The following is a 70696-nucleotide window of genomic DNA, read 5'->3' as shown; positions in this document are numbered from 1 at the left end:
GTATTACATGAGGTTTTTATGTAACAGACCAACATGTAGTGCAAAGTTGCAGGGGAAAGGTTTACAAGATATTATATCTTGCTAAAGGAAATCAATCAATCAATCAAATTTTATTTGTATAGCACATTTCAGCAGCAAGGCATTTCACAGTGCTTTACATCTTAAACACAAAAACACAAAGTCATGCAACATAGAATCAACAATCAAAACATTACATTATGCCAACTGCCATCATTAAATTCGTAATTGATTAAGTTTCAAATACAACTCTGAACAGGTGGAAAGCAACCCCACAGCATAATGCTGTCTCCACCATGCTTCCCTATTTCATCAGACAACTACGATAAACTATCAACAATCAAAACCTTTTTTCCAAAGCCAGGTCAAGAGAACCAAATGCTGGTTTTGGATTTTTTTGCTGTTTTTTTCCATGTCTGCAGCTCCACCTTGAAAGACCTCAGATCTTCACCAACCCCTTCTGCTAACCCGATGGATTAGTGACACTTGATGAACTCCTATAGATAGCTACTGTGACATCACCACTTTGACCCACTTGCAGGACGCACTCCGGGAGGACAGATTTTGTAATGAAAACTTCCTATGCTGTGTGTCTCTGACAAATCTGGCTTTTATTTAATTATTTATTTATTTATATATTAGCTTTTTGTGTCTATTTCAGAAATGTATTTCTTCTTCATTCAGAGACTTACAGGCACCAAACAGAATTTGCAAGAATGTCCTAATTTAGAGATTTTATAAAAACGACCGCTGGACCCAGTGAGGGCAAGCAGGTATAGAGAATGGATGGATATTTTATAAAACCTAATTTGATTTAAACCAGTCAATGGATCCCTTGTTCCGATCTGCACACAGAAGATGTTTAATTTCGGTGAGCCTGCTTTCTCGTTCAAGCTATCGGTTGCTAAATAGCACATGAAACTGTCTTATCACAAAAAAACTCTTTATTCCAGGGCTCAGGGAAGTTGAGCCCTGGAATGATCAATTATGACAGGATGCCAAAGCTATGATAACTTATTTTTATAAAAACTTATATTGAAACTTTTGCTGCAGGTCTTTTTTTATATATATATATGTATATTTTTTAGATCAGAATACAACACGTACCCGCTTCAGGGTGCGCTAATGAGAAGGATTCAGCCGTCGTTCGAATAAAATATTAATCGAATCACATTAACTGACCGAAACTGTGAACTGCAGCCTCTGTAATCGTCAGTCACCGACAGCAACGGGGCATTTAAACATATCCAAAGCTTTTGCACAATTAAGCCTTATTAAGTATGGAAGTAAAATGGTCCATCATAAGACGCTAATTAAGAATGAGATGATATTATCCAGTCACTGGCGTGACCCCCACCTCTTCCCTCATGGTAATTCAGACAAAAGAAGGAGCCTATTGTCTGTGAAAAACAGATCACCTTAAAGCAACCCTCACAACTCCGCCTCAGGCAAAGAAAAATTTTGTAGAGCTGAGAAAAATATTCCTATGCCATAATCATGATACTATTTAAGACAAGGTACCGCCTGGCAGGACATAAGATGCCTTGTTAAAATTGTATCTCTTTATCTGGCCAATCCCATGACTTTCCATTTCGCTCTGAGCAGTTCAAGTCATATGATTTGGAAAACAAGGTTTGTAACCATGGGACAGTAGCCATCGGGAAAGATATTCCATGAACCTCCTTGTAATTTGGATCTGACCTTTACTTCTGGGTAAATAAGCTTTGATGTCACGATAAACCGAGAGCAGATAGGTTGTTTTTTGGGGGGGGTTTATAAGGCAGAAACGTGGACTATTCCTAAAGCACACCTGCTAGATTAGTCAGGTGGCATTTTCAATGACGACGCAGAATCCTCTGCAGCAGGGATTTTAGTGATAAAGCAAAAAAAGAGACGCGTCATACTGCTGCTGCCTCGAGAGACGCAGGTCAGCTTTGTAAACAGCACAAAGGTATATTTGCAAAAAACAATGATGAGAATAATTCAATAGAGTTTCTAAACAGTACCTTAGAAAACGTATTCACACCCCAGGGAAGCTGGTATGATCATGAGAAGACTGATGGGGAGAAGATGATCATCAAAATGACAAATTACGACATTTAATTTTTTTTAAAAAACTTGAAATTGACATTCAGACGCTTTCCAAGCCAAATCCGACTGAACTCGAGGAACCTTGTAAAGAAGAATCGGGGGGACAACGTCAGTTCTTCGACGTGCAAAAGCTCACAGACACGCCGGCAAAAAGACTTGAAGCTGGAATTGCAGCAAAAGGTGGCTCTGCAAAGTGCTGACTCAGTGTCTCAGCCTTTTAAAGCCTCCAACAGTTTTTCTTTTTTTTTTTCCACAGGATTGTTCTGGATGAATACTCCATTCAGTTTGTCTGGAAAGTCGTTAAGAACTTTCTAGGTACAAATTGGAAAACACTCACATTTACTACTGTTCTGCTGCTAACTACTTACAAGCCAGTAGCAATATATTTCTTTCCTTCTTTTTTTTTTGTATTGCGCGAACATAAAAAAAAAAATAAAAATAAAAAAAAAAGCGTTAATAGCCAAACATTTACCAGCTCTATGCTGTTGGTGTGTGGCCCAAACCGAATGCCTCTTCGACTTCTGCCTCCTTCTCTGTTGCTTTGGAACAAAAGCGTTCCCTCAGCATTATGCCGCCACCGCAGAAGAGAAACTGTTGCCTTCAGGGCAATATCCTATGGTAGTTTTCTGCCACAGTTAAGAGTGGCTAAAACATTTTTACGTCTTTGCCAAATAGTTGATATTTGGTCTCATCTGTTCAGCTCATACATGAATTACTGGCCTCTTCAGAATGTTGTTTTGTGTGCAGATGATGTCATTTTAGTTTATGTTATGATGGTAAGCCGTACGTGGATTTGATTTTTATGCAGAACGAAAGCCAGGTCAGCTTGGAAAAACCAATAGATGGTTCACATAAATTGATTGCTGTAGATCACATTTTCATTCAGGTTTATTTTTATTGAGAACTCTTCAAAAAGAAAATATTTGTGTAAAATGATACAATAGAAAGAAGAAGAGATAATGCTAATAAAATACGTAATATTTTCAAAACTTGGAATCCAGATCACTTCAGGTTTGTATTTGGCTATAATTATTAGGTAAAAAGAGAGTAAGGTGGAAGAAGAGTTGACTGAATTTGTAATCCTCCTGATCTAATCCTTAGACTGCAGCAACAAAACCTTGCAGTGCTTGATATTTGGTGAAACCTTGGAAGGTCAGAAATACTGACATGGCCAGTCACTTTTTTTTTACCCCTCCAGGGGGTCTTTTGTGGGCTCTAGTGTCCCTTATATGAAAGTAGGCTGACAGGAAAGGGGGAAGGAGAGAGGGGAAGACATGCAGCAAATATCATCGGGTCCGGGAGTCGAACCCGCGACGGCCGCGTCGAGGACTCAAGGCCTCCAAATATGAGTCGAGCTAACCGCTACGCCACCATGGCGAGTCACTATTGAACCAAATGGAAAAATAAATACACACATAAATATCTATTGTCTCAATGTTTTGGGGTTTTTTTTAAGGAGCTATGCTGATTTCATTAGAAGTAAAAAAAAAAAAAAGAAAAGAAAAGAAGACAATGTGTCGTCCTACAAAACTTATGAAAGCAGAACAAGACTTAAGTGTAAACACAGAACACTTTTATATTGGAAAATTGCAGGTGAGGACAATTTGCTGGTCAGACCTCAGTTTGCATTGAGATTTTATTGAAGCTGACCCGCAAAAAGTCATTATAACCTTTCTGATGGAACCGTAGCGCAAAAGATAAATGAGCATCCTCCATGTTGTGAGGGCAGGAACACAAAAGTAAGAATTTAAATTGTTTGGCCAGAGGAAGTCCAAACAATTTCTTTTTTTGTGGTACCTTTACTATTGATCTCAATTTTTCTGTTTTCTATCTTTTACAGTTGAAAAATAAAGCTCAACAAAACCTGATAGCATATTATTTATATATATATATATATGTATATATATATTACTCACTATTTTAGGAAACTGGTGTGCACACTGCACCCTTTATGCTGAAACAAAGTTTCCTTTTCTCTTAATGTTATGTGTGGGTGCTGCAGCTCCCTCTGTTGGTTAGTGAAGGTCAGAGCAACTTCTTTAAAATTAAAAGGTACCCATAAAAGAAAATATATGCACGTCTGTAGATACATACAATAATTTTACAAGTTACAACGTCAAAAGAAACTGAATCTTCACTTCTCCATCTTTTCGTGAAGGTTAGCACTGCACCATGAACAATGCAGCACAGCTAGCTGATATCGGATGTTAGAAAGGTAATGATTCAAAACACCGACTGATCATTGCTTCCAAAATTATAGGAATGTTAATCATGCAACAATTTAACAACAACAATTTAAACAAATATAGCATATGTCATGTTATTTGGATGTAGATGTTGCTTTTATATTTGCCCTAATGGAAAAACTAGCAGCAGAAAGTTATCATCAGTAGGCTGTCAAAACAATTTTTAATAGCAGCACTTTTATTTTGGTGGCCATAACTAAGAACAGCATTGCTGAAACCGATTATACTTGATCTAAAAGCTAGCATTAGCATCGCAGCACAGCTATCTGCTACAGGAATTTGGAAACGTAGAAGTTCAAAACTGCATTGAAAGATTGTTTATGGTCTGTTTACTGATTTTAGTCGTACAGCAACAATTTAATCAATTAAACTTTGTAGTACTGTTACCTTAGAAAAGATATTTTTGTCTTTTATCCCAGCTGAAAAAATGATGCTTTAGTGTTGGCAGTTAAAGCCTTCATGACTCTGGCAATGAGTCACCCTGTGTTTATTGACTGGCAAAGTCGAGATACGCTTATCTCATCTATGAAAAAGTTGTCTTTCCTTATGTGTGCACTAAAACACTTTTTTTTTTTTGTGAGGGACTGAGATCTCAACCCAGAACAAAATTTTGACTTTTGCAGAGGGTCTATACATCACAGGGAGAAAAATATCCTTTAGAAAAAGGGTAGAAAGCAATTAGTGCAAGAAGAATACAGTAGGCAGGATGGCGTTGGAGGCCAGTGATGCAAACACTAATTTTTCGGGACGGAAACTCGATGAATCATGCAGTTAAGTTTCTTTCTTATATCAGTCAGGCAGCCAGTCGCTCTGCACATCACCTCAGCGTGGCATCTGTATCCCGGTTGTCATGGGGATGCGGTTGCTATGAGATCAATTTATCTGGAGATCTGTTGGTTGCAGATGTCACTGGGTGCTGATCTCTATAATATAGCCCAGGTCAAATTTCAAACAGTCAAGTCTTTTCATATTCTCACGCCAGGTAACACGGAATATCTTTTCTAACGCCAATCGGGTTGCGCAGACAAATTAGACACTCCACTTCTGCGAGTTTGTTTCTTTTCTGATTTCTCAATTAAAAACAGCGAGCTGGCTGCACACCAGTAAATGATCCGGGTGCCAGATAAATACCAGAAGACGTTAACCTCGCCTCAGCCAAACTCATTTCTTGCTGTGTTGCACGTCAGAGTGCAGGCCTCCTCCCCACCCCGACGAGGAAACGTGTCTGCAGCTCTCACGTGTGGCTCTGATCAGAAGGAATATCATCCACCTGCTTTTCTTCTGTTGTTGAAATCCCCGAGTAGCATGTGAGAAGTGTCTTGCGGTTCAGAGGCTTTCTGAATGCATCGCAAGAGTTGAAGGAGAAGGAAAGTGATTCAGCAGAATGCCCCGAACGCAGTCGCAGCAGCAGCTGAGGTTTAAAAAGCCGGCATTTTCCCCCCCAATGCCACACTATGAGATGAGCTGTTCTCCGGATGGTGCTACCAACCTCAGCTTTGAGCCCGTTTACATCTCTCTATAGCAGAAAGAGCAACTGTTCTGTTTTTCCATCATGGTTGATAAAATGTGCTTCGGAAAATGTCCTAAATGTTTCCGAAGCAAGGCGTTTTTAGGGTGAAACAACTGGTTGTTGTTCTTTGACTGCTAACTCAAGAGATTGTCTTCTGTGACTAAAAGTTCAACAAGTAGCCTTGCTCTGGAGATGCTTGAAAAATACAAACATTTTAGTTTGTTAGAAAATGGTGGTATATAAAAAAATATAGACAATCCGCTCAAATTAATTAAATATCGTGTTAAATAACAGGCGTTTTAGTTGTGCTGTTTTAGTTGTGTCTCTTTTCCAAAGCAAAGTGGAGCAGTGATATTTTCTAAAAAAGTGTGAAATTTATAAAGAAAAAAATTGTCAAATCACATAACTATTTCTACCACATCAATATTTTACTGAACATTTTGGTTATGTTGTAAAATTCCACTTAGTATGTTCGATCAACGAAGTCAGTGGACTCCTCAAACATGTACTACGCCTTGGAAAAAGTATCCATACACCTTGCGCACATCCCAGCCTGTAGGGGGCACACTCTCCGTATGAAGGAGGTGTTCAAAATCAACATTTTAAAAAATACTGTGGAAGAAAACAAGCATACCGTCCTCACAGTGAAGCACGGTGGTGGCAGAATCATTCTGTGGACTTGCTTCCCCCCTCCCCAAGGAAAGGAAAGCGATCAGAGTCATGCATCCTCCTGTAAGAACAACATTGACACTTAAGACTCTCTTGTTTAAAAAAATAATAATAATAATAAAAACGTACCGTTTAGCTTTCAGCTTCCAGTCTTGAGCTACTTTGAGTAGATGTTTTGTTTTGTTTTTTAAAATCGTCATGAAACATACTGAAAGAGTTTGACATTTTAAAGTTTTAACGGGTGCAGATACTTTTGTGCGAGTGTGGACGAAAACAAGCAAGCTGTTCTAATAATTTAAAAAAAGCTGTTGTCGCCGAATCGAGTTTCTGGACAATTTTCCTTGGACGCCTTTCGGAAGCTTGCTACTGAACTAAAACGTGTCAACAGCGTAACCAACCAACCAATCCAACCAACCAACCTTCACGTGAGTACGAGCCGCACGCGGTGCTTTGTGTTCACTACTCCAGGTGAATTACCCATAAAGCCTCACTGTGGTTCAGTTTTACAACTGTAAAATAACGCTTAGTGTCGAGACCTTGCACTTGTGCTCGTGAAATTAAAATGCTTGGCTGTTCGTGCGACGCGGCGCTCGGGAGAGTAAAACAGACTTTTCTTCACCAACCTTGGTTCAATTGAACGTGAATAAAGGGACGTGCGGGCTCCGTCAGCCACAGCGCTCCATTTGTTCTGCAGTTCTGCTGAGAAGATGCCCCTTTTAAATGAACAACATGTAGCAGCTAATGCTTACTTTCTTATCAGCGGTCAAAACCTGACTTGTAAATTGGGTTAAACACATTTATTTGCACCCAGTTCTATATATTGAAAAGCCTTAATATAAGTTATAATTCATATTTTGATGTAGAAGCACAATGCTTTTTTTGTTTGTTTTGATTTTGTTGGGTTTTTTTTTTTTTTTTTGACAGATCCAACCCTTAAATTGAGAATGTTTATTCAGTATAAATCCTACTTTAGGATTAATTGCTTTTAAAAAATAAAGTGCATTTTCAATTAAATTTGTACACATAATTCCCATGTAACTGAATGTAAGGAATGAAGAAACTTCTACTTCACTTTAAAGTGATTAGAAGCTTCAGTGGCTTTTATTGAGTAATCAAATCAGTCGCTGATCAAACAAAGCAGAAATAGTAGCAGTAACGTGTAACTTGTGATATGTAAATGTAAAACTGCCACCTGTAAATAAAAACAAAACAAAAAAAAAATACATAGCTGACTTAAAAATGGAGAGAAAAGAATGAAGAATAAATCTCTGAATTCAAATTGTTGTGGAATGATTTTGTACTTCATGCTTGTGTGTATTTTATTTATATATATATATATATATATATATATATATATATATATATATATATATATATATATATATATGTACATTACTTTCTGCAGAGTTCAACATTTAGGGTTTAGTTTGAGGACGTTTTTGTTAAGTGTTTTAAATGAATTTAATGGCAATTTAAAAAATGAGACTCCTCTTACAGTATTTTTGAGAGATGTCTTTCAGATTTGAGAACAAATTTTTTGGTTGAATGAAAATATTTTTTAAATCCAAAGTAGTCGGAGGCAATGAACTGCATATATTAAATCCCTGTGAAATGTGTCCATTAATGCAAAATGTTCCTTCGTTTAAATTACTTTAATGTTCATCTCTGAAAAATGCATACATCAAGCATTTTTGTGTGGTTTACCTTTTTTTTTTTTTACATGACTCAATGCCTTTTGCAATCCTTTCCAGACACTACCAAACTTCAACGTGATAAAAACTAAATCAAAACTGAAAATGTTGCTCTTTACAGGTGCAGAATATCACTTTCTATTTATGATTATTACAGCTATTAACGTAATCATGTGAAACTAATGTGCAGTGGGGCCATAACCATACCAATACATCTCCTCGTGCTAAACAGCAGCTCATTTTAACTATGTCGTAAAGACTAAAAAAAAACACACCGCTTACAGATATGTGAGGAAAACAAAAACCTTTACCAGAGTAATTTACATGAATCGTCACTGAATTTGCCTCCCTCCCTTTCTGCACATATGCCTGCTGCCAAGTCAAGTGGAAGGGGGAAAAAAACGAGCAAAACAGTGTGAGGAAGAAAAAAAAAAACCTGTGCATGCCTCTCTTGGTTGCTTGTATCTCTCCCATCAACGCTCTTCCATACTTGCTCCGCTCTCAGCATTTTCTGCGCATCACGTCCTCATGACCTGACCCCTAATGTTTGGAGCGACGCGCATCCAGACGGTCAAAAGAGGTCGTCATCTCCGTGCCGTCCAGGTTCGTCCTCCCCCGCTTATATTCAGACAATTACCTATGTGCAAAGGGAGCCCCCCCCTCACTATGTGTGTGTGTGTGTGTGTGTGTGCAGCGTGGCTCCTGCAGACAATGAGCTTGTCCCCAGATGCCCCACAAACTGCAAGACAATAACGCTTCAGAGCGCACATGTTCCAGACAGTCACAGAGGATAATTATCCTGATATGACTTTTTCTTTTCCATCTTTTTTTTTTTTTTTTTTTTCTCACAGGAAGCACAAAGACAAAGATCGCTTTGTTGGGGGAAGAAACCGTTTATGTCAATACTTCACTGCTTTCAGCCTTACTGGTTACGAGGAGGGGAGAGTTTGGCTGCGTATTAACTAAGCTGTTCATATGAACATCGAGGTTAAATACAAATACCAACACTTCTCCATTTTTATTAATTTGTTTCACAGAGTTGAAGAAATGTCTAAAGAACAATGAAGCAGCATGTTGTGATAGATCTTTAGAAACCACATTCATACCAGCTTCAGGGACAGACCAAAGATCCAGAAGAAAAAAGTCTAAATTTTATGTTCATAGATGGTCTCCATGTGAGTTCCTCAATGTGCTAAGCTGACACACAGATACCCCACGAGGCTGGGACTGCAAACAATAAAGAAATAAATAAGTAACTTTTGGAGGCTTAAAGTTTAAAACCATTAATTTTTATTCCACAGTCATTTCTATGCTCTAGCTTGAGCTGGTTTATCAAATAAATGTCAATGGCACGCACCGCGGTTTGAGGTCGCAGTGTGACAAAAATGTGGAAAAAGGGTATTTACTCTTGTCCTCATCAAAAACAACCCGCCACTTAAAGGTGGAGCTTTGACAGAAACTAGAAACCATTTTCTTTATCCAATAATTATTTCCTGACATGTTTAAAATGTGCCTTTTTAATCAACAAGCCATCTGCAGCAAAAACCGACAGTTTATCTAAATCTGAAACCCAACGCCTTCAAAAGCCTCACAAGTTTTTCCAAGTAAAGTCCGTCGTGAGCCGTGAGGTCACGCTACCGTCCGGTTTGTTCCATTTCTCCTGAACATGCCGGTGTGGTCAGCAAGCTGGTTTTAGCCAAAGCCGAACGAATGCTAGACGCCTTCTCCGTTTTAACAAACCGTCATTCACGTTCCACATTTTGGGCTAAAAGTGCCAAAAGAACAGTTTAATTTCAACTTCATGAATGCATTTCTTCCAAACTTACTTCACGTGTTAATGTCAGCGTTAGAATTGAGGGTTTCTCAGCTTAAATTCTGCATGCGTTGATGCATCTCGGTTGATAATTCCAACCTCCACACCAACAATGAACGTCTACGGCTCAGAGTTGAAGGGAAACGGCAGTATTGAGTCCATCCATTCAACAGCGCAATGTAACTCCAAACTTTTCAAATGAATCCATCCATTCTGAGCTGCTTCTCCGTGCCTGATGTAGAAAAAGGATCTCCACGGCATAATCCTTCCCCCTCCGTGCTTTGACGCGGGAAGGGTTGTGCTCCGTGTCATGTTCAGCATTTCTTCATGCAGGTGGGAAAAGTTTGCTGTTGCTTACATCTGAACTACAGGAACAGGAAGAACATGCAGGTAAATTGGCAAAGAGTACAAAATAAGTTTAAATAAGAGAAAGTTTCTCGAGGGACTGCAAGTTAAGTAGCAGAACGACGAGGGGAAGAAAAAAAATAAATGTTTCAGCTTTTTAGATTTGGATAAAAACAGAGCTGAATATGAGGTTGGACTTTTTGCAGCGGCTTCTCCCATAAGATGCATTTCACCAGCTTTGTCTCGTTTCATGCCCTCTGAGAAAGTTGGGCCTGTTAAAAGCTGTTAAATGCGTAGTGGAAATGTGTGTGTGTGTGTGTGTGTGTGTGTGTGTGCGCGTGTGTTTCGGTGTGTGTGTATGAGGCCAAATGCTGAGCTGCTGCTGACTCCAGCTATGCTTTGATGAGGAGGACTTTGATGCAGAGTTTCTGGCATCAAAAGAAAGCGGAACTGTCCTGCATCCCCGTTTCCCTTCACCAAAAGGAGGGATGAAGGGAGGAAGAAGGGGCGGGTGAAGGTGTGAGTCCGTTGAAGTCGTCAACGGCAACGACTTGAGGTGAGAGAGTCAAAGAGAGAGAGAGCAAAGAGGAAGCAGCCCCTCCATGAGGAGTTTTGAGTCACTTTCTGGCTTCCGTTTTCCTTTTGAATACACACACACACACACACACACCCCTACACACACACTTCCAACTCAGACCCCGTCTCAGGTGCACCCATATGTTCTCCCTCTTGACAGACGTCAGACTAAAGTCATGCAGACCCTCAAAGCTTTTTTTCTAAAACCTGATTGGATGTAGATACAAAAGGGGTCGATGTTCCAAACTTTTGCGAGTGCTGTTTCCATGGCAATAGGTTCTGACATCTCCTGTCGTAATGAGAGGGTTTTTTTTTTTTTGGTTGCACAGGACTGGTGGGTGAGGATGAGGAGGGGAGGGGAGTAAGAGAGAGCCGAGCAACGGAGGAAATCTGAACGCTGACAAGTCAAGGAAGGCCTTCAGAACATCCAGATCAAACGAGGAAGGAAAGAAAAAAAAAAGCAAGCCATCATATTTGAGTTGGAGAGGCAGTGTTCGGCTCTCCGACTGCAGGCGAATTAAGTGAACCCATGTGACCTCGTCTGAGCGGAGAGGGAGGGATACACAGAGCCTTTTAACCACCCACCAAAAAAAAGAAAAGAAAAAACACTGACGTATTTCGATCTTTAGTGACGCATCCAGCCTGGAGGAATATTTCCTCTTAGATAATTGGAGAACAATGTGTTGATAATGAGGCAACTTGGTTTATTTGTGTGAGGGGATGGGGGGTGGCATCCTCATTAAGGAAGGCATTTAGGACCAAGAGCCATTGTGCCACACTGCTTTGTCCTCTCACAGTAAATATAGAAGCAAGTTTTTTGATCCAGCAATAGGCATGAAAACATGACGCGGGGATGGATTTGCTCGACCAAAGATCAAATCAATTGCTGACGCAGAGGGGGCTTTATCACCCCCCCTAAACAGATGCATCATCATCATCATATCTCTATCATTAGGCAAAAAAATTATATAAAAAATGAGGGCCCAATACAGGTTCACTTAGGTTCCGCAAAGAAGCCAGCAGGGGTGCCAGACGCTAAAAAGACAGGTGGGAGGGTGTGATCATGCCTCACTGTTCCTTTAAGACGAACGGATGAACTTCGATGACCTTAGAAGAGAGACGATAGGGAGAGTGTTTGTGCAAATGTTAACAGCTGATGGCGGCACCTAGCAACATCTTCAGGAAATAAGAAAAAAAAATGGTAATAATAAGCAGTGTCCTTCAGATGACGCCTCAAGGAGCCCTTTGCTGCCTACAAGTAAAAGAATTGCATGCTCCTTTTTGGAGTAATAACATGCGTAAGTGGACATTCATCTGTTAAAATATAAGGAGAATATATTTTACTATTTTGAGAAAAATAAAAGTTTTTTGGGGAGAAAGTGAAACATTTTTTTTTTGGTACTTTGTCACATTGACATAAAAGGCGCCCCACGTGGTAAAATTTGCAGTTTATAGCAAACTCGTAAAAGATGTTTCTGGTTTTAGCAAACCAGAAAAAACCCCCCAAAAAACTAGATTTTATAGCCTGAACACACACATTTTTACGGCAAAACACGACATCATGCTGTAGGAAGGCTTTTTTTATTTCCACGCCTGGACAGGAAAAAACTGGGTGGAGATAAATTCAGAATTAAAAAAAAAAAAGAAGAAAGAACTTAAGAAGCTGCAAAAGGATTTGAGAACAATTTGAGATTTAAAATGACCAAATCCAATAGAGAAACTGCAACTGGATTAAGACAAATATCGACAGACACACACCCATCCTGCCCAACTGACCAGCATCTTCTGCTGTGCAAAGCTTGAAGAAATAAATGTCCAAAAGCCTTGAAGTTGGAAATAGAGTGAAAGGAAGAGTGGTGGGGTCTAAATACAAACAAACTGCACACGTTTTGGATTTGTCGCGCTTTTTTTGAAAACCCATTTATTTTCATCCCACTATGGAATAAATGGAAATTTAATTTTCATTTTTGAACATTTAAAAGGGGCATTACACTTTTTCTAGGTCCTGTAACCAACATGGATTCATGTGTCAAACACAAGAAAGATGAAATCGTTCAAAATCTCCTTTGAAAGTCGTTTGTGTTGTATGTCTCATGACGAGAAAAACTTTAAAGTGTCGTCGAACTAAATAAATTCTGTACAATAGGGTGGAAAAGGATTGATGTTTATGTTTGAGCATGAAATGTTCAAACATAAAGCACGTGTGCTGTTGAAAGAATTATAGTTTATTAAGATAAGCATCTGTGAGGAAGTCAAACCATCTTGCTTAAATCTAATTTAAACTGCAGTCTTTTTGGTCCATGTCCACCAAGTGGCAGCAAACACCACCTTTTTCTAAACATTTCTAGTTAGCAGCAATGGGTCTTTGAATAGTTTGTTTCATCAAGTGTTTATAAAGAATTCAAGAAAGCTGGAAAAATATGCAAATGTCTAATCTTTCTTATAATTGGTTAGGTTAAAGCATCACTTCCTGCTTAGTCAAAATCAGATGGAGAGATGATTAAAACTCCAAATATTTCTTAGATTCAACTCTACTGAGCTCTGTTGCAGTGAATTAACTAAATATTTTCACTTTTAATGTCAAAATTCAAAACTTTCCTTGCTGAGTTACCAAAGGTTTTTTGCTTCTTTTTTTAAAAAACATTTGTAGAAGGAACGAAGGTTGACGTAAGTGACATGGACAGATTAATGGTTTGATGACACCTGGATAAAAACGGAGGGATGGATAATGGACAAATGGAGTGATAGTTGGATTGATAGGTGTGCAACAGATGGTGAGATGGTTGGCAGATGGGTGGAAGAATGACTGAAGGATTGCTGAATGGACAGAGGTGGATGATGGGAAAAATGGAGCGTTGGTTGGATGGAGAAATGAAAAGGAGGAATGAATGATATTTGGACAGGTGGGGGAACGGATGATAGAAGGATGGGAAAACAGATGAATGATAGGTATTTGTATCAAACGGAAGGATGAGTAGGCCGATGGATGCGACTTTTATATAACTGGACAGGGCATTAAAAAAAAAAGTAAGACCTGAGAATAAATAATGACTAATCTTTCAGCGCACATAAAAAAGAAAAGAAGCTGAGCGTAGAGAGACTGAGTCACAGCAGCGTTTTTAGGATGAAAATATAAAACTCACGTTCTCTTTATTTGTTGTATATAGATAGATGTACACCACTGAAGGTTTCGGATAAAAGCAAGCACAAAAACCTCATTTATGTAAGGAGCAAAAAACATGGCTGGATGTGGAAGAATCAAAACGGAAAAGATGTTGGTTTACAAAGATTGAAAACTAAAATCCAAATCCTAGTCGTTTTCCTAATTGTCAATAGTTTTAAAGTGTTGGAACTTTGTGCCACATACCAACCGTTTGCAGTTGCTAAGAATATCTGATTTCTATACACAGGATAGTTTGTACAAAATATGAAATCTACCATTTAATAATAGATATAACATAAAAGTACATTATATGTACAACGAAGCCAGCCATTTAGTATGACAAATACTAAAGGACACTTGCAATAAAAAAATCTTTTAAAAAAAAGCTTATGTAAGATGAAAAGAGCTCCAAAGAAGCCAGTATTAAAGCCATTTTAAGAACAAGAGAAACCAACAGGGCGCGGCGCGACGACTCCAATCCTCCCGTGCCCGTTCCATTCCATACGAGAGTCTAGAGCAAAAGGTGCAGGAGAGGCGTTGGCGCGCACCTTTTGGTGACCATTGTTCTTCAGGACGAACATGGAGAGAAACAGAACAGTGACTTTCAATATAATTTACAATTTGCACATTCGGTTGAAACACTGACGACGAGGTTCTGCAGGTGGAGGAGGAGTAAAACCACAACAAAATGAACTCGAGAGCATCCAGAAGCAGCTCTTCCAATTTTATTGTTTTTTTTGTTTGTTTTTTTTTATTTATCGCCGAGGAAAAAGGGGAGAGCGCAGGTCTGAGTGGACAGGGTGAAAGCAAAACATAAAAGGCGGAATGGGACGGTTGAGATGGGAGGCGAGCTCTTTATGACAGGCACCGCGGGGCGGGGGAGGGGGCGGGCGACCCCTTCACGCTAACACAGACAGCATCATGGATTTAATCTCTGCACTACTTTTTTTTTTCATTTATTTATTGTTTTTACTTTTTTTTTTTCTTTTTTACATGCTGTTTCCTTTTTCTTTCAAGTTTTACCAGGAAGTGCTTAATTTGCTGAAGTGGCTTGCTTGGTGGGTGGGGGGGAGAGACCGCACCGCCTCTGCTCTCGGTTACGCGGCTTCGACAAGGCAAGGTGCGGGAGGCCAAGCAGCGTGACGCGTCCTGCTTGGAACGCGTCGTATTTTTTTTTTTTTTTTTTTGGTACTAATTGTACAAATTTCTCCAATGAGCTGGCGTTTCACGTTACGTGTTGTTAATACTTCAATCTGCAGCAAATGTCCCCTTCGATGAAAATAAAAAAAAAAGGCACTGTGAAAGGAAAGGCTTGAAAAACTAAACGCACCTCTTCGGCTTCTAGCGAGGGTTGCCTCGCAAAAAAAAAAAAAAAAAGATCCACCCAATTTCTGCTTGATTACATGCGCCAAACCCACACCTCTCTTCGAGTGGTCATAAAAGAGTCGTATTGAGGATTTGTTCTGAATGGATGCGAATGGACGAGTTAAAGTAAATCCCATCTTATGAGTAAGTGAAGCTGCAGACCAGGTTTAGCTTTGCTAACTTATTGCCTACTGACCTAAAGTTTTTCAGTGAAGTGGAAAAATGAAAGCGGTTGGCACCAAAATAGACTTCTTCACAGAGATGTGGAGGAATCCAACTGATTAAACCCCGATGGTTTGTCTGTTTTCGTCAAGAGAATGAAAAACATCTGAGCAACCAACAAAATGGTTACACATTAAAAGAACCGTCTCGTCTTTTTTTTTTTTTTTTTTTATGAGACAAGCTCCTCATATACTACGTACGGAAAAATATAGACAGCTGTTTTGTTCAAATGTTATGAGAAAAATAGCTAATATTAAATATATATGTATATATGTATAAACAGCTGACTTGGTTCACCAAATTATGTTTTTTTTGCTTGTTTGTTTGTTTTAAATCTTTGACCTAATATAGCTAAGGGCTCGTACTATTTTAACAAGCACCTGACATCTATAGATAAGAGGCAAGAAGATCAGACAGCTCACACACTGAACAGAACACCTGAGAAGAATGACCAGAAGAGGGCAGCACAGGACCTCAAAAACACAAGCTGAGGAGACAGAGAAACTAGGGAAGAGGAGAAAAAAAAACAAAAAAAACGCTCGTTTTGGGGTAAGAGATGTAGAGATCAGGACTGGTCTCTGCATCCCAGCAAGGGAAGGCCGGGTTTTGGGAAGTGAGGGAGGACAACCACCTCTTGTCCTTTCAAAGCTTACTTAAACGGGTAGCTTCAGACATTTTCAGTGTCGGGAGTTTTCTTGGCCTGTTCTGCGCTGAGATACCAGAGTTCTGTTGTTGTGCTGGCCCTCTGTGGGCCTGTGGTTCCTCTGTGGATGCCGCCGCAATTTTTATTTTTTTTTCCCTTTCTTTCTTTTTTTGGATTCATTTTAAAGGTTGGGTCTCTGTCTCTTATTGGGCATCGTGCGTCGTCAACATTTCCTCGGCTCTTCGGTGCAACTCCAACGCCGTGACGGTGGAGATGTCTTTCGGAAGCTCTGATTTCCTCCTCACCAAGGGCCGTTCTCTGCGTTGATCTTTTTGGATCTGTGCACAAAAGACGAGAGTCAGTCAAAATACCGGCGCCGACGCCACGCACAGCTCTACTGCGCGGCCATTTAGCTTCTGCGCCGACGGCCGTCTGCTGTCCAACACTCTGACATCCATCCCTGTAACGTTTCGGCGCGCCTTTCCAGCATGATGCAGCCGAATCAGCAGCTCTGCAAATGACTCACACCGACAGCAAAAATTGGACGTGCGGAGCAGATAGCACTTTGCAACATGGAGAAACGCAGGTCTGCAAATACAAAGTAGTATGCAAACTTTTTGCTTTTGTCTAATACACCTTGACACAGCGACTTGCCTGACTACACCCACCTTCAGGTTTTAATCTCTGTGTATTTTATTGGGATTTTACGTGAAACACCAACCAAGCGCAGTGATTTTTGAGTCCCACTCTTGTTTAATAAAATAGTTCCAGCTCAGTCAGATTGGATGAAGAGCATCGGTGGACATTTATTTTCAAACAACACCCTAGAAGATGCTCCACTAGGCTTTCAAAGTTTGGGATAAGTTGATATTATGACTAAAATTAGTTTTAATCTCCTCCAGCTTTTCCCCTGACCCTTCTATTATATTCCTTAATATTCATGAAACTGTTTGCAGACAAATATTTCAGACAAATTGTTGAGTTTTGCACAGAAAAGCTGCTATTACTTACTGAGTTTGGTTGCAAACATGAAGACTGTGGACTAAATGGGTGATTTCAGAGGGCAATTAGTTGCACTGGAGTTTATGTAGGGGCTTCAGAGTAAAAGGGACCTGAATATATTTCACACCATTTTAGATTTCCATTTCGGGAAACAAAAATAAAATAAATTATTCCCCAACACAATTACACAAAATCTCAATGAAATACACAGAAGTTGTTTATGCCAAAAGTGAAATATCCCTAGGGGTGTGAATACTTTTGCAAGGTTTCTCCAAGTCGGACGTAAACATAACTTCATGCCTCACTAAAGCCTGAACAGAAATCATTAGAATCACAATGTAAATGCTGCCACTGAACTCCAACTACTCATCCCCAACATAAAAAGCCAAACTGAACACTAACTAGTAAACTCACGAGTATCTTTTTTTTTTTTTTTTTCTTTTGGTCACTTTTTACATAGAATTGGAAGCGAATCAGTCTCTCTTTTAGCACGTTGAAAACTGGATGAGCGTCTTCACTGCTACACTGCCACACTGACCTGTGTGGCTCCCTCCTCTACTGTTTGCTTTAACACACTGACATCTTCTATCAGCTGCACATCTGTCTCCATGTCCATTGGACCGCCTGATCCTGGAGGGTCAATGTACACCAAAAACTGCACACAGGCACAAAAGACGAATAATAAGAGTCACTCGTGTAAACTCGACTGAAACCTGCATGTTATGAATGCTTATGTGCCACGAGAAGACTTAGATTGCACCTAGTCCCTCCTTGAAGACAAATTTGAGACTATATCAGCTGAAGGATCCGTGACTCCAGTCAAATCAGAGCAAAAACGAGCACAGCTTGCTTCAATCAGACGTCCGTGAAACTGCTGTGTGTTCATCTCACCTGTGGGTTCGACTTTGCAAGATTCTCTATCTTCAGCCACGCATCTTCCCTCTCCTTCCATTTGCTTTTCTCTCTAAGACAATAAAGCGGTTTATGAGCTTATTTCTCCAAATAAATTAGTCATGTTTTCCACTTCTGATTCTATTTTCAGTGGTTTGTGCATCTGTGTAATGAGGTCAAATTTAATGCAGCTATCCTGGAAATATCAGTGCGATTCGCAATTGACTTACTTGCTTTTCTCCGCTTTGAACTGCTGGGTGCAGTCGTCAAACAGCTTCTGATTCATCTCCATAAAGAGTTTCAGAGCGTTGTAGATCAAACCGTGGATTGTCCTGCGGGCACACAAACATTCCTGTGGCTCACTCGTTTAGTCCACAACAATTAAGCGACTACAACACTCCCACGTACGCCGCAGAGAAAACACCGAGCCCAGACTCACTTGTTCCAGTGGGTCTTGGAGTTGCGGTAAAGGGCTGGAAACATGATGGGAAGGATCTTGGCGGCATTGTCGCTGATCAGGCTCATGATGTACTCGTTGTTCCAGTAATACAGCGCGCGCTCGGCCACCTAACAATACAGTTCGTCCCACAGTTACGTCACGCGAACAAATAAAAGGACAAATAAAAGGACAACAACAAAGTAACCAGAGGCGGCTCGGCAAGCGAGCCGAGAGGAGACCCGGACCTGAAAGTGTGGACTCGACACACACTTGGCGAGCTGTCTGAAAAGAGGCTCCATGACTTTGACGAACTCCGAGGGCTCGATGACGTCCAGGATCTCCTCCAGCTCGTTGAGGAACATCACCTCCTTGGGACTGTGGGTCTTTGGCCAATATTTTAACAAAGCCATGACGGTCTGCATGGACACACACACAAGCCGGTTCACAGGAAGTTAGAAGAGCACTGTTAACGAGGCCGATATATTTACAGAGATCACATCCAGGACTGTGCAACAATGCTTTCCATAAACCTTAACATGGCTCTTGGAGAAAAAAACCAACAAGAGTATTTGGAGCATAAAGCAGCAGAACAAAGATGATATTTTAGAGACAATACGATGATCTCTGCTCCTCCACAACAGTCTACCGTATTATTTTCATGTTGCCCACTTCTACTTTGAGATGATCAAGGGTCTAGAGCTGAAACTAAAAATTAATTTAGTAATTTATTACTCTATTGATTAGAGAAATTGGAACAGACTACGTTTATTATCATTTTGTGCAAAGTGTATGTATTTTTTTTAACGGTTTTGGCTTAATTACTGCTCTGAGTGTGCTGTTCTTTCAGCATTTTTATTTATTTCTTTTGGTTTATGAAGTTGACCAATGTAGAAGAATGAAAATCAAATTGTTTGAAAGCATCTGCAGTATTTCAGCCACAAGTTCCACTACAAATTTGATATTCAACAGTTGAGGGATCTTTTTTTTTTTTTTTTAAACTTCCTAGCACCATACACCGTGGCCACGTGAATCTGTTGCTACACGGGCTTTTCAGCTGCAACCTTGTATTGTAATAAAAGAAACAAGAGCAGCCTCCCAATATTCTTTCACAAGATGAAAGGGTTGGGCAACACAATCACAGACAGACCTTCAACAAAGCACAGAATCCCATAAAATGTCCAATAAGAGCGTTTTTTTCATAATGAAAACAGTGTCGAGTCGCTGTTTCTTAAAGGAAAAACTGCTGCAGAGTTTTACCCACAAAGCGAGAGCACGAGGGGAGGAAACACAAAGCGGCACGTGCTGAAAAGGTAAACAAACGACTCGATACAGAGGCAGCGAAGCAACACATTAGCTTTCTATTGAGTTTTGCGAGGTAGTTATCTTTAATGATCTAGCCACACAGCACAACGTTGCTTCTGCGTGTAGCAGCAGATTAAACTATACTGAAAACATCCATCTGATGAAGCAGTAGACGGATTTTTGCTACATCATTGATGGTGGCCGATACAAAGACATTATAAAAATGAAGGACTAGACGAGAACAACAATTTGAGAAATTTCTGTTCAAAAACGTCTAAAGAGCTCTGTTTACAGAAGGAAATTCTGATTTTACACCATTTATTTACAGTAACATTACATATAATTTAAATGTTTAATATCTAAACAGTATTTTAATTCCCTTTAAACTGGCAGACATTTAAAATACGGGATGAATAATTAATAAAAATCTTAAATATTAATTGTTAAAACAACAACTATGGAAACGTGGTAGAAGACGGTATCTGACCATGTCTCGAAATTAAACGCTAGACGCGACTAAATACAAACCATCTTCACTGACAAGATTTAAAACACATTTCAGGTGAAGATTGCTGTGGCGTCTTTTTAATGACCCTAAACAAACAGGATGTCTGCACGGCTAATTCAACTATCAATATAAACGACCCGACAGCATTTAACGAGTTCAACCTTACCGGCTCTGTGAGGGTGCTGTCCTTCTCTAAGAACTGGACCACACAGTAGGCCAGCTGTGAAACACAAACACAGTCTCCAGTCAGCCATCTTCTGAAGTGTAGCTAAACGGGAAAGGTGTAGCACTGAGGGTACTTACCTGTGGGTGATAAACACTCAGAGATTTGACTTTGTGTAAAGGCAGAAGGACTTTCAGTAGAAATATTTTGTGCTCTTCTTTCAGTGGCAAAGCAAACCCATTAATTATGCTGCGAATGAGGAAAAGTGATCATTGAGAACACGCTCTACAAATGAGATCAACAGTTTAGATCAAGAAGAACCAAGATTTAATTCTGCTTCTTAAATAATAATAATAAAAAACCATTTCATAACTCAGTTCTTCTTCCACATTTGGATATTTGAGAAGAAAGGAGTTATCCAGTTACGGCCTATTTGTTCCTGCAACGGTACAATGCTGATGTTGGCTTTAGATTGAGCCATCTGATAAAGGGCAATTTCACAACTTTTGTTTGGCATCCATACCAACTTACATCAGCTCAATTTAAAAATGTGCGACACACAAGACTTCTCGTATGTTCCCTGAATTATCCCACACAAAATACAAGGTAAATCACAGTCTCTGATCTGCGATATGTGGTCAGGAGTGTCAGTGATGTTTGTTTTTATTTTTAAATGACTATCTATTTGTAGGCACAGTTGGACTATCTTATGGTATAAAAAGTCACAAATAGAGGACACCATTAAAAATATATATCAGTATAAAAAAAGACCTTCATTTTTCAGAAATGGACATCTTTATCAAACTACAAGGACTCCTCATGATTCCATGCTTAATTTGTTTCATTGCCTTTAACGTAAAGTTAGAAAAGTAAATGTTTTCTCCAATTACTTTGTCAAAATCAATACCTTACCTGCCGAGTATTTCCAGTAGTTCCGCTATGCCATTATGGCGCTCCGTTTCATAAATGAACCTGGGGGAGAACGCATGTTTTGACTCAATCTCTGAAAAAACAATAACCGCTTACGATCAAGCTTAATAACTAAAGCACACTCACGTATAAAATATGTTATTTATCTGTTTCCTAATGTACGCTCGCAGACCCAGGAACTTGCCGTAGATGCGATGCAGAGTGGTTTTTAAAAAATCTCTTTCTCTGGGATCTTCACTGTCAAAAAGTTCTAAGAGCTGAAACCAAAAGAAATATACAAATATTACTATAAATTACCTGACAACAAGCATAATAAAAAATATTTACACTCTCTCTCGACACTTTAACAATGATAAGCTAAGGTGCTCACCTGCATTACAAACTTCTGGTCAATATACTTTTTGGCAACGTTAGGTTGGAAGTCTGGTGACTCTAAAAACCGTAGGAAAAATTCATACACCAGCTGTGGGAAGAGAGCAATCAGTTGACTTATTGGTTTCCAGTTTCCAGTGGATGTGAAAGCTGACTCCGGCTGCGTTTAGTGATTGTGTGTTACCTGTAGATGTGGCCATGCCGCCTCTAGCGTGGGCTCATCCTCCTCAGGGTCAAACTCTGCACCGGTGGGGTTTGATGAAGGAGGCAACGTCCTAAACATGTTCACAGCAAACTGAGGGAAGCGGGGGGGTAACAAAGAGAGAAACGTCAACATTTGGACTTCACTTTTCACACAGTTATCTCCTAAAAAGCGTCATCACACCAAAAGGCTGAACTTGACCGATTACATCCGTCAGCCCAACGGAAATCAGTGCTGCGCTCGCACATTAACCTTTTCTCAGTTCAAGCTTCACTCTTACTTTAGCTGATGTCTCGTAAACAAGGCAGACATTTTTTGAGCAAGTTAAAAATCTCTAAAATGTGGCATTTGGTGAATACTTTGCAACCATCTATAGCTGCTGTAGTTCTCTTAAAAATCTTTAGGTTGTGCCTCCACTACCGATGAAACTTCTCCCAATTCTTTGTTAAATAGCTCAAGCGCAATCAGACTAGACAGAGATCAGCTGTGATCATTCTGATAAGATCTGATGACTGACTGTCAACATTAAACATGCGCTGATGGAAACCATTTAAAAGTAGCTTTGGGTGTTTAGCTTAGGGTAGGAGACTGCCACCTTAAAGCATAAAGAGCCATTTTGCTCTCAGGACAGCATTTTATTTCTATTTTTAGGCTTTAAAAAAAGAGAATAATAAAAGAGGACAGATATTAAAAATAAAAAGAATCACAGGTTACAACCTAATGACAAGAAAAACAGGTCGAAAAATGAACTGGTGTCATTCTTTGTGGAAATTCAATGTACAAATCTGGAAAAAAAAACATTTTATTTGGCATTAAATCCATTTTAAAAACAGTTACTGGTTCCGTTTAATTTTTAGCTCAAGTTATTAAAAGCTATTGGGGAAGCTCCACAAAGCTTGCAAAACCTTGGTTTAGGGTTATAAGCACTCCAAACAGAGAAAACTCTTTTCACTTTGGACTTTTCCAATGATGCAAAAAAATATTGTGTCTGTCAAACTGCAACTTTTTAAAACCTGGAGACCGATAATCACCCCATGCATATCAAACACAACACCTATTTTGCTAGCGAAAACAATTGAAAAAAATTCACCCCTAAACAACAAATTCCTAATGTGTTTAATAACCGTAATTATAAACATTTTAATGTCTTTTTAGGGTCTCAAACATGTCCTGAAAAAGCACCAAGACCCCCTAGAGAAAACCACTTGGACAGCGTTAACATGAGAATACACACTTTATCACCATGAAGGAGTTTGTCGTGTCAGTCCACACTTTGATGATAAAAGCCACTAGAGGACTTCAAAAACCCTCATCTTTAAGGGGGGGGGGGGGGGGGGGGGGGGGGTCAGAAAAAAAGAGGGGCTGGCAGGAATAAGAGAACATCTCTATGCTGATTTGGCAGCTCGGCTGCATTTTCAGCAGCACTGATCAAATAGAGCTTCAACAACAGCGGCGGGGATATTTGCACCTTGATCACCTGCCGTTTACAATGTGGCACTGAGGCCAGGCTTTGATTGACATCAAAGGATTTTTAATTTGGCTTGGGAAAACAAAATCAGGTAAAGTGAATGCATCCTGGCCACGACCCTAGAGGACCAGCAGGAGGGTTACGAAAGCAAAGCCTGAATAAATGCTCAGAATCAGACCTACAGAAGGTTTAGTTGCCGATTTTGGGTTCTTTAAATGTAAGTATAACTTAATTACCACCAACCTCATTATGATCAGAAGCGTTTTAACGATTGAGCGGCGTCTTGAGTACAGAAATGCCAGAGCGACTGTCGTGACTTAAGACTTTAAACAGATGTCAACGCAAAGATAAATGGGCCCGTTAGAAGATACTATCTGTATCTGAGTCTTAATCGTGTCATTCAGCAAAAAAAAAGAAGCTAACTAGGATCTAATCTGTACTCTAGACTTTTTCAATATTAAACTTGAAACACACATCTCCACATATCTCTGAGCTGATCAGACAGCAGAGAGATTACCACCCAGAGGGAGACAGTATTTCACACTATTTGCTTTATGGAACATATTCTGTTTACATGCATGTTTATGGGAGAAAGAAATAAGTGGGTGAATCCTTGCTGCGATCTTTGCCATTACCAAACACTAAATCTGAACCTAATTAAGACCGACTGATTTTTCCCCCTCAATTTTAGCCCTAATGTTTCTGGTCTGTTTGTGCAGAGTAGGTGTAGAGCCTTATAGACCCTCAACTGGGGAACAAGATGCAAACATACAAAGAAAAATAAATATGTTCTCAGTTAGCATGATTTTAATTGTGTGATAAATACGGCATCAGGCAATCTCTAGCTTGAATGATTGCAATATGTTCAACATCACTTTTCAGTACATTAAAATTAGATTAAAAATAATAGCAAAATATTAAATATTCCTCAATTTAAAATAGTTCAGCATCACAACCACAATTAAAATGATGTAGCAGTTTGGAATGCCATTTGTTCAAATGTATTTTTTTTTTTTAAAAACAGAATGAAATAATGTGGTTTTGCTGTAGAAAATATACTATAACATGAACAAAAACACACTGTGATATTTGGTAACATTATTTTCAAAGTATCTAGCTAGAAAAATACATGTACCAAGTCATACCAAAGCATACCAAGACCAAAACATATAAGCATAATTCAAAAAGTAGATAACTTTCCCCAGGGGAAGAAGCATATATATACATATATATACACATTTTCTGATTTCCATGACACCTCTGGTCATTTCAAGTCAATTGATCAAAACACTTTGAAGCAAAACAAGAGTGATGCATCGGGTTTTCTAAAGACACTTCCCATTTCAAAAAGTTGAGCAACAAACCAAATTTTAGTAACGCGAGCACAGCTAGCGAGCCGTTCATCACGCGAAACAAACGTGAGAATATACTGGAAAAAAGTTCTGCTGGACGTCTGAACCCTTAGTGAAGGGCGAGTTGATGAAAAAACATCCACTATGTAGCAGCAAAAATGTTTAAACATTTTGGTAAAAACAAACTGTGGTTAGGATGATTAGATAATTGCATTTAGGGAAATAAATCAGGGGCTCGTGTTTACAGTTTTGAGACTAATTTAAAGGTAACGTCAGACTACAAGTCAATTGAAAACAAACTCTGATGTAATAAGGGTGAAAGAGACAGAAAGGCAACTATCTGGTTCAGAATAAAAACTTCTGTGTGTTAAATTCGGAAATATTTTCTTAATACGACTTCAGAGATAAACGGTACTCTTAACATAGACGTTTGTGTCTATCTGGGGGAAATTTTCTCCAGATGTTTGAACAGAGAACCTGCAGTAATTTGTGACTGCTTTGACACTGACCATATGAACTACTTCTGGGTAGATGGGCTCTGTGATGACATTCCTGTTGTGGGTGATGTATTCCACCATCTCGCTCAGAGCGGCTCGCTTCACCTCCTTCCATTTTAGGTCGCTCAGGGGGTCCGAGACGAAGTCGAAGAGGACGCAGCACTGACGCAGCTTCTGGATGAACAGCTTCTCCTGCTCTGCTGGGGGAACGTCTAGGAAACAGAAAACAGACGGGGAGCTGAAGCGAGCTGGACTGCCAATTTTTTAGTGGGGAAAAAAAACAACAACAACAGCAGCAAAGTTGCTGCACAACACAACACATAAAGCAGCAAAAAATATTTAAGGGAGTGAAGATAAAATCAATCAGAAAATGCCTTGCTGGGCAAGAGTTGAGCAGGAAATGACTTGCATGCTCACTCCGTGATTACTGCCAAAAATCAAACGTGAATGCTAAATCGAACATTTAGCATTTCAAAGACGGCTCCGCCACTTCATCAATGATGCAGAGGATCCAAGTTATGATCCCTAGGGAACATGAGGCCACACCTGTCCACATATTATAATTATCTTTAATTATCTGTCAGTTTGAACAGACAAAAAATATTTCCGTTTTTAGAAAACCTCGACAAATTGAGCTAAACTATTCCGGTCAACTCTACGACTGAGCATCAGGGCCAAAACAAGACTTTTTCATTTTTCTAATTCTGAGAATGATGTCATAGCAGTACGACAATAATGTCAAAATAATGAGAATAAACTATTATTAGCAAAAATAAAGTCATAATTGTACAATAATGAAGTCAAAATAATGAGAACAAAGCATTAATATTAGCAGAACAAAATCGTAAAACTAGAAGAAGAAGAATTTGAGAGAATGAGAAATCCTAAATAATAAAAAAAATTGAGGAATGTTGAACATCTTGTAAAGTTATACTTTGCTATTGGTTTTACTAATATGATAATGTGACATCTTTTAAGAAATCGCCATCAAATTGTTTTCAGCAGCAGGACTTTGAAACAATTGAACAAACGACTGAGAAAGATCCACAGACTCGGACACTCACGTTCAAGTTGTGTCTCGTAATTTAAGAAATGTCCTGCTAATGTTGTGACTCTATTAGCCTGGCCCTAATGATCTGTCGTACAACTCACAGAAGCAATTAGTGACATAAAAGCCACTTCTTGAAAATATTCTCTCTCATTTGTAATGTCATTTTTAGAAAAGAAATGAGAAAATTTTTTAAATTGGTGTGAAAAAAAAAAAAAAACAATCAACAACAGTCATATCGCCCAGTATTTAGGAGATCCTGTACAAGTCATCTAACATTATCTCGTATAAGAGCAAAAAGCAAGGCATGAGTTCCAACAGTAGGAAAGAGAAAAAAAAACTTAGTAATAAAGCCACAGGCATTGTCCATCCATTCAGGCATGTTTAAAGCAGCTCTAATGCACCCTTTCACCTTCAGCTGCACTCAGCACCAAATAAGCAGAGTATTGTGCTCCAACTGGACTAACCTGCAGCACATTTTGAAAGACAGTAGTCAGACTTCATTTCTTAAAGCAACAATTGCATGTCGCACAAAAATCTCATTCATTATACGAACATTTAGGAGCCTAAACACACTGCTGCATAAACGCACACGGTGAGAGGCACAGACACAGTCTGCCAATACGCAAAAAAAACCGTTTAGAAAATGTTTGTCGCAACAAGTAAATGCTCAAATGTCATAAAAGAAGCACCAATGAATGAGCTACGAGCTACAAATAGTGCCACAAAATTTTGTGGCACTGACCCTCGCCTCCAACACGGTGGGATAAGAAACCTAAAAGATCACAGCATGAAACCTGTCGGTGGAGCAGCAATAATCACTTCATCGTGACTCAGTTCCTCCTTAAACAGCTGCATGAGTGTAATTTGTCACCATGGTGGCAGCAAAATGGAGCCAAGACTTAGGCCCGGTGGGTGACCACGCTTAATCAGAGATGCATGTCGGCTACGGCTATCTTGCACTGCAGTCGCACGCCACTGACTTAATGACGCAATCAGACGAAGACGTCAGATGGCGAGAGGCGAGGTGGTTGGTTTTTAAGAAAGTCGCTTCTACGATTTTCACAAATTGGAGAGGAGTTGTACGTGTTCATTAAATCATAGGTCAAGTTTATTTGCATTGCTTTTTTCACCAAGAAAAAAAAAATCAATACGAAGTACTTTACACCTTAAAAAGAATTAATACAGAACACGATTATGAAGAAAGCAGTAAGCATTACATTTTGCCAAATGCCGTCGTCAAAATCACAAAGCGACTACAAATCAAATGACGATCAATGTTCCATTTAATGATAAACAAAGAAAACTCTAAACTGGCTCGATTTAAACGGGCTCAGTGTTTCAGCATCTTTGCAGTTTTCTGGAGTTTTGTTCCAGAATTTTTGCGTAATGATTTAAATCAAAACACATTAAGAGGTTTTATCTGGAAAGGAAAGATGAAAACTACAATGTTTTTCTTTGAAAATGCATGTCTTGAAAGCAAAGGTGGAGAAAACCAGGGTTATGACGTAATTTCAAAAAAAAAAAAAAAACACCTAGTAATGATCAGATAAGTCTGTCTTAGGAGATGACGTTTGTGCAAACGGTTTCAGACCTGAATGTTGATGTAGATAATTTTAGAAACAAGACTTACCTCAACATTACACTACCCTTTGATTTCGGGTGTTTAGCACAAGATGAGTAAGCACACAAATAAATAGAACTTGATTATTTGAGGGTAGAGTTTCTGCATAAGCTTCCTCCTTTTCTCCCTACAATCTGATAGTCTAGCAATGTAGGAGCACAGCTTTCTGTCGATTTCACCGAGAGGTTTTTATGCAAGTTAAATACGTTGACAAGATGACAAGCGCGTGTGATTGTTTATTTGTTCCATGCTCTTAAAGCAGAGTGACATGCTTGTGCAACGATTAACGTGAAGACGTGAACAAAAAAAAGGTTTGAGTTGATGCTGAGGAGAGGAAAAAAAAAAAAAACAACAACAAACAGGATCCATGTAACCACACTGCAGGATAAAAAGTCAGGCCTCGGCTTTAGCAAGCGCTCTCAGAGAACTGCGGCGTTTTAAAACCCGCGCACAAACAGACACGTTTTGAATTTTCCGCATTAGAAGCTTTCCAGATGTGAAGCAATTGCTTTTCAGCTGGACTGTCTGTGACCTGTGAATGGCCAATCACGCCGAGATATCCATTTCTATGCCGGTTAATTATACATGAAAGCCACAGGAAGATAAGATCGAGTATGCTGTAACAGGAACAAAAGCACCACAAGCAGGCTGCTCGAAATGGAAATCCTCAGGCTGAGTTTCAAAAAATATATATATTTATATTAAAGGTAAATACGCAAAGAAATAGTAGCACTCTTCCCCCCACATGCATGAAGTTAATGATTCACGATTAAACTGAAGTAATCAAAAATGTTCCCCCCATTCGCAACATGCATCAAAACTAACAACTCCCATCCAGCAAGTACTTTAAAGCACAAATTTTGTCTAGAGATTAAAAATCAGATAAAAAAAAAAAAGTCAAGGAGACACGCTTTGAGATATACTTTTGTGAACAAACTGACTTGAGGAAAATGAATACATGTCGAACTACTTCCAGTCTAGCTTCGTGTTTGCTTGTATAAATGGTTAATCAGACCTCGGCCCGTCCACCGGCCCAGACCCACAACATCTATCGGCTCCAGTTACACAACAGCACTGGGGTTTCTGAGCCGCCCTAAAATATTAAGAGACACGCTGTGCAACGGCAGACTTCACACACAGGCAACACTGCATGGCTGGGAGCATAACCTTTACTCTTCTAAAGACTCCAGCTTGCACACAGAAGCCAGTTGTAAGCAGAGTTTGCTTTAAGAGTCGCCCTCTGAAAGTTTGATCAAACTAATAAAGCGCCAGCACACCGCCTTGCTTTTAAATGCTAACGCAGGCTAAGCGTGGAAGAGGAGGTTTTTTTGCGCTGATAAATGTCATGAGTAGGATCGAGTTAAAACATTCGCTGATCTCTATCAGTAGGTAAAGGAACTTGGGGCTGCAGGAGGAATACAGATACAGTTACAAAACCCCACTAAATGTGCAGCAGCAGCAACACTCCAGCAACCTGCGAGCGTCCGATTACAGCAGATACACAAAACACTGTACATTTCGGACAGACTCGATCTGAAGGCAAGCTTTGACCCAACTTCCTCCATATGACATCAATAGTAAAGATGGGGGAGGGGAGATACAGGCAAAACCATCACTCTTTCACTCTCTCAGCGACTCAAACGAGCCGTGTAACGTTTTTGGCGAATCCCTTTCTTGTTGGTATACAAACACTATCACCTGCTTCCTCCTCCAAACACACTCCTGCCAACAAGAGCATAAAAAAACAAAAAACAAATACACAGTCGCCTTGACTACAAATGCTGTGTTTCTTGCAGCACAAGAGTTTATTAGGGAGGGCTGTATGCCAAATTTTTTACAAGCCTCCTCTTGAAATACAAAAAAAATAAATAAATAACAAAACAGAATACCGAAGGAGCAGATTTGCTCTTCTCACCTCTAAAATGCATCAGGGCCGTAGGCTGGAAGGGCCCGTTCGAGCTCGGTGTGTCCACAACCATCCCGGTGGCAGTGCTAGTACATGCCAACATGAGTGAGCCGAGGCAGGAGGTAGGGAAGAACAGGGTAGCCCGGGCTAAGGCGAGGAGCCAGCCTCCATTTTAGCACGAACGCTGAGCAGAAAATGAAGCTCCCCTGCCGCTGGAGGGAACCAGCTAGTTAGTGACGTCATGTCCGACTGCTGCCACCCGATTGGCTGGCTGCAGTCACATGGGTGGGGCCGTCAGCATAAACAAACACGAGGGAGGGGACTGACTGGTGGACCGAAGGGGAAAGGGACGGCCTGCTATTGTGATTGGGGGGCAGGGGGGGGGAGAAAAGAGCAAGCTACATCTGTCAAGAGGTTTAAGGCACATAGAAACTTCAGCCAGTTAAGTTGTTCATGGAAAACAAAATAAAGATAAAAATGTTCCTTTTATTTGAAGTTTCTAATAAAAAATGTTGAATGTTAAACTTCAAACTGTTCATCTGCTTTTGTCCACTAACATCAAGAACAAACAAGGAACCCACAGTGTTTGACCACGCAAGTCCACACTGTTTAGCTTGAATCAGGAACCTGCCCCGGCCGTTCCTCAGGATCCTTCCGAATATTGCGCCGTTCTTTGTTTATGCAGAGTTCGTTCACACGTCTGTTTGATCTTGCTCGATAGATGGCTCATCAGGAACGCGGCCTAAGCCCAGGTGTGTGTGTGTGTGTGTGTGTGTGTGTGTGACTGAGAAACAGGAAGGCAGGAAGTCTCATTTCAAGCAGCACAGGATGTGCATGTACACTTAGCCGCATTCTGTCTCAGCGAGGACAAAACCCCTGCACTGTACGGCTGTGCAGGAAAAGGGCAGGTCTGACAATAATGCAGACAGTTCAAGACTGACAAAAGCATTCCCGCAAACAGACATGGTGACTGAAACAGCAACTCAACCAACACCTAGACAACACTGTATAATCTGAACCACGAGTCACAGTCACAGTCATGCACGATGCAAAGAGGGAAACTTGATTTTGGTCTTTTGCATTGGAAGTAGCTACTGTGATTTGTGAAATTTGCTCCAAAAAACGCATAGTGCATTCAGAAATAACTGGCCGTTTTAGGAGACACATTCTTATATTTAAGTTTCACTTTTGACTTGAGACCAATAAAAGGGTGAGCTGGCTTAGGTTGGGTTTAAGAATTAAGCAAATAAACCTTACTTGTATATGCATGGAGTTGGATAATAGCCAAATGATATAACTTTGACCAAAACATGTCTCTCAATAAATCAGCAATAAAATGTTGGTATTAATCCAATAAATAAAAGTGGGCTGGTGTATTTCCATCTTGTTACCATTTCTTTGTGTTTCGGGAAGGTAGGCAGGGTATTTGTTTGGTCATGTGATAGTGATGCAGCAATATTAAAAAAATTTCACAATGTTGAAAGGGTAGGTAAATATAATAGAAATACTGTCAATAAACATAAATTATGTGCCATAACAATATTGAAAGCTTGTATCGGTCTACTTTCATATTAGTCCATCCCTAATTGGGAAAAAAAGCAGTAGGCCCATTTCAGCCAGCTCAATGACTGTGTGCAGCAACAGGTGGGGGAGGAGCAGCAGTGGTGCTCGTTCAGTCTCCTGCTTATGATATGCTGGCACTTAAAGCCCCTCTAAGGACTGCTGAGATTTAATCTGTTTATGCCGGGGGTTGAGCGAAGGGTGTAAAGATATAGGGAAAAAGGTGACGAACATATGTGGAAGTGGTGCCTGACTTATGTCTGCAATATTCAGCTTGCTGTAACCGAGTCTGTTTGCTACTCAACAAGTGTGTATTCACAGTGTGGGATGTCACATATAATGCAGAAGTATGACAAGTATGTAACTGTATACAAAATCTCCTGCTTTTTCCATTTTGTGCAACACAGACCTATCAAAAGTCATCTAAAGCTTGCGGTAAACTATAGATGACTCAATATTTGGAGGCTTGGCCACGCCCGACATAATGGTTTCAATCACTTCCTCTGCTTCTATTGCCGAACTACAACCATAGATAGATTACAATCAAAAACAGTGCAGACGCTATTGTTCACAACTCCTCTTTCTGTAAGCTAATAAGCCTGGTTGAGGACAAATCGAACTTAATTGGAGAAATAACAGAAATTGCACTGAAGGGACATGAGAATCAAGCAGAATTGGAAGACAATTGCACAATGGCTGAATTAAAATTAATGATCCGCAGCCCTTTTCGGTGTAGAAATGCTATCATTTCTTATTACTATTTGTGTAACTTAATCAAGCTGATACAATTTATGAATAGATTCAAAACTGAGATAAAATTTTGAAAAAGCAGGTTAATTTTAGTTTGTTTTCTGAGTAAAAATGTGTTATCATTTTGTTAATCTTATGTGACTTCTAAAAAAAACAAACAGCTAACCCCAACACGTTGCGACTCTTATGAGGGTTCTGCTTTAGAAGGGCAGGTGGTGGCTGGATTGGGTAAAAAGGAGATGTGAAATTTCTAATTTCACAACAAATTCTGACAGGTCCAGGGTGTTACAAATGCTGTTTTTATTACACAATAAATCTGTAAACCTGTAAATCTGGAAAGTCTCAAAGTTTTACCTTAAACTACACCACTTAAAATTGTATATATCTGCATAAAGTAGTCAAAGAGAAGTCCAAAACTCAGTGCAACTGGATCTGAAACTAAGACGGAACAGTTTCGACAATAATGAGGTCAAGTCTAATTCAGAAAGTTATTTTCATGCCATTCCGTTTCCTGGTCATCGTGCAACAAGGCAACTCAAGTTAACCAGAACATACCCACACGTTAATCCTTCAAGACGTGTGTCTAGCATATGCATTCACCAAACTGGAGTCTTTGATCCTAAAATAACACACGAGTGGCTCTTTTACAGGTCTGCTGATCTTCAATGTCACAATCCTCTCGATGTGCTCAAGGCTCTGATCTATTTAGAGAAATAGACCAATCAGCACGGCCGAGAACACGGGTTCTCTTAAACAGTGGCTGAACTTCACGTTCCCCTCAGCAGTTCTGCAATGACCCAAAGACATCTGGATTTTATTGGATATTATCTGATAACACAGAGAAGTGGATTCAAATTAAGTCATATGCTCAAATAAAAAATAAAAAATTTGTGTCCAAACCAGGTTATCTGCAGCTATGACGGAGGTGGAATTTTATCCGTGAATCAAAATGTTGTAAATGCTAAATTTGATGATGCCATGACCCAACAGTAGGTTCCAATGTGTGAGAGAACATGGTATTTGTCGTCATGCAAATTCTGCATGACAGCAATAGATTTGGCCTGTTGAATGGGCTTTCACTGCCTTTGATGTTCATTTTTGATGTTTACATCTTTAACCAGGTTTGGTGTTACAGAGGAAAAGAACGAAAAGAAAATTAAGGTAATCGTGTCGCAATTAATTTTTTTCCTAATATTTTGAAGCCACAGATTATAGTTTAATTTCATTTTAGTTCACTTTTCTGGATTTTTTATTTAAAAAATGTCTTTACTGGCACTTGATTTATAAAAGTAGATTACATTTATATAAAATAATATTGTTAATTATAAGGAGGGTTATCCAAACTATAGTTTTTTCTTTTTTCCAGAGGAAAATATTACAGAGTAATCAACTTTAAAAAATTGCCTATTAATATTTTTTAATAAATATGTTAAAATTTTTAATACAATGTATTAGATGCAAGTGTTTTGAGTAATTACTTATTTTTTTCAAGTAGACAGAAAAAAATAAGTTGTGAAGTTATGATTTTTCAGAAAATCACTACTTCCTTCAGATCTGTTTTAGCAGATCTTCCTGCCAGCCAATAATAAAAAAAAAACACTAATAACAGAAAATTGGCCTAAGATATTTTGAGATGTAAAAATAAAACTGTTCAGGCCTTTTCAGTCACTGCTTTAGTTTTGTCCCCTACATATGTACATGCTGCACAGATTGTATAAAAATTTAATTCGATAGCTAAAACTCAGAGATGTGGCAGCATGTTAGCGTAATCTAAAATAGAAACTCAAACATGGAGGAAGCCTCTACGCCAGCAGGTGGCACCAAACCCTTTCCGACAGACAATGCATGTACTAAAACTCCAGCCTGACAGGAGCTAAAAGAGACCACTTTTGCCCTAAGACGAATTCAATGGCAGTTTAAACAGCAAGCAAGGAGGTGGCACTTTGAAAATATTTATTTCCAGTTCCCACAACTTTACAACACCGTTATTTTAATGATTAAAACTGTCTAAAACTTTTGGGGGCAAAGAGTCTTAATCTGAAAGCAATTGAAATGTGCTTTTTTTTCTCTTTTCTTTTTTTCAAATGCACGCATGGGAAGGTTGTTTGTTTTGGCCGGGCCTCACCAGCGTGGCTCTGCAGGACAGGCCCGTGGACATGTGTTTCTATCACAAGGTGGTGAACATGCCTGGAATGAAAACAGGCCAAGCGAGGAGCCTGTTTAGACAGAACCAAGTGATAACATCTACTGGGCCACTCTGGGATAATGTTTTGCAGAATGTTATCAAAGCTAACATTGGGGTGTGGGAAGTACGTGGGCTTATCGGAAATGAAGTTATGCTCATTGGTTTCTTGACACAACACAAATGTAGCAGCTCAACAAAGGACAAATATAGATACCTTCTTACTGACAGACTCTACTGTGTATGTGTTGGGTGCAGGTCTTTCCAGAAGACTGAAAGGAGCTCAAATTGTGCAGAACTGCCAGAGTTGAAGTTGTTCTGCAAGACGGGTAACAACTTTCATCTCTGAGCCAAGTCTTTCCAATCGAGCAAAACACTCAGGAAAAGAAGAACAAAAAAAAAATCACTCTTTAAAGAAATCTAAACTTTCTGTAAGTGTACTTGAAGCCAAGAAAAACACAATCTTTTTTTTTTTTTTTAAAGTGTGGGTGACACCAAAAAGTGCCTGTGAAAACTCATAAAAAGCTCCCCCCCCCTCTCTTTAAAACTGCAGCTAGAGGAACTAAAGTTTAATTAGAGCCACTTAACATTCTGTAGTATACTGCTTTATTTTACACAAAGTAAAGGGTTCCAGCTCTGTAAAGACAGGCTCCGCTCAAAAAAAAAAAAAAAAAGGAGAGAAAACTTTCCGCCTGTAAAGATGTTTATGAAGAAGGGCAGCTGTTCACCGCAGTAATCTGCAAAGTTCCAGTCAACACACTTCAGCGTTCACCTGTCCCACAGACTCAGCAACGGGTCTGCCTGAACTTTGGACAACTTAAAAATGTAGAAACTTTCTGTCTTTGAGAGAACATGGAGAATTATTCCCAACAAGCCACAGTGAGAAATCTTGGTAGCAACTTCTTTGCTCCAAACGTCTTTCTTACGATATTTTTGAATGCACCAGTCAGTTGATACAGAAATCAGTTTTTGTGTTTCTGGGAGGGGGAAGGTCTTTAAATGTAACACTTAAAAAACAAAACAACATAATGCAGGTTCTCTGAAAGACGTAGCATGACTGAATCAAACAGGAAAAAAGAATTTCAGAATTATACTCCTTTCTGAATAAAAGCCCAAGTGTCTCTAAACCTTTATGTGGTATATTCTGTAATGCGTTGCGAGTATTCTGAGCCAAACATTTTGGAATTCTTAGTAGGAAAAATGTATCTGCAATCAAGTGCAAATTGTTCAGAGTAAACTTCTAGGTTAATTGAATGATGCCTTTCTAATTCTTGTGAAAACTACATAAAGTATTGGACTGTTCAACATATTTTCATCCTTTTTATGCACTATTAAGAAATAGTACATTAAAAAGTAGATCTAAATTCAAACTGGATTGTAATAAAAATCTAACTTCTGATATTATTTCAGTGTTTATCAAGAGCAGTAATGACAGGGCTTCCCCCAGTGTATTATAAGCCTGGCGGTCCACCAGGCTTTACGTCTGCCCCCACCAGGCTAAGCATTTCTTATTTATTTAAGTCTTTTTAAAACGTTTGCATTTTTTAAGACTTTATAGTTGGTGTTCACGTATTAATCTTCCAATCTTTCAATAACACATAATTATCAAATGACATTTTCAAATTTCTTGTCAACTTTAAACATTTTTAACTCAAAAACGCGGCCGCTGGATGAATGACTGCCCTGGTACCCAACCACCAGGCTTAACAAGTTTTCTGGAGGAAACCTTGAATGCCATTATATAATTTCTTATAACAGGAAAAAAAGAATAAATTATGATAAGAACTAGTGATAATGTCATTGTGTGATAATATCTGAGTAATTTTAACAGGCTGTAGGACGCAATTGGCCCATGAGATCTGCAATAAATGTTTCCAAAATATAACTGAATACAATTACTGTTCATTATTTAGCCCCACAGTTGCACTACTTAAGCTGTGCTAGAAATGGATTGTTTTATTTTCAGAGCCTTTATTTTTGCATCAGACGTTCCAGTTGTGGGCTGCACAGTGGTTAGCAGCATGCTACCTAACAGCGAGAAGCTCCTGGGTTCAACTCAACCATGATTGTGTTTATGTGTGTGTGTGTGTTTGTTTGTCCTGACAAACCGACCAGGGTGCAGTTACCAGAACAGTAGCTCTATTTGTTTGCTTTCGATTATTTCTAAAGCACTGCTAAAGACCGGGGACAGAACTGGTGTGTGTATTCATGCGTTCATAAGCAGAAACATGCCCGGAGGCCTTATGGCCCTGTCTGCTCCTTACTGTCCCAGCTAGCAATAAGCTGACCAAGAGCTTTAGCATCTCAATATACACCTAGACAGTTCAGAGAAATAAGATACAAGGAATAGTGGCACAGTTGGGGAAAACATCTTATCCCCTATCATCTGAAACACCGTCAAACACCGCGAACATGGAATTAAAGCTTTATCTCTGGATTACTACTAAATATAGACACTTGGGTTAAATCCAACACAAAATCCATGCCATGCATGTCCTCTGTTTCCACGTATTGCGTAACGCCATGTCCAGCTTAGTATTAAAATGCGGATGAAGAAGCATCAAGGGATGTCCGTGGATGGTGAGAGAGGGGACAGAGTAAGTAAATAAAATTTTAAAAAAACATGTTGAATGTATACTTTTTGGTAAGTCATTGCAAGGATTACATGCGCGTTTTGCATACTGAAAAAAAAAGAAGAAAAAAAAGAGGAACATAAGGATATTTCATACTTAATTAACCACAGCGGAATGCCACAGACACCTAGCGAGAGAGCAGAGATAATTGCAGTTAAATACCTTTGAAAGCGGGGAGTTTCTGCAGCTCCCTGCTGTTGCTCAGGCTGAAGCGAGAGGAGCTTTGCCTCTTGTCCTTTTTGACAGGTGTCTGGGAACCTGGCTGCTTCCCCTTTAGCAGCTGAGTGGTGGGAGGAACACTGTTGCTCGTCTTCCTGTTGGAGCTCTGCAGGATCAGGAGAAAAACCAACGTCTCTTACACTTGAACAGTGCAAGGCTATGCCAAACAAAGGTGGATGAAGTGGGAACAATGTGCACAAACTTCAATATGAACAACATAGGAAAAAATAGATAAATATATACGTCTAAAGCATGTAGCAACAAACCGGTAGATTTAATTATATCCAGCATGTTGCCTCCTACTCTACAGGAAGTCATTCGGGAACTGATGTACCATAATTTGCCCTATATATAGACACTAATAATGAAAGAATATTTCAGGTAAAAAAATAAAATAAAATAAAAAAAAAAAGTCCCATCTGGGGTAGAAAGCTCTGCTAATCATCTTAGCACGGTGATACGCGAGGCTGTGCCTGATCCTGATGTTGGGTCACCTGAATGCACAGCATTTCTCCCAGCAGGTCCCGAACGCCTGCAGGGACGCGTTCGACGACACACTCCTTCCTGGTGGCTCAGATCAGGCTTCAGCTGATGCAGCTGTGGACCTGTCTGTCGTCTGAGTCACAGGGGATTTATCACATTCGTTTAAGACCCGGCTAAAATTGGCCGCGCAAGAACAGGAGAATAGTCCGTGCCATTTAAAAAGGCATCTGGTGAAGTTGAAATGAAATTATTCAGTTGGAATTTGTTATGAACTGGACTGGCATTAAGGTCCATCCATCCATGTGATTGGATTGAATTAGCGGGTTTTTTTTTTTCTTTCCTCTAAAGTGCCTTGAGACCCATGTGTTGTGAATTGGCACTGTATGAATAAACTGAGAATGAATTCAAACACAAGTCATAATAGACCTTGAGACAATCAGGCCATTTTTAAAAAGGAGAGATGAGCTGCTATATTTTTATAGATGAGCTGTTTGGGAGTGTTAGAAGAAAAATGTTTTACTAAAAGCGTCATAATGATAGGAAATTGTAAACCAATCTCCACTTGTATTTAATAGACACACTCAAATCATTTTGCAAATTTGGCGCAGGTCCATTCAGCTGGTAGAAATTAGAAATGGAGGCCATTTTTCTTAGATTTAATTCAACCGGATGTGAAAAAGTGAAAGCCTAGTTTAATGCATTAAGCATTAAACTATGATATGGATCAAGGGCAACAGCTCAGTAAGTTGTTAAAACATTTTATTAAATGTCATCATTTAAGTTAATTTGAAAAGATACAATGGATTACTGAATAGTAACAAGTAATATTTTTGTTTCAGTTTATTAAATTAAAATGTATTCATTACAAGTTAATAGCATATGATATTGATATGCATAGAGATAAGTATGTACGTTTTTATCTATTTAATAATTCATTTAGATGAAAATATTAGAGAAAGCGAGATTGTGGGATCTGTGCATTCTATATAACATAGTTCTATGCTCAAGTCCAGATGTTTTAAATTTTATTTTTCCCCTAGAAATCAACTCATGTAAAAGAGAAGACACTGCTACTGATTTTGATGACTAGAACGCTAATAGTTTGTTGGCATAGTTTGTATTAAAGCTTGAAAATAAAATCGCAATAAAAGACATCTTTAGGTTCCTTGCCATTAAAAGCGCCGACAATGTTTAAGAGGCATAAACGTAGTGGAAATAAGGCAGAGATACTTCTACCGCCACTCAGCTCTACTTTTGACTTTATAACTGTTATCGGAAGAATTTCTGAGGAAGTTTTAGCCTGACTGCAACAAGAAGGAAACTACATGAACAGTCCTCTCTTCCTGCAGCAACTAGCTACCAAGCAGTCAAGTCAACAATTAGCTGCGCTTAGCTAGAAGCCTGGCTTCTTCAGGGTGATCTGGTTTGTCTGTTTACCTTGCCATTAATTCGTCAGGCGTATTGGACTACAGAACTTGCATGCGTCTACTTTCGGCAGGGCAGTCGAAATAATAAAAAAAAGCTTACTTATCTGCTCAAAAAAAAAACAACACATAAATCTGAATAGTGGGTGCATTGTGTGTTCAGAGTGTAGGCTGTAAATAATTCTTCCATGAAAGATCGGTAATTCAGAAGACATTTTTAGTGAGAAAATGCACAAAATATTACAGCTGTTTACGCTGATGATATTAAGTGTAACATTTTTGCTAAAAAATAAACCCTTAACTTTGAAGAACGTTCAGAGATAAATTGTAATGCAAATTTTTTTTCTTATTTTTTAATACTCGTTATCTAGCATATACTTCGCGCGAGTGGTGCTCTTGTTTATTATTTTGCAATAAAAAATTTTTTGATACTGATAACTTGTTAAAATAGCACAAACTAATTAGAACCTGTTTTAAAATGCTCTTTGACCTCTTAATGATTAGTGAATTACATAAAATTGTGGTTTTACAAAAATGAATCAAGCAAATATTTTCACCATATGGCTGAGCCTTAGCTCCAGACAACATTAGAAATAATTTGTCTTACAAAAACCTCCAAATACAGATATGGGGGCTCTGCACACGAGCGATATGCCTGAGAATCGGATCATGTTTTAACTGAAACAACAGCACCATGTTGCCTTCAAACAGCAATAACCTTATGTTAATGGCCGCCCCCTCCAACAGCTAGCGAAACATTGATAGCCTGTTACATTCAACAGTTGAGGCTCCAATTCCTACAACTGTTGAAATAAACAGTCTGCTACTGAGAACAGCTGAAACAATGGAGTAATTTGAACAGCTGTTCCGAAAACATTCACAGTGGAAAAAATAAATCAATGCGCCTTTAACTCATCTGACAACCTATTGAACCTAAATAAAGACCGTCAGCAACCTGACGGTCTCTATTTATAGAGGACTTTTCATACTCGATACGAGCGTCACTAAGTGCTTTACATCTACAAAAACTAGAGGTAGTGACCAGGCGAAAGAAAAAAAAATTAGTTATTAAAGAATGCATGGTAGGTGTGTAATTAAAATTTCTTATGCCACATTTCTTGTGTACTCGGTTTGAACTGAAGGTAATATATAAAACAGTACATTTTAAGAAAAATATTTTTTTTAAATGTCTATAGATTGAGAAAGTTAATCATGTAGATATTACATTGTTCTAGCTTGACAATAGATCACGAAATAAGTATATTTTCCCAAGAGAATATTCTAATCTTTAATTTGACGTGAACATTTGCTAATGTTACCTCTTCCATGAAGTTCCCTTCCCCCTAACAAAACAATCGTTGTGTTTAAAAAAAAAGGGTGGGGGGCGGATTGGTTTCTAATCTTGCCATTTCAAAATAAGACGTTTCAGAGCTGTGCATGCAATACTGCAACATTGTGAAACTGTGGTGTTTTTGCTCGGGGTCAACTTACTGTCAGACTCATACCAGCCCACGTGTTGTCTCAACAATTAAAACACACCTGCTTTACCACCACCTGATACGATTTTACCATTAATCTTGGTCTGTTACTATACGGACAAACCCTGACATCATTAATAAAAGGGAGCAAAAGTTAGAACAGTGCTCTTTCCTGCGTCCAGGGACTATTTTTCAACTGATCAAAACAATTATAAGTTTTCTCAGGTATTTCCAACTTCACATTTCCAATAGATTTACATATTTTCCAGACAAATGCAATAACGTGATGATCCATTTTCAGAGGGGTGTGAACATTCAAACAGTGTGGGTATTGCTCTGATTTACCTCATGCTCGATGTTTTCCTGTCCTCCACCTCCACTCTTCCCCACTTTGCCAGACTTGGGAGACTCCTGAAGGTAGAAAGATTAAGCAGAGTCCAACTCGTTTTAGCGAGTAACGTGAAGGATTAAGGGAGCAGACAAACAAGGCTGCCCACCCAGCCACATTAATGTTTAAGTCCGCAGTTAGCTAGCTGTCGTTACTTTACAGTCATTATCGTAGATGAAATAGTCAGCAATTAACGCATAAATACCGCAAACAAAACCAAATGAGCGCTTTACTCAAAGCGCAGCAAACCACTTTATTGGAACAAAGCAGCGCGACACATTCAGCAGAGCTGCTAGTATGTTGGCAAGATAGCGGCTAGCCAGAAATGACTGGTGCTTGGCTAAGATGATGGGACGTTAACACTAATAACTAAACGTCCAAATAGCAGCCGGTTTATCGCTAAATACAGTAACATACACTTCACGTGTAGTTCATCCCCTACAGACAAAACCTGTAAAATGATCCCAGACTTACCTTGTCTTTTTTGGGTTTATTCGGCATTGTACAAGCGTAGCCGCCCTTGCTCCCCTCTCGGATAATCCACAACCAAAACCTTGACAACTCTCCGGGCACTACACTGCAAGGCGGTTCAGCCAGTACTCGCGCCGTGATTGGCTGCTGGCTATCAGCTGATTCAGGCGCCTACTACACACAGTTTCTGAGAGCCCCCTGCCGGTGAAAATGTGCAAGTACAGGACATTAAATAGCAGCCTGGCAGACTTTTTACACCAACATTTTGACTCTTTGGAGCGGAGGGGAAAAAAACACCGGTGCAATTAAAATTAAAGGTTAATGCAAATAATGTGACCTTGTTCCTCTCCTGGTTGTCTATCTAGGAAAGTAAAAGTTGAAATAGTTATCAACAATTTATCTAGTTCCTCTAGAAGTACTGCTTCATAAAAAAGTAAGTCATGCAGTTCTGATTTATTAGTTTATTGGGAGGCAGTGGTTCCGCTAAAAACTCAAATATAAATATGTAAGACGTTAATATGCTTCAACTACTCCCAATTTATGTGTACTTTTTATTTCTAATAAAATATATTTGTGTATAGATGTGCGTTTGCTTTTTAATGGTAGTTAGTTAATAAACTGAGCAGAAAACAACCAAAGCCATTTCAAAAGCAATGTCCTTTTTAGGAAATAATGGAATTCATTTTGACACCACAAAACACCTTTGATATCTTTCTCCCTACAATTTCTCCAGATCGTTTTTTGTAGCTTAAATATGAACAGGCCCATATGTTTGCATTTGATTTAGCTTAGTTTCACATGCTCTAGATTTAAATAGTTAAGAATTGTTCAGTTTCCATTAGCACATTTCCTATTATGTGAACCCAACCACAGTAGAGCAGTAATACAGCTTCATTAGGTATGTTTCAGTTTCCAGAAAAACAAAAAAAGGAAGTAGACAAGTGCAACTAATCAAATTCATTTGGAAACGGATTAACAGCAAACCTGAGTGCCTCTATACATGTTATGTGAACATGTATTGCTAGCAATCTGGAAATAACCAAGGTCATAATTCTGCACTCAAAGCTTGTTTAAGACATTGTCAAGAGGATGTTCAATGGAATGCATCATTATCTGTATAGGGTTAATGTTCTCTACTGGTATTTGAGTATTAGATTGAAGATTTCCCCAATATGTTGTAGAAATCGATTTTTTTCTTCTGTACGGCAGCATTTTAGCCACATTCCACATTCTGTTCAAATTTAGATTTCTATGAGTTGGAGAATACGTTTTGCAGTATTTCAAGGTTAACCGTAGAACACAGCTGCAGCTTAACTTTAACTTAACTTGCAGAACTATATGTTCATCAGTACCTCATCTGCATTAACTCTAGAAGGTTCACAATTTTAGTTGATGCACAATGAACCAAACTTATTCACATGTTCAACTTTTATTTAATGGGATCAACTGCTCCAAATAACAGTATCAGATATTTACAGTTAGAGAACAAACCATGGAATGTCAATAAATAAAACACAAATGCAGTCAAACTTGAGGTACAAAAACCTGACACTTTAACAACTGAAAAATAAAGTCCTAAAATAGGAATGATCTGAACTTAAAGGTATCAGTGGGAACAGAAACAAGTGGTGACATTCCAAGATCATTTACAACATTTAGGTTTGAACTGTACAATAAGCTATTTGTTTTTAAACGCTAATGGGAAACCGGAGGGAGCTTAGTCCACTTCTTCCATTCTGGATGCATCATCGTCGCCTTCAAGAGCAGGCATATCTTCGGGGGGAGCAGAGGTGGTGTCATCTGGTGTCGTGTCGTCCTCATCGATACCTGAAAGAGGAACTTCAATGAATTACTGCAATCTAGCCACTGGCTTCTATGTTGTGTAATAATTTAGTGGCACATACCAAGACCAAGCTTGATCATTCGGTAGATCCGGTTGGCGTGTGTCTGGGGGTCCTCCAGTGTGAAACCTGAGGACAGCAGGGCGGTCTCGAACAGAAGGATGACCAGGTCTTTCACGGATTTGTCGTTTTTGTCAGCCTCTGCCTTCTGCCGCAGAGTCTCCATGATGGGATGGTCGGGATTGATCTCAAGGTGCTTCTTGGCAGCCATGTAACCCATGGTTGAGTTGTCCCTCAGCGCCTGAGCTTTCATGATCCTCTCCATGTTGGCTGTCCAGCCGTAGGTGCTGGTGACAATGCAGCAGGGAGAAGAAACCAGGCGGTTGGAAACTGTGACCTGAGCAGGGATGCAACAATAATGTTAGGCGCTTTATTACAGACAAGAGCCGAACAAGACTTTCAGTTTTCTTTTGGCATCTTACTGCTCACCTTTTCCACTTTTTTCTCCAAGATATCCTTCATGATCTTGCAGAGGTTCTCAAATTGAGCCTTCTTCTCCTCTTGCTTCTTCTTCTCCTCCTCATCCTCAGGCAGCTCCAGGCCCTCTTTCGTTACTGAAACCAGGTTCTTTCCCTCAAACTCCTTCAGCTGCTGGACACAATACTCGTCAATAGGCTCGATCATGTAGATGACCTCCAGGCCAGCTTTGCGAAGACGCTCCACAAAGGCAGAGTTGGCTACTTGGTCCTTGGTTTCACCTGCAAGAGAGACACCGCAATGCTTGTAAATTTGCAAGAAGATTCTACATGATTCTAAATCTTATTCATAGGAGGTTTTAAGACGAAAAATACACTCACCTGTGATGTAGTAGATGTGCTTCTGGTTGTCCTTCATGCGTGTGACATAGTCTTTGAGGGAAACCATCTCATCTCCAGAGGCTGAGGTGTAGTAGCGCAGCAGCTCAGACAACTTCTTCCTGTTCTGGGAGTCCTCATGGATACCAAGCTGCAGAAAAACAGCCCAGCTATTAGCATAAGGCACTCAGAGACAGCTTCCACTTAAGACTTCCAGTCAAGATATTTGTCGAGAAAAATGGCAACATTTTCTAAAACCGCACAAACTCGTACCTTAATGTTCTTGGAGAACTGCTCGTAGAACTTCTTGTAGTTGTCCTTATCTTCAGACAGTTCTGTGAACAGTTCCAGGCACTTCTTGACCAGGTTCTTGCGGATCACCTTTAGGATCTTGCTCTGCTGCAGCATCTCTCTAGAGATGTTCAGGGGCAGATCCTCAGAGTCCACTACCCCTCTGATGAAATCTAACAAGGAAGACAACTTCGTTCTTACACCTGCACTATTCCAGTTAGTTAATTTTAGAGCAAGCCTGTAGTTTAAAAATACTTACTGAGATACTCTGGGATGAGCTCATCACAGTTGTCCATGATGAACACCCTGCGCACGTACAGCTTGATGTTATTCTTCTTCTTTTTGTTTTCGAACAGGTCGAAGGGGGCACGGCGAGGCACGAAGAGAAGAGCACGGAACTCTAGCTGGCCCTCAACCGAGAAGTGCTGTTTGGAGTGAAAGGTTGCAAGTTATTTTGATGACGATTTAAAAGAAACAGTTTTTTTTAAACACTAAAACTGAGACTTACCTTGACAGCCAGGTGGTCCTCCCAGTCATTGGTGAGGCTCTTGTAGAACTCTCCGTACTCCTCATTGGTGATGTCATCTGGGTTGCGGGTCCAGAGGGGTTTTGTCTTGTTCAGCTCCTCCTGGTCGATGTACTTCTCCTTGATCTTCTTCTTCTTCTTCTTTTTGTCTGAAGATTTGTCATGGTCGTCATCCTCATCTGATCCGACGTCTTCGATCTCAGGTTTGTCCTCATCCTTCTCTTCCTCTTTCTCCTTGTCCTTCTCCTTATCTTTCTCCTCCTCCTCAGCCTCGTCGTCACTCACCTCCTTGTCCCGCTCCTTCTCCACCTGGCACGTGCAAAATTAATTTGAAAGGAGTTAGTTAATACGAGTACAACAATAAAAAAAAAAAAAGAAAAGATGATGAAGCAGCAGCATAAACCTATATTATGTAAAATATTGCAAATGCTTACAAAGAGTGTGATGGGATAGCCAATGAACTGCGAGTGCTTCTTCACAATCTCTTTGACTCGTCTTTCCTCAATATATTCTGTCTGGTCCTCCTTCAGGTGCAGGATCACCTTAGTTCCACGGCCCAGCGGTTCAGCTGTACAGCAGAACAACAAGTCAGTTCATGTTGCATTTAAGTCACTACATAAGCATCTATCCTTTGTGTTAAAAGTAACTTACAGTTGTCTAATCTAACTGTGAATGAGCCTCCGGCAGAGGATTCCCAGGCATACTGCTCGTCATCATTGTGCTTGGTGATGACTGTGACCTTCTCAGCGACCAGGTACGCAGAGTAGAAACCCACACCGAACTGACCAATCATGGAGATGTCTGCTCCAGCCTGCAGAGCCTCCATGAAAGCTTTGGTGCCGGACTTTGCAATAGTGCCCAGGTTGTTGATCAGGTCGGCCTTGGTCATGCCGATGCCCGTGTCGGTCAGGGTCAAAGTGCGCTCCTCTTTGTTGGGCCTGATTTCGATTTTGAGTTCTTTGCCAGACTCGAGCTTGGAGGGGTCGGTAAGACTTTCATACCGGATTTTGTCCAAGGCCTGTTGAGAGGTCAACAAGTTAGTAATATGTTTGGTTTTTTTTAAGTGATGTTACAGCCATTTCATTTTTTGACTGGAAATTGAAGACAAACTTACATCTGAGGAGTTGGAGATAAGCTCTCTGAGGAAAATCTCTTTGTTGGAATAGAATGTGTTAATAATCAGGGACATCAGCTGAGCAATTTCAGCCTGGAATGCAAAGGTCTCCGCCTCTTCCTCCATTGGTTGATCATGTAGTTCAGGCATCTAGGTAAAAGTGACGGATGCAAGCTTTAAGAAAAAGTAAAAATTTTGCAAAACACAATTTAAAATGCTGCTTTTTTTTTAAATGTTAACTTTTTTCAAAAATAAATGAACATGCAAAGCAAAGACAAAAAAATCTAAGGTGTAGCATTATTTAAATGTAAACAAGGATACATTATTGCATTTATGTATAAATTTACAGATTTCAAGACTTTTGAATAACACCAATAATACCAGTGTTTTGGTTATCATTTTACATTCATAGACCACTACTTCTTTGTTTTTATGTTCTGTCGTCTGATGTTACTTATTGCGTAGAAAATCTTTCTTTGTGTTATTTGTTCAAAATAAAGTACGTTTTGAAACAAGAAAAAAAAAGATATAGGCAATGATGTTGCTTTTGGAGACAGCTGGCCTGACAGATTGTCCAGTTCAACCCTGCAACTCAATCTAAAAACCACCTGCCTATGCTTCTCATTCCAAATTCTATACTTTGTAATCACATGTGAATGTGTAGACATTTTTTTTAATCATTCAGTTTTCTAATAACAGCTTGATTTCTCTCATAATTAATTTGGTCCATGATGTAAAAATGACTTGACAGGAACACGTGGTTTCCAGTGCTAATTCCAGGAAGAGCAGCGGCGCCCCCTGCAGGATTCATGGCAGAAATGCAGCGTTCTAGAAGCTACCAAAGATGCAAGGAGTCCAGCAGCCTCCACGATCGAAAAGCCCCTCCTCCTAATCACAATGGATGACATCCCGAAGCTAAACTGCAAGCCTTAATGCTGGAAGCAGCACTGAACATTGGCAGAGTGCAAAATTAAAAATATTTTAGAGAAAATAAAAAAAAGTGCACAAAGAAGCCACCGTGTGAGGAGGCTGCAGAGTTTAGACACAATTGTCCTAATTTAGCCTTCACAAGTCTCAATTTTAGAGGTAAAACGTGACGTTTATTTTAGCAATAATCACACACATTGATATAATTTTAGAGGCTTCATTCGGTAAACTGTAAGCTTTGACATAATGTCAATAATTAAGCTCCAGTTAAATTAACATTAGGAAACGGTCACCCTTAACGGCTGTGTGGTTTATTAAGGAATAGTCCTCACCATGGGGAGATTTAAATGAAGATTTTTCTCCAGTTACCTTGGTCCTCCAACGTGTGTCGAGGGCTCCGGAACGAGACGTGTCCTGGTCGCTCCCGTGCGCTGCTACTTCGCCTGGTAAAGTATTTGTCTGCACCTAATGTCTGTGCGGCTTTTGTAGTCTCTCGGAGCGTTCGAGAAAATCCTAGCTGAGAGCTTCCAGAACCGTCTGGAATTCTCTGAGTTGCTTACAGCTGATTGGTCGGCTGAAATGTCAATCAACGCATATATGCCCGCCCGTCTTTCCGTTTCTGGCAGAAGGGGGCGGTGTTGAGGTTTGTTCAAGGAAGAAGGCACGTGTGAGCAGAAACGAAAACTTACCATGTTGGTTCACTGAAGATTCCAGAAGGTTCAATTAAAAAAAAGAGGATATCGATGGAGAAAATGAAACCTTCTTTCTTACATTATAATCTGTGATGCTTTAAAACCAGTTTTGCTTAAAACGCAGGGGGGCTGATTAAATCGCTTATGCAATTGCCATATAATAAAAAGCTGCAAGCTTTATTTACATATTCATTTTATTATAAATTTTAAAGCTTTACATATAAAATGTAATAGTTACAAAAAGAGGAATAAGTCAATACCTATTGACTCTACTCTTATGTTCTCAAAAGGTCTAAATAAATATATTGTAATGAGGATTAAAACACATTATGGTCTGCATTGCTAAAAACAAACTTGTCAAGTTGACACTTTTCAAAAATAAAGTTGAGGTAAAGGAAAAAGTCATTTTAGACAGCAATAGCACTTACAAAAATAAAAACTAGGTAAGAACAATATTTTAGTCAACTTCTTCCATTCTTGATGTGTCATCATCTCCTTCTAGGACTGGCATGTCTTCATCAGCTGGCTGAATGAGGTCTTCAACTGCTGAGTCATCATCATCAATTCCTACAATAAAATACAGTAATGAGCGATGTCTTCATAAATATATAATTTAAGAATAAGTCTGATCATGTTTTATTCAAATAGTCAACAAAAAAACCTACCAAGACCAAGTTTGATCATCCTGTAGATGCGATTTGCATGAGTTTGGGGATCTTCCAGTGTAAAACCTGAGGATAGCAGGGCGGTCTCAAATAGGAGGATGACCAGATCCTTCACAGCCTTGTCATTCTTGTCTGCCTCTGCCTTCTCCCTCAGTGTCTCAATGATTGGATGCAAAGGGTTAATCTCAAGGTGTTTCTTGGCTGTCATGTAACCCATGGTTGAGTTGTCCCTCAGGGCCTGAGACTTCATGATCCTCTCCATGTTGGCTGTCCAGCCATAGGTGCTGGTGACGATGCAGCAGGGAGAGGCAACCAAGCGGTTGGAAACTACAACCTGTGTATGAGAGGTTTTGTGTTATTGCTATGCTCAATTATAGCCAATTCTTTGTTGTTGTTAAGACAATAGTTTTGACATTTCAGAAAGCGGTTACCTTTTCAATTTTTTTGTCAAGGATATCCTTCATAATCTTGCAAAGATTCTCAAATTTATTTTTGAGCTCCTCGTGCTTCTTCTTCTCATCTTCATCTTCTGGAAGTTCCAGGCCTTCTTTGGTCACAGAGACCAGGGTCTTTCCATCATATTCCTTCAGCTGCTGGACACAGTACTCATCAATAGGTTCAATCATATAGATGACCTCTAGGCCAGCTTTGCGAAGACGCTCCACAAAGGCAGAGTTGGCCACTTGATCTTTGGTTTCACCTGTAAAAGTTGTTGCAGATTCATTTAATCAACATGCTTTTTAAGAAGTTGATTAGATAAATTAACACTCTGATGAAGAACTAACCAGTAATGTAGTAGATGTGCTTCTGGTTGTCCTTCATACGAGACACATAGTCTTTGACGGAAACCATCTCATCTCCAGAGGCTGAGGTGTAGAAGCGCAGCAAATCGGACAGCTTCTTTCTATTTTGGGAGTCCTCGTGGATACCAAGCTGAAATATGGAATGATCTATTACTGCCTGTTACACTTCATATTTTAATACAACTTGGACATGAATTTAGCTCAGAAGAATGAACCTACCTTAATGTTCTTGGAAAACTGTTCGTAGAACTTCTTGTAGTTGTCCTTATCTTCAGACAGTTCTGTGAACAGTTCCAAGCACTTCTTGACTAGATTCTTGCGGATCACCTTCAGGATCTTGCTCTGTTGCAGCATCTCTCTAGAGATGTTCAGGGGCAGATCCTCAGAGTCCACAACACCCTTGATGAAATCTAAAGGTAGGAGGTAAACAGTGTTCTATTAGTAATCCACATCCAGACAAAATGTAGATATCTAAGGACAGAGATAAGAATAATTGATGTGTGGGCAGAAAATAGTAACTTACTGAGATACTCTGGTATCAGCTCCTCACAGTTGTCCATGATGAAGACCCTCCGGACATAAAGCTTGATGTTGTTTCTCTTTCTCTTGTTTTCAAAAAGGTCAAAGGCAGCTCTCCTTGGTACAAAGAGCAAAGCACGGAACTCCAACTGACCTTCCACTGAGAAATGCTGAAGTTTTAAAATGAAATATACATTTTCATTAGCTCTGTACACTAATAATCATGAATAATGAATAATCATTTTGGACTCTCATCGTTAGCTTACCTTGACAGCCAGGTGGTCCTCCCAGTCGTTGGTGAGACTCTTGTAAAACTCTCCGTACTCTTCATTGGTGATGTCATCTGGGTTGCGGGTCCAGATAGGCTTGGTCTTGTTCAGCTCTTGAGCATCAATGTACTTTTCCTTGACCTTCTTCTTCCTCTTGTTCTGGCCATCCTTGGAGTCTTCATCTTCATCGGAGCCTACATCCTCAATCTTTGGTTTGTCCTTGTTCTCTGCAGCATCTTTCTCAACTTCCTCTTCCTTCTCTCCCTCGTCAAGGTCCACTTCCTTCTCTCTTGTCTTCTCCACCTTCAACAGATCAGAAGTTTGATTACTATTTTCTTTGCATTTATTTTCACATTTTCAGTGCTCATTAATGGCTAACAATGGATTCTAATGTAAAATAACTTACAAAAAGTGTAATAGGATAGCCAATGAACTGTGAGTGTTTCTTGACTACTTCTTTGATGCGTTTTTCCTCACAGTATTCTGTCTGATCTTCTTTGAGGTGAAGAATAACTTTTGTTCCTCTTCCCAGGGGCTCTCCTGAAAACAAAATCAAGTTGACTTAAAGTCACAGGAAAGGAGTGAAGCTATATTTGCTTATGCTAATTAAAGCTAAAGTAACGTCAGTAGAATACTAAATCATACCATTGTCAGGCCGGACTGTAAATGAACCACCAGCTGCAGACTCCCACACGTACTGCTCGTCATCATTGTGCTTGGTGATGACTATGACCTTCTCAGCGACCAGGTACGCAGAGTAGAAACCCACACCGAACTGACCAATCATGGAGATGTCAGCTCCTGCCTGTAGAGCCTCCATGAAAGCTTTGGTGCCGGACTTGGCGATGGTGCCCAGGTTGTTAATTAGGTCGGCTTTGGTCATGCCGATGCCCGTGTCAATCAAGGTCAAGGTGCGAGCATGCAGGTCAGGCCGGATTTCAATCTTCAGCTCTTTGCAAGACTCAAGTCTGCTGGGGTCTGTCAAGCTTTCATATCTAATTTTATCCAAGGCCTGTCCAGAGGAGAAAATGCTGTTAAATCATTGTTGAGTTCACAAATATAATGGATTATGTATGTTTTTTGTTTTCTTACATCTGAGGAGTTGGAGATGAGCTCACGAAGGAAGATTTCTTTGTTTGAGTAGAAGGTGTTAATAATGAGGGACATGAGCTGAGCGATCTCAGCCTGGAAGGCAAAGGTCTCCACTTCCTCCTCCATGACATGTCCAGCTTTCTCAGGCATCTAAAGTAGGGTAGATATATTACTTTTTAAAAAAATTATTTTATGTTGTACATTTCAATAGTATAGTTGTTGTTTTTTTTAAATGTTTCCAGTTTTACTACTCTGTGCTATCTAGATGTGTTTTACTACTGCTACAAAATTCTTTGACATGGCCACATGGCTTACATGTGGTGGCTAATGGTTGATGAGCATATGCTCAAGCTGTCAGTCAAGGATTTGGCAAGAGGGTGGAGTTCTAGTGCTTTCCCATCCCCCAATGGGTTTACTTTATAATCTAACTTAATTTTTTCATAGAAACTAAATACTGACTTCAAATCATGCTGCCATACAGTAATGTGAACACAACTGCATTTACTGTTTGGGCCAGGCAGGCAGCTTCTTGTGAATAATTGTCCCACTGACTAGCAGCTGCTCTCTGGGTCAGGGTCACCCTGCATGCCATGTGCTTCATTCACATTACAGTTGTATAAAGGTTCTTGTGGCAAAAGGGCTCTGCTTCTGCCATTTAAAAGGGAACTGATACTAAAACGCAAACACTATCAATTCGGTTTAAGTTCTTAGCACTTTCCTTTGTACAACTAAAACCACTCTCATTTTGTAAAATTTGTCAAGTCTTACCTTGATTAAAATCGTTGGTTCTTTTCTTCAAGTGAATCGACAAACAGACCGCTTTTCTTGTCTTTTCTTCTCAAAGAATTTCAAGTCTGTGCTTCGCTGCTGCTCCTGTGAGGAGTCAAGTCTGTCTTGATGTGTGTTCGCGCGAGTGTCCTTTGACTCTATGCAGACGACCAGGCCATGCTCACGTCTTTTTATACTTTAGGGGTGGTTTCTCGAAGCTACCCTTTGGAAGCTTCTAGAAAACATGTTCACAACTGTTGGTGAGAGGGGTTGAGGAAAGGCCGGGAAGAAAGGGGGAGTCAGGAAGAGAGAGCCCTAATGTTACTGTGCCCTTATAGGGCTGCAGAGTCACAAGGAGTGCCTGTCACTCACAGTGAGTGCTTCCCCGATAGCTTGTCGGGCTGGTAGGCCCCACAACCTGGTGAACGCGTCATAGGTGTGCATTGCTCTCTTACTGCCACTTGCTCTAGGATATGTCCATGAATTTGCCTATATAGGAACTTCAAAGTGAAGCAAGTCTATTTCAGTTTTTGGTGTGTAAAATTTGGTGTAATTTACACACCTGTTTTTAGGAGCTAGACATATAGAACTCAGACAGGTTGATGCAGTTACATTCAATTTTATAGATAGACAGACAGATAAACAGACTGACTTTGACAGATAAGCCACAGAAATTTGCTGATTGTGTATAGAGAATTTACTCACTTACAATTTTAAGTGAAACAGAAATAGTTTGAAAAGACTCAAAAGCTACCTGATAAAATTGTAAGTTTGCACATGATTTTATGTATGCTGAACACATTATATTTATATTGGGTCATGAGTGACATAGGGTAGCTGAGTATGCCACTTAGAAAATCGTGGAATACCCTGGAATTAATATTATGCAACACAGAATAGTAGTCTACTTCAATCGGTAACGTCTTGACGTGGCCAGTAGATGGCAGTATATTACACGTGCAACCGCTCTGTTATGTAATAGAAATGCTTCCAGCTGACTGGAGACGCGACTCGAAGCTGACTTTGTACCTGAATACGACGTGATGTCGCAATCACTGCAAAATGTTCCAGAATGCAACTTTATAGATTTTATAATATTGGGAGATGATAAAATCTGATTTTGTGACAGGAAAAACAGATATATGTATATGTTTATGAAATATTGAAGATAGTGTATTTTTAAATGCATGAGTCATTGTAATCCGTATGTGCAGTCGCCCGTCAATTCTGGCGAACTCTGGTATATTCACAGAAATGTTGTTACCATACTATATACTGTTCCTGTACTAAATAAATAGAATCAACTGTCATATTTTGTCAAACTTCAATGTACTTTATTGGAATTTTGAACATAGACCTACACAAAGTAATCCAACAATGTAAAATGGGATGAAAAGATTCCACTGTTTTTAGTTTAAAAAAGCAACCATGCAATAAAGAAAACTTTTATGCAACATCTAACAGATTTGCTTCCACCCTCGGCCTTTGTTCTGCTGTGCCTCTGCTGAAGGAAAGCATTGACATAGCATCATGCTGCTTGTTTTTAATGAGCAGATCTATTCAAGAGGTTATGAAGTTTTCGTTTTCCTCTATAGCTTTTTTTTTTTCTACATGAAGACCACAACATTTAATGTCGGTCTCGTCTGACTACATGCATGTCATTTCACGTTTCTCTCATGGCATAAAGTTTAAAACAGATTTCATAGGCCTTTCATTTTGCCATAAACAATATTTTTCTTTTTAATCTATAGGTCTATGGAACTCCCAGAGAGTTATATGGCTCTATTGCCTGTCATTTAGCCAGATAGTCCCGGTAGGTTTGCAATTGGGCAATACTCCTTCAGAACACTGTTGCAAGATTCAATTGGCTTGGACTACTGCTCTATATCAAACTCTGCGTTGCATCTTTTCTTCCCTGAAATATCTGCTGGGTTCCAAGATGCTATTTGTTTGCTAATGCTGTCTACAATCCCCAGAAGCCTTCCCAGAGTAGTTGTATTTATTTAATGCAAAATTAATATTCATGAAATTTGTTACAAGATAGGTGGTTTCTGAAGTTTATTCTACTAGATTTTATTTAGGGATTAAAGAAAAATATGAGCTGAATATAAATGATCATCACACTAGTCAGATTTGTTATTTTATTGTTTTTTTTTTCTTTTGTTTAAAAAAAATCGAAACCGTCCTTTTCTTCCATTTCACAGTTAAGTGTTGGTTTGTCACATAAAATTGCTAAGTTCAAGAAGTAAGACATTTTAGATTTAATTCGTTTAAGTTTGACTTCTTATTACATAAAAGAGTGGAAGGAATTATACACGAGGTAGTAGGAAATAGTGACATATTCCAGGTGTAAAAGGATTAATTCATATATACAGTAGTAACATAGAAGAGTAATTAATCGTTCTCTACCACAGATGGTGAGAGGGGTTTAATTTTATGAATAGCTTGCCCGTTATCCTATTTGAAAATGGTTCATCTCTCCAAGCTGGCTAACATTTGTTCCCTTTCCAGTCCCGTCTCCCGGCACGCATGGCCGACGGCCTCTACGTGTGTGTGTAACATCCGGGGCTGGGACAAGGATGAACGCCAATTTCCAAGATGGCGGCGGAGGGAGGAGGAAAGGAGACGAACGAAATTAAAACTCAGTTCACCACACGGGAAGGCGTCTACAAGCTCCTCACTCACTCTGAATACAGCCGCCCGAACCGGGTGCCTTTCAACTCGCAGGGCTCCAACCCCGTCAAGGTCTCTTTCGTCAACGTGAACGACCAGTCCGGCAACGGCGACAGGATCTGTTTCAATGTGGGCCGGGAACTGTACTTTTACATCTACAAAGGCGTGAGAAAGGTAAACAGTACCGACAGACCCACCGCTGTCCCCGCGGAGCCCGGCGGCCGGGCGCCTATAACAGGTGTAAGCTCTGTGGGCTTCTGTCAGTGAGGTGCGCAGGTTGTCCAAACAACAAGGCCATGTAGCTGACCCAGCTAAGTTAGAGACTAATTAGCATTCTAAGCTCACATCGTCACAGTTGTTTATGCCTCGATAAGAATCCACTGGATGTTTAATGTTGTCCGTGACAAGCTGCGACACGAGTTTCCAATTCAACTGGAGGAGCCTGGAAAAGGCTCGTCGCGTCATATGATGCATGCTTATCGTGGATATTTACATGGTGACAAGCAGAATAAGAAAGAAAAAAAAAATTGGTCAAGTGGTGTTCATAATGAGGGACAAACTTTGTGATCCTGGGAGAGAATCGGCTAAGGGATCCCGATTTAAGCCGTCGGACTGGAAGTGAAGAACGAGTATTTGTTACTCTCGCTGTAATGATGTTCACATTTAACTCTCAGACTTTGAATGTAATGCATAGTGATCCACCGGTTTGCATACAGTCGTTCTTGGGCTTGTTAAACAGGAGTGGTATCCGTGACTATCAAACTGGTGAAGTGTTTTGTTTGTGATGCAAAATCCTGCGCAGGCAATGAGAGCATTGGTGGTCTGTCTGCTTTTACAACGCGCTAATATGTGCACATGAAAAGTAAAAGTGATCGTCTGTGCTTGTAACCTTTTCTGTTGCATGGATTTAGAAGGGAGTTGACACGAACTCTATAGGCTGACATACAACGTGCCAGATTTAGACATGGAGGCTAGTCCACCCGCATGTTTAAACCTTAAAATATGGTATGAAATTGATTAGCTCTAAGACGATTAATCCGATTAATCATGATGAATGGATTAGTGAGATCAACACTATCTAGTTTAGTAATCGATTATTCGCTAACTGGAGTGTACATGCTCAAAAAATAGGACAATTGCTGAAAGAACAACACAGTCAGAGAGGTAATTGTGCCAAAACTGTACAAAAATTACATGCATTTTTCATTTAAGAGATATAGAAAAAAAAACAAACAATAAAACTTTGTCTGCAAATATGTTTTACCTGGAACTGCTCAAGTGGCATAGTTTTAGCTCCAGAACGTTCAAAACAAATAAAAACCCTCTTCATATTAAACACCCTCGTTGCAGCCCTATAATAGATAAAAATGATGTTAATTTGTTCAGATATTCATAATTGTTTATCCATAAAAATATATTTTTTATGCTTGGAAATCTAATAGTTTGCGAATTGTATATTGAACTCAGACCCATTTCAGGTGTTTATGTTTAGTTATAGTGAACACAGATCTGTACACACACACACGTACTCGGCAAGCCGCTATTAAAAGGCTCTCCCTGTTGGATCTTAGGGTCAATGTCATCATCTTCACATGAATTTATTCCAACTTCATTTAGTATGCATACGGAAGGTCTGGTGTTAGGTTTGAACAGCTTCAATATGGCTGCTCAAGAGAGGGCTGAGATGATTCGTCAGTTGACTAACCTATGAGACGACTTCTTGAAAGCTAAATAGTTCTGCAGAGCTTTTTACAATGAATTTCTTCCCTTTGTGTGCCTGAACAAATGGCAGTAGTTTCTTTCTTGAACTAATGTCAGCAAAAACATGAAGGTGGATCCAAAGTGAGGCTGCTGCTAACTTAAAAAAAAACAAAGGAAAGTCACGCCATCTGTATGTTGCACAATGTGTGGATCGAGACCTTTTAAAATAACAAGTGGGGACACATCCACTGTTGTGTGGAAGCAGTGCAAGCAAATTTCTACACAGAGCAAGTAATGTGTGAGTATGTTTGTTCTCGTCTTAGGCTGCTGATCTCAGTAAACCCGTAGACAAGAGGATATACAAAGGCACGCAGCCGACATGTCACGACTTCAACCCCCTTACAGCGACAGCAGAGAGCGTCTCCTTGTTGGTGGGCTTCTCAGCCGGTCAGGTGCAGCTCATCGACCCGATCAAGAAGGAAACCAGCAAACTCTTCAATGAGGAGGTAGGCTTACATCAGCATTGTTTGTAAATTAACACCACAGTTTTCACCTGTTTACGTACCTAAGTCAACCAGAAAGAAGCTAACCTTTCTATTTCTTCCTCTACTTGTAGAGACTCATCGACAAGTCGAGAGTAACGTGCGTACGATGGGTTCCTGGTTCAGAGAGCCTGTTCCTGGTGGCTCACTCCAGCGGCAGCATGTACCTGTACAACGTGGAAAACACCTGTGGCACCACCGCCCCTCACTACCAGCTCCTCAAGCAGGGGGACAACTATGCCGTACACACTTGCAAAAGCAAGTCGGCCCGTAACCCCCTGCTGCGCTGGACGATCGGCGAAGGGGCGCTGAATGAGTTTGCCTTTTCTCCGGATGGCAAGTTTCTGGCTTGTGCGAGCCAGGACGGCTTCCTACGAGTGTTTGGCTTCGACGCCGCAGAGCTCCACGGAACAATGAAGAGCTACTTCGGTGGCTTGCTGTGTGTGTGCTGGAGCCCCGACGGGCGGTATATCGTGGCGGGAGGGGAGGACGACCTGGTGACCGTGTGGTCATTCTCGGACTGCAGAGTGATCGCGCGGGGCCAGGGTCACAAGTCGTGGGTGAGTGTGGTGGCGTTTGACCACTGCACCACTAGCGTCGAGGATGGTGAGCTGCCTGCCGAGTTCAGCGGGAGTGATGAGGACTTTCACGAGCAGATTCACATGGGGGCAGGCAGAGAGAGGGCCAACAGCTCCCACTCTAGGCTTTCTAAGAGAAACTCTACGGAAAGTAGGCCGGTCAGCGTGACGTACAGATTTGGCTCAGTAGGGCAGGATACTCAGCTGTGTCTGTGGGACCTTACAGAGGACATCCTTTTCCCTCACCTCCCCTTATCTCGCACAAGAACTCACACTAACGTGATGAGTGCCACAAGCCCTACAGCCACTGGACAGACAGTTACCACTGTATCCATCACCTCCGCCACCAATTCCAGCGGCACCAATACTAAAGACAACGTGAGCAATAGTAGCGCCACTGGCAACCCAGCTAACTCCCTCCCCGACACGCTGCCCCGCTCCAACAGCCTCCCCCAGGCCACCAACCCAGCCGGAGGCAGCACCCCCAACAGCCACACAGGGAGCAGCTGCAGCAGCAACAGCAGTAAGGGCAACAGCATCATCGACAGCTCCTTCATCGCCAACAAGTTCGCAACGCTGTCTCTGCACGACTCGCGGAAGGAGCGCCACGAGAAGGACCACAAGCGAAACCACAGCATGGGTCACATCAGCAGCAAGAGTAGCGACAAGCTCAACCAGCTCAGCTCCTCGCGGACGGCGAAAGCCGAGGCAGCCAAGACTCTAGGCACGACGCTGTGCCCGCGCATGGAGGAGGTTCCCCTGTTGGAGCCGCTGGTGTGCAAGAAGATCGCCCACGAGAGACTCACTGTCCTAATCTTTCTGGAGGACTGTCTGGTTACAGCTTGTCAGGAGGGTTTCATTTGCACATGGGCAAGGCCTGGTAAAGTGGTAAGTTCAAAAGCCTTCTGGCTAATTTCACTTATCAACACTAGACTGATGGTTTAAATAGTTTGCTGCCCATCCAATTAGATAGATTTTTAACTGAACCATAAGAATATTTATGGATTGACTAGATTTCTGATCTTCTTGTCAAGTTTTATGCTGACTCTTGTTCTTCTTTAACTATAATTCACAGAAATTAATAAGTCTTTTAGCCCTCCTCCAAGTCATTAATTACTCATTTTTGGAAGTGATGTAATGAAACTGCCATCAGTTTACCCTTTAGAGTTTGATTAGGGACTCAGGTTGACTTTAATCCCTCTTGTTGCCTTGATCTTTTCACAAAACAAATGAAGACAATAGTGTTGGATTAATATCTGTCCATAAAGCAAATGATTGACTTACCTCTTTGGTATTTCATTAAGGTCTGCAAAGGCCTAGTCATTTAAGTTGGGTTTTCAGAACTAAGAAAACATTTAAAACATTTTATTTATCTAAACTGCCTGTTGTTTTTTGTTGAGTAACCCTGTCTATGTTTTTGCAGGGCTTGTTATCTCAAAACAACCCAGCCAACTCTCCCAGTGGAACAGTAGTATAGACACGTTGCCGGTGCTGCTGGCTGATCCGTGCAACAGAGATGGGGATGACCAAGCCCAGTGTGTGGCCCTTCACACACCGTCACACGGCTATTGACCTTCTGTTTCTGTGTCATATTCATCACTACTGCTACCCCAGAGTTGTCCCCCCATGTTAAGGAATCTGACTTTGGTTGAGGTTCAAGGGGTTTTTATTGGTAGTTAAAAAGTGTGTGAATGGATCATTGTTACGTCTTTGGTTATATCAAATTGTCTAGTCTGAAACTAACAAACTCTAATACCCAATCTCTTGTGCCTATAGATGTTCAAAGACTAGACACAGTGACGTGATGATGCCTCAACCCAACCTTTACGTATGGGTTCAGTTCGGTGACTTGTTTGTTTTGATGTACCCCAAAATAAAAGGGAATAAGATCACTTTTAGGAGGCTGCAGCATATCCCTGAAAGTATTTCTCGTTCTTCCCTTAGAAATATTAATATCTGAGGTATCATACTGAGTGAGTTTTGCACACATATTTCCCTTCCTTTCGTACTCGTTCAATAACTCCCCCCCCCCCCCCCCCGTTTTGAATTTGTGACGGCAGAACGCAGGCGTAACTTTTCACATCTCTTTTTGAAGCACTTGGAGGAAGAAAAAAAAAAAAGAAACTGCTTATCGTTGTTCTCCGTCTCAAAGTTAGATGCTGCAATCAGTTTTTTATATGGAAAACAAATTATTTGCACTTAATAGTTTATTAGAGGAGAATGGCTTTACAGTTTTGAAGTGTGTCAGGATTCTGACAAGGTTAAGGTAAAACTAAAAAAAAAAAGCAAACTTTGTATCTATTGAACATTTATTTTATTATTGTTTCAGATAAAACTGTTTCCTGTATTATATGTAAATATTGTACTTCAATGATTTATGGGTGAAATTAACATTAATACTCTAGTTGAAAGATTTCTCATTTCATAAAAATAGCGATATTTCTTATACAGAAAGTCTAACTAAAAGGAGTCTTGAATATGCAGGCGAGTTTTTTTTTTTTTCCTGTTGTACATAAAGAGAATTCAGGTGTATTTTTTATTAAGGAAGCGTTTGGTATTAGGAAATGTTTTTGAAATCCTCTCGTCTAACAGGTCGTGCTGTATGCTTGCTAGCCTGTTGCCGCAGGTTTTCGTTTTACAACACAGACAGGTAGGAACAGATGCGGCCATCACTGAGCTCAGGTAAACCATAGGAAGACTATTGCTGATACAATCCCCCCTCACCCACAGGCCTTTGTCCCACCCTGGCAGCATGCTTGTGAATTAAATTCGACAAGACTGACAAACGAGCTCTGCACACTGGGCTGAGACTCCTGTTACACCGAGTTACTTTGTTTTCGCTATTTCGTGAATAAACTTCTGACACTGTGATGAATTTCTGCTGACAAAATGTCCGCATTTTAAGGTGGTGAAGCTGAGGGCGAGGGGGGATTTATCACGCACCCCACATAGGACTGAGGATTTTGACAGTGGGAGCCTTTTCCTTTATTTGACGCATATTAAAACAACTTTGACAGAATACGTGTGTGTGTGTGTCTTACTTGTCTGAAACGATGGCATTCCTGCAGGTTCAGGAGGAAGCCCCAGACATCCCTGCTTCCAGGTCATTCTCAAGGTGTTTCCAGCCTTGGGATGTGTGTAGACCACCTGTTGAATATTGAATTGAAAACATGTACATCTGTTGAAGAAGGGATGAATCATTCTTATGAAATGTCACATGCATTATTAAAAATCAGAATAGTTGGATCTACGATTCTACAGAAATGTGGTCATGGAATGTGGAATGATTAGTGATGGGCGATCCCTTGGTTTGCTGAAATGTTAAAAGAAAATCTGAAAAGAACTAAACAGCATTGCTTCAAAGTGGGGGTACCATTAAAAGCAGAAAGTGCCAATTTAGAGCACTTTCTAAATGGAAAAACTGTTGCATTTCCATTTAGGAAAGGAAACTGTTACATTTATTTATAAAGCTGCTGTATATATGGAACATGAATTTGACTTGGTAATATGAGGCCTTGAAATTGTGCCTTTGTCTCTTTAAGAACTTGTATCATTTCCGACACTCTTCATCGCAACAACGCCACTCCTCATTATACCATTAACATTTCTGTTCTGCTCGTTGACTAGTTAGTATGATTAGCTCAGCAGAAGTAGGTAAAAGAGAGGAATTTCCAATACATGCTGAGAGTGAGTCTTCTTCATAAAGATGAAGATTTATCACAGATTTCAAAAGAAAATAAAAACGGGTGACAGCGCATAATTTATTAAATAGCGCCCCCTTCACTTACGGAGTGCAATGTCTCACTACCAAATAAGGTATGAGGCTGAAAAAAAAAAAAAATTCAAGTTAATTAATTAAAGCACAGAATAATAATGACACCTATGATTTTTACGTGTAAAAGTCTGACTGTCATTACACATCCATTGATCTATTGTTTATATCCACTTATTAAAACTAAGGTGGAAATAAAAAGTTAATTTAAACTGAACTTTCTGCATTATTCTAATCAAACAGTTTTTGTTCGCAGCGATGATGTATTTAATTGCCCTCAAAACCATCAGTTATTTATCCATAATATGTCTTATATTTAACAACTTATTTCTCCTTGAACTCTTCCTTCATTGGTAGCAACCGATGCAATAAAATCTCAAAGTTATGACCGCAGATATACAGATGTCAGCTGACCAAGCGGCAAATGAGCTGGTATCTGGCGCCATCTTGCATAAATTACAAGCAACTGCAACATAACGATACAATGGGAATTTCTTTTATCCCATGTTAGCGAGTCACTTCTATAAGGACCATATTCCAACAGCGAACTGGTCAAATGTTCACTGTTTATTACTTTGCAACATACAGTATATACACGTTACTTACAACTTTCATGAATATACTGACTTAGTCACCATGGTTACCTTTTTGTGAACTCTTAAATTAGAATATCATTGCCATGTTAATTTATATTACTAAATCAATTCCAAATGTGAAATCACACATTACAGTCAGAGAGTGTCAGTTTAAGTGATTATGTCGGTTTTAGATGATTGGATGGTTATTATTATGATAAGTAACGAAAACCCAAACTTTTTCAGGTAACATATATATATATATATATATATATATATATATATATATATATATATATATATATATAATATTAATTAATAATATATAGTACGTATACGTATAATACATATACGTACATATATACATGTATATATATATATTAAAAAAAAAAAAAATTCCCTTCTCACCCACCGCGGGTGGTTCTTATCCTCTGAGCTCGGGTCCTCTACCAGAGGCCTGGGAGCTTGAGGGTTCTGCGCAGTATCTTGGCTGTGCCAAGGACTGCACATTTCTGGACTGAGATGTCTGATGTTGTTCCTGGGATCTGTTGTAGCCATTGGTCCAGTTTGGGGGTGACTGCCCCGAGGGCCCCGATGACCACAGGCACCACTGTGGTCTTCACCTTCCAGGCCCTCTCCAGTTCCTCCCTGAGGCCCTGGTATTTCTCTAGTTTCTCGTGCTCCTTTTTCCTGATGTTGTAGTCGCTTGGTATTGCTACATCTATCACAACGGCTTTCCTCTGTTGTTTATCCACTACGACAATGTCTGGTTGGTTCGCCATTACCATTTTGTCTGTCTGGATCTGGAAGTCCCACAGGATCTTAGCTCTGGCGTTCTCCGCCACCTTTGGGGGTGTTTCCCACTTTGATCTCGGGGTTTCCAGTCCATATTCTGCACAGATGTTTCTGTACACTATGCCTGTAACTTGGTTATGTCGTTCCATGTACGCTTTCCCTGCCAGTATCTTGCACCCTGCTGTTATGTGCTGGACTGTCTCAGGGGCCTCCTTGCACAACCTACACCTTGGGTCTTGTCTGGTGTGGTATATCTGGGCCTCTATTGCTCTGGTGTTTAGGGCCTGTTCCTGGGCGGCCAGGATGAGGGCCTCTGTGCTGTCCTTGAGTCCAGCTTTTTCCAGCCATTGGTAGGATTTACTGATATCAGCCACTTGGGTTATTTGCTGGTGGTACATCCCATGTAGGGGCTTGTCCTGCCATGATGGTATCTCTGGCACCTCAACCTCCGTTCCCTGTTGTCTGAGATATTCACTGAGCACATTGTCTGTTGGGGCTTTGTCCCTGATGTATTTATGGATCTTAGTTGTTTCGTCTTGGACTGTGGTTCTCACACTCACTAGTCCTCTGCCTCCTTCCTTGCGGCTCGTGTACAGTCTCAGGGTGCTGGATTTGGGATGGAATCCTCCATGCATTGTTAGTAGTTTTCTAGTCTTAATATCAGTGGCTTTTATCTCCTCCTTTGGCCAGCTAATTATTCCAGCAGGGTATCTGATTACTGGCAGGGCATAGCTGTTTATTGCGCGGATTTTGTTCTTGCCATTGAGCTGGCTTCTCAGGACTTGCCTTATTCGTTGGAGGTATTTAGCTGTGGCTCCTTTCCTTGTGACCTCATCGAGGTTGCCATTTGCTTGTGGTATACCTAGGTACTTGTAACTGTCCTCTATGTCTGCTATTGTTCCTTCTGGGAGTGAGACCCCTTCTGTGCGGATGACCTTCCCCCTCTTTGTGATCAGCCGACCACACTTCTCTAGTCCGAATGACATCCCAATGTCCGTGCTGTAGATCCTGGTGGTGTGGATCAGTGAGTCGATGTCTCGCTCACTCTTGGCATACAGCTTGATGTCATCCATGTAGAGAAGGTGGCTGATGTTGGCCCCATTTTTGAGTCGGTATCCGTAGCCAGTCTTGTTGATAATTTGGCTGAGGGGGTTCAGGCCTATGCAGAACAGTAGCGGGGACAGAGCATCTCCTTGGTATATGCCACATTTGATGGACACTTGTGCAAGTGGTTTGCAGTTGGCTTCAAGGGTGGTTTTCCACAGCTTCATCGAGTTTGCAATGAAGGCTCTCAGAGTCCTGTTGATGTTATACATCTCTAAGCATTCAATGATCCAAGTATGCGGCATTGAGTCATAGGCTTTCTTGTAATCAATCCAAGCCATGCACAGGTTGGTGTGTCGGGTTTTGCAGTCTCGGGCAACTGTGCGGTCTACGAGGAGTTGGTGTTTGGCTCCTCTGCTATTTACACCGATACCTTTCTGTGCCGTGCTCATGTATTTATCCATGTGTTTGCTTATCTTGGCCGCTATGATGCCTGACATGAGCTTCCATGTTGTGGAGAGGCAGGTTATTGGTCGGTAGTTGGGTGGGACTGGACCCTTTGATGGATCCTTCTGGATTAGGATTGTCCGCCCTTCAGTTAACCATTCAGGGTGAGTCCCACTTTGTAGCAGCTGGTTCATTTGGTCTGCCAGTCGCTCATGGAGGGCAGTGAGTTTCTTTAGCCAGTAGGCATGGATCATGTCAGGCCCTGGTGCTGTCCAGTTTTTGTGAGGTTATTATGGTCCTCTCGTAGAGAGATCAACCACTGTGCATTGCTGTTGTGGGACGCCTCCCTTTCCCATATGCCAGTATTGTTCAGTCTCCAGCCTTGGTGGGTCTACTCTGTTGTTATTACCCTGCCATTGAGAGTACACCTTAGCTGGTTGAGTGGAGAAGAGCCGGTTAATCCTTCTGGATTCATTCTCCCTTGTGTATCTCTTTAGGCGGCTTTCGAGTGCTTCAGGTATGGGCATCTGCCTGTACTTTCTGGGTACTGGTCATTGTACCCTTGTGGAGCTCTGACAGTTGGCTCACTTCCCTCCTTGATACCTTGATTTTAGCCTCTAACCGTCTTTTCCATGGTGGGTATTGGGTCTCATGGCTGCTCTTATAGCCAAGTGTCTCAAGGATCACTGATGCTGAGTTGTAGATCAGCTCATTGGTTTCTGTTATGGTGTTGGTAGGGATTGTTCTCAATGCTGCATTCACATTCTCAATGATCTCTGATGGTACTTCACTCAGCCGTTGTAATTGGCGCCGAGGTTCCTCCTTTTTGCCGTAGCATTTGTGTTGTATCTCGTCAATCTCAAGTTGTGATAGCAGTTGCCGTTTGCGGATGTTGGAACACTGAGCTACTAGTTGTTTAGCGCTTAGTGTTGACTGGGGATGTCGAAGTAACCATTCCTTCACCAGTCTTTGCATGTAACCTCTCTGATTAGGTCCACATTTTCATCTCTCGCCCATTTCCGTCTTGTTCCAGTAGCCCATTTGTCATCAAGGTGCTCTGGTTCCCCAACACCTGACGCAGACCTTGTTTGGCCGGGCGACGTCTGAGCCGGCATGTTATGCATTTTTGTGTCTTGAAGCCATGGTATGAGGTAGGCAGTAGCTTGAAGGGTCTTGCCTAAGGACCCAGACTGGATTCGAACCCTGCCCTCTCGGGTGATATACTGATGCCTTATCTATTGAGCTATCCAGCCAGCTATATATATATATATATATACTGTATATATTTATTTATTGATATGTATAGATAGATAGATTTAGAAGTAGTTAGATTTAGATATAGATTTCTGTCTATATCTATATCTAAATTTATCTATGTATATCTGTATAGATAGATATCTATATCTAAATTTATCTATGTATATCTGTATAGACAGATAAATTTAGATATAGATATATATATCTTGCCCAGAAAGATAAATAGTTTTCAAAATTTTTCCCAATTTGTATAAGTTTAGACTTCTAAAAGTCTTTTTTTGTTCCACGTTGTTTATGTTTTCTTTTTCTAAATCTCCCTTTAATTAATAATTGTGGTTGTCCTATTTTCTGTTTAGAATTAGGAATAAAAATCTTACAATGTTATGAACATGAGTACTGATGTTGTTGAATGTGGGGGAAGCCGGAGCACCCGGAGTGAACCCACACCTACACGGGGAGACATTTCCCACCGTGCAGTCCTGGCTTTTTAATATTAAAATGTCCAATTAACAACAGCAGTAGCTCTTTTTATAATTACTGCCAATCACCCAACCCAGACGTGGCCCCAGCTCTCTTTCAAATCCAATATAGAACTGGTGCAGAAGTGATGGAATTAAAACCTTTTTGAAATGGCTCCACAGTGAGAGCTTTTTCATGTAGCTCTCTTCTTGATCAGAGATTTTGTTCTGCTCCATTGATTCTTCAGCTGATTGAATTTCTGATTCCTGAGGTGTTTTTTGGATTACATCTTCGTTTAATGTAATCTTTGTCTGTGGAGGGGATGTTTTCTGTTTTTCCATTAGACAACTCTCCCCTTCTATGGAAACTACAGGAACCTTATCTGTTATGTCTGCTGAAACTTTGCAAGGTTTTCTGTCTATTTGCTTAAAAACTGCCTGGGGGATCTCTGGTATTATTGCTAACTCAGTTTTTGGTGCCTTGGTGTTTTGGATCACATTTTGATCTGACTCTATTTGGTTTACAATGGTTTCCAGTTCAGTTTTCATTGCCATCTTTCTCTTTTTCTTACATTTAGATTTAGTCAATGGCCTTTTCTCATCTTGCTGGTCTTCATTTTGTTGTATTTCATGAACAAGTCCGTCTTCAGTCGCCTGCTGTAGTTTACCAATCATTGTTTCATTTCTATAAATCTCATTTATGATGGTGGCTGTCTGATCCCTGACTGTTTCCGGTATTGAAACTTCTTGTTCAATGTTTTCTACTGAATGTTTTTCATTATTGGGAGTTTCAGATTCAGAGGCAGCTTTCATCGCTGCCTTTCTCTTGTTCTTATGCTTAGATTTCTTTGATGACCTTTTCTTCACTTCTTCATCCCCATTTTGTTGCGTTTCGGAGATCACTACCTCTTCAGAGATTTGATGGGCGCCAGAGATCATTGTTTCAACCTTATGAATGTGATTTTTGATGACAGCTGCCTGATCCCCAACTGTTTCTGTATTAGAAACTTCTTGTTGTTCACTTTTCTCTCCAGAAACTTTATCATTGTTGAGGTTTTCAAAGTCAGAGGCAACTTTCATTGCTGCATTTCTCCTGATCTTACGTTTAGATTTCTTCGATGGCTTTCTCTCATCTTGATGGTCCCCATTTAGTTGTCTTTCACAAACCGTTTCCTCTTCAGTGATCTGGTGTACTTTAGCGATCACTGTTTCTTTTATATGAATCTCGTTTTTGATGGTGGCTGTCTGATCCCCAACTATTTCCGGTACTAAAACTTCTTGTTCAATGGTTTGTCCAGAAACATTTTCGTTATTGAGGATCTCCAGCTCAGAGGCAGCTCTCATTACTGCCTTTCTCTTGTTCTTATGTTTAGGTTTCTTTGATGGCATTTTCTCATCTTGATTGTCCCCATTTTGTTGTGTTGTGGAGACCGTTTCTTCTTCGATTGCCTGCTGCGGTTTACCAATGACTGTTTCATTTGTGTGATTTTCATTTTTGATGGTAGCTGTCTGATCCCCAACTATTTCTGGTACTGGAATGTCTTGTTGTTCACTGCTAGGTCCAGAAACCTTTTCATTATTGAGGGTTTCTGATCCAGAGATAGCTTTAATTGCTGACTCTCTCCTGTTCTTACCTGTAGATTTCTTCAATAGCTTGGTCTGCCGATCCTGATGCTCGTTCAGTTGTGTTTCAGAGGGCTGTTTTTTTAGCAATAAAAAGAGCTCAGTTTGTGTCGAAATCGTTTGATAAACTGGTTTCAATTGACTATCGGTTTCCTGCACATCCATCTCAGTTTGTGTTGAAATTGTTCGACGGACTGGTTTTATTTGATGGCTGGTTTCTTGTACATCCATCTCCGTTTGTATTGAAGCAGATTGATAATTGACTGTTTTCTGCTTTGGACTGTCTTGCGAATCTGTCTGTATTTGAACAGAAACCATTGAATTTTTGCTTTGTCTTCTTTCTGAGACTAGTTTCCTTATCAGATCTTTCTGCTGTTTAAGTTTAGCATTAAGTTTCTGATTTATACCAAACATCTTATCAAGCTGTTTCATTAAGTACTTCTGTACTTCCATATATCCTAATTCAGACTCCTGAGATTTGGCAAGACACATACACTTTGCTTGACTTGTTTTTTCAGAAGAGTGGGGCAAATTCTGAATTTCAGTTAAACACTCTCCTTGAACATTTTCTGATGTTTGATTACCAGAAACCTCAGTTAAATTCTGTGTTTGCATGTTGTCTTTGGGATTACCAGTAGATGGACATTTTTCCCCTTTTAGATGAAGTGTCTCCTGCGGATTGAAGATGGATTCCTTTTTGGTGACTAGCTGTGTTGTAGAAATCCCAGCGTTCTCAGAATAACTTTCCTTTTTCAAGGAAGCTGCCTCATCACTTTCTTGTGCCGGCATTGAAACATTTTGGGTTTCAATATTCTCAACAAAGAAACTTACATCTATTCCAGGTTCTGACTTGGGGAGCATTTTCCAAAATGTCCTCTTTCCACTGCTGGGCAAAGCTGCCTGATAATTTTCCTTTTCCGACAGAGGACAGTTATTGATATCACAGTTTTCAGTAAAAAACTCAAGATCTATGTAAGCATCTGACTCGGGGAAAGATTTCCATAACAGTGGCGTCTTCTTGATGCGCTTCGTCTTTGATGTTTGGTTTTCCCCTTTTTTATCCATTTTCTTCTGTGTTTTGGAGATGTATTTCTTTTCGGTGACTAGCTGTGTTGTAGATATCCCAGTGTTCTCGGAATAACTTTCCTTTTTCAAGGAAGCTGCCTCATCACTTTCTTGTGCCGGTATTGAAACATTTTGGGTTTCAATATTCTCAGTAAAAAAACTTACATCTATGCCAGGTTCTGACTTGGGCAGCATTTTCCAAAATGTCTTCTTTCCACTGCTGGGCAAATCTGCCTGATAACTTTCATTTTCCGGCAGAGGACCGTTATTAATGTCACTGCTTTCACTAAAAAAAGCAAGATCTATGCAAACATTGGACTCGGGGAAAGTTTTCCATAAAAGTGGTGTCTTCTTGATGCGCTTCGTCTTCGATGTTTGTTTTTCCCCTTGTTGATCCACTTTCTTCTGTGATTTGTAGATGTGTGTCTTTTCGGTGACCAGTTGTGTTGTAGAAATCACAGGTTCCGTTTTGCAAATCTCCTTCTTTAAGGAATCTTCCTGATCACCTACTTCTTCAGGCAGAGAAGAGTCCTGCTTCTTAACATTTTCAGCACCAGACTTGAAGGACTGTTCCTTCTCTGGTGTCTCCTGCAGTACGGAGATCGATTCCTGTTTGGTAGCAATTGAAGCGTCTTCCGTTCCAGTACTTTCAGCTGGAACCCTTAGATGAGCGGGGGCATGTTTCTCCAACCAGATTTTAAATGGTATCTTTTTCTTCTTGTTGCGCCTCATCGTTGGTGGCTGTTCCTTAGACTTAGGGGGCTGTTCCTTCTCTGCTACATCGACTGTCTCCTGCACTCCAGCGGTGGACTCTTCTTCACTGACCAGTGAATTGTTCTGCTGTTCAATATTTCCTGCAGAAATCTCTGGGTCAACGGGGACGTGTTCCTCCGACCAGGTTTTAAATGGTACCTGGTTCTTTTCATTGGACTCACTCTCAGGTGGCTGTCTCTCCCCCTTTTGATCCACTGTCTCCACTGCTTTGGCGATTGATTCATTTCCAATCACCTGTGAAGCGTCCTGCTGTTCAATATTTTCAGCAGGATTCTTTAGCTCCTCAGGTGCGTACAGCTCCAACCAGACTGCAAATGGCACCTTCTTCTTCTTGCGTTTGGGTGGCTTGGGTGGCTGTAATTCAATTTCGACAATGTTGTCGGATGCAACGTCTTCGACTCTAGGCTGGTTGGACTGCATTGTTACCTTTGCTTGCTTCAGGTTCTAAGATAAGTCACTTCTCTGGAAACTCAGTAAAGATTTCACGATAAGTTTGATGTCAATCTCCAAAAGAAATGTGCACCAAACAAAGTTGAAAATCTTACTGTGAACTGCTAAATAAATTCTCAAGAGAAACGTATCAACAACGGCTGCTAAAGGGTTGTGATGAAAGGAGATCGATGTGACGAGCTTATATACTCGCTGGTGATGTCAGAATTCTGCTTTTGGAGTTATATTGCGATGTCACAGACAGTTTCGTTTGATATTCAGAGCGGGCTTGTCTGATGGATTTTTTAATTAACACGACGGATGCGCGCGCAACCTGACTGCAGAAAGCGTCAGTGGGCTTTTAAACTGTCACTGGTTGCCATAGTTACCCACCATTAACTTGTTGTTTTGACGTTGGTTAGCACGTAGCTAGCCTAGGCTACTATAACTGTTTAAAACTGAGTTCTAAAATAAGTTATGCTACCAAATTGACATTAGGGAACGGGATTCTGTAAATGGCTAAGAGTTGTATGGTGGTTAGAATTGTCCTGCTTTAAACAGAAATAGAATATCAACGAAAAACCCAAGCTAACAATTTAGGGAAATCTAAATTGTGGGGTTCATACACTCTTATTTTTTCCTCATATTTTAATGTTTTTAGTTGAAATGAGAATGTTAGTGGCACTGTGGAAAAGAGTGGGCTTTGCTATTTGTTTTGCTGCTAACAACGATCCACCGATGTTCAAAATTAGCAAGGCTGCTATAACACAAACAATGCTTTAAGCATTTCGATGTATTTGTAGTTGCTCTTAATAAAAGCTACTCCCCATGTAGCAGTCCCTCAGACCCAAGAAAACACAGAGAGCTTCGACGGGTGCAGTAGATTTGTATTTACTTCTTTCGAAACCAAGTTTGTTGAATAGCACTGAATACACCGTGCTCCAAATACACCGTGAAA

At 40.2% G+C, this 70696-nt stretch overlaps 4 protein-coding genes across 8 annotated transcripts; 1 reads left to right on the top strand and 3 right to left on the bottom strand.

Annotated features, from left to right (window-relative positions):
* Positions 1–13597: 13597 nt before the first annotated feature.
* On the bottom strand, positions 13598–41743 carry ppp2r5cb (protein phosphatase 2, regulatory subunit B', gamma b). Of its 4 annotated transcripts, XM_032585330.1 has the most exons (16): positions 41648–41743; positions 41131–41196; positions 37344–37506; positions 25491–25690; positions 22144–22254; positions 21958–22050; positions 21714–21844; positions 21570–21629; positions 20798–20906; positions 20661–20714; positions 18930–19100; positions 18685–18812; positions 18476–18577; positions 18246–18318; positions 17893–18009; positions 13598–16690 (listed from the first exon to the last, which is right to left on the bottom strand). In XM_032585330.1, the coding sequence occupies exons 1-16, from the start codon at positions 41672–41674 to the stop codon at positions 16556–16558; spliced, it is 1740 nt and encodes a 579-aa protein (XP_032441221.1). In that variant the 5' UTR covers positions 41675–41743; the 3' UTR covers positions 13598–16555. The 4 variants fall into 4 exon arrangements, with proteins under 4 accessions (XP_032441221.1, XP_032441223.1, XP_032441224.1 ...); XM_032585332.1 differs by lacking the exon at positions 17893–18009; XM_032585333.1 differs by lacking the exons at positions 37344–37506; positions 41131–41196; positions 41648–41743 and adding an exon at positions 30066–30281.
* Positions 41744–43057: 1314 nt separating this feature from the next.
* On the bottom strand, positions 43058–47745 carry hsp90aa1.2 (heat shock protein 90, alpha (cytosolic), class A member 1, tandem duplicate 2). 2 transcript variants are annotated; one of them, XM_032585703.1, is made up of 11 exons: positions 47530–47745; positions 46271–46420; positions 45808–46174; positions 45591–45724; positions 45139–45465; positions 44890–45055; positions 44613–44803; positions 44343–44490; positions 43975–44243; positions 43549–43882; positions 43058–43471 (listed from the first exon to the last, which is right to left on the bottom strand). In XM_032585703.1, exons 1-11 carry the CDS (start codon positions 47530–47532, stop codon positions 43362–43364), a joined length of 2199 nt encoding a protein of 732 aa, XP_032441594.1. In that variant the 5' UTR covers positions 47533–47745; the 3' UTR covers positions 43058–43361. The 2 variants fall into 2 exon arrangements, with proteins under 2 accessions (XP_032441594.1, XP_032441595.1); XM_032585704.1 differs by having other exon boundaries at positions 47567–47745.
* A 320-nt stretch (positions 47746–48065) lies between these two features.
* Positions 48066–52288, bottom strand: hsp90aa1.1 (heat shock protein 90, alpha (cytosolic), class A member 1, tandem duplicate 1). The gene is made up of 11 exons (XM_032585548.1): positions 52006–52288; positions 51238–51387; positions 50791–51157; positions 50552–50685; positions 50143–50448; positions 49881–50046; positions 49577–49767; positions 49340–49487; positions 48986–49254; positions 48555–48888; positions 48066–48456 (listed from the first exon to the last, which is right to left on the bottom strand). The coding sequence occupies exons 2-11, from the start codon at positions 51385–51387 to the stop codon at positions 48347–48349; spliced, it is 2175 nt and encodes a 724-aa protein (XP_032441439.1). The 5' UTR covers positions 52006–52288; the 3' UTR covers positions 48066–48346.
* A 2272-nt stretch (positions 52289–54560) lies between these two features.
* Positions 54561–60518, top strand: wdr20b (WD repeat domain 20b). The gene is made up of 4 exons (XM_032585550.1): positions 54561–54852; positions 56703–56885; positions 56996–58387; positions 58923–60518. Exons 1-4 carry the CDS (start codon positions 54604–54606, stop codon positions 58974–58976), a joined length of 1878 nt encoding a protein of 625 aa, XP_032441441.1. The 5' UTR covers positions 54561–54603; the 3' UTR covers positions 58977–60518.
* Positions 60519–70696: the final 10178 nt, after the last annotated feature.

This window comes from Xiphophorus hellerii, chromosome 15 (assembly GCF_003331165.1).
Source record: "Xiphophorus hellerii strain 12219 chromosome 15, Xiphophorus_hellerii-4.1, whole genome shotgun sequence".
Taxonomy (NCBI): domain Eukaryota; kingdom Metazoa; phylum Chordata; class Actinopteri; order Cyprinodontiformes; family Poeciliidae; genus Xiphophorus; species Xiphophorus hellerii.
The sequence above is the reverse complement of the archived record's forward strand: the minus strand, read 5'-3'. Positions and strand labels throughout refer to the sequence as shown.

Coding starts and splice junctions, on each gene's coding strand:
- hsp90aa1.1 (XM_032585548.1), bottom strand. CDS start 51,387: ATGCCTGAGAAAGCTGGACATGTCATGGAGGAGGAAGTGGAGACCTTT. Junction 49,488..49,576: donor AGTTTTCCAAGAACATTAAG/GTAGGTTCATTC, acceptor TCCATATTTCAG/CTTGGTATCCACGAGGACTC. Junction 49,255..49,339: donor GCACATCTACTACATTACTG/GTTAGTTCTTCA, acceptor CAACTTTTACAG/GTGAAACCAAAGATCAAGTG.
- hsp90aa1.2 (XM_032585703.1), bottom strand. Junction 44,244..44,342: donor GCACATCTACTACATCACAG/GTGAGTGTATTT, acceptor TCTCTCTTGCAG/GTGAAACCAAGGACCAAGTA. Junction 43,883..43,974: donor TGGAGAAAAAAGTGGAAAAG/GTGAGCAGTAAG, acceptor ATCCCTGCTCAG/GTCACAGTTTCCAACCGCCT.
- ppp2r5cb (XM_032585330.1), bottom strand. CDS start 41,674: ATGCCGAATAAACCCAAAAAAGACAAG. Junction 22,255..25,490: donor ACCCAGAAGTAGTTCATATG/GTCAGTGTCAAA, acceptor CGCTTCCCTCAG/TTTGCTGTGAACATGTTTAG. Junction 18,319..18,475: donor TTCAAAGCGGAGAAAAGCAA/GTAAGTCAATTG, acceptor TTATTGTCTTAG/AGAGAAAAGCAAATGGAAGG.
- wdr20b (XM_032585550.1), top strand. CDS start 54,604: ATGGCGGCGGAGGGAGGAGGAAAGGAGACGAACGAAATTAAAACTCAG. Junction 54,853..56,702: donor TCTACAAAGGCGTGAGAAAG/GTAAACAGTACC, acceptor TTCTCGTCTTAG/GCTGCTGATCTCAGTAAACC. Junction 58,388..58,922: donor GGGCAAGGCCTGGTAAAGTG/GTAAGTTCAAAA, acceptor ATGTTTTTGCAG/GGCTTGTTATCTCAAAACAA.